The sequence below is a fragment of the Aquarana catesbeiana genome, linkage group LG06 (assembly GCF_042186555.1).
Source record: "Aquarana catesbeiana isolate 2022-GZ linkage group LG06, ASM4218655v1, whole genome shotgun sequence".
NCBI lineage: Eukaryota > Metazoa > Chordata > Amphibia > Anura > Ranidae > Aquarana > Aquarana catesbeiana.
The window spans coordinates 392,983,298-393,044,245 of record NC_133329.1 but is presented as its reverse complement, the minus strand read 5'-3'; the positions used below and the strand labels follow the sequence as shown (position 1 = coordinate 393,044,245).

General features: G+C 43.4%; 1 protein-coding gene across 1 annotated transcript; it reads right to left on the bottom strand.

The window, feature by feature from the left end:
• Nucleotides 1-1,230: 1,230 nt before the first annotated feature.
• Nucleotides 1,231-49,777, bottom strand: LOC141147198 (sterol 26-hydroxylase, mitochondrial-like). The gene is made up of 9 exons (XM_073634353.1): nucleotides 49,106-49,777; nucleotides 43,403-43,593; nucleotides 39,737-39,936; nucleotides 37,015-37,212; nucleotides 22,716-22,879; nucleotides 12,742-12,908; nucleotides 8,909-8,987; nucleotides 6,968-7,168; nucleotides 1,231-4,399 (listed from the first exon to the last, which is right to left on the bottom strand). Exons 1-9 carry the CDS (start codon nucleotides 49,457-49,459, stop codon nucleotides 4,268-4,270), a joined length of 1,686 nt encoding a protein of 561 aa, XP_073490454.1. The 5' UTR covers nucleotides 49,460-49,777; the 3' UTR covers nucleotides 1,231-4,267.
• Between the last annotated feature and the right edge of the window lie 11,171 nt (nucleotides 49,778-60,948).

The following is a 60,948-nucleotide window of genomic DNA, read 5'->3' as shown; positions in this document are numbered from 1 at the left end:
AAAATTCTTGGGGCAGCCTGCAATCTACACGACAGGCCTAAACTAGGAGCATGCGCACCTATGTGCAATGTTTCGGCGGGAGGGATTCCCCTGTCAGCACTGTCTGTATTTATGGGGGAATGGTCCAAAATGTCTTTCCTTGTCTATGGATTGCCTAAATTGTGGTGATCACAGGCAGGCTGGGGTAGTTTGTTCACAAAATTATTTTTAGCAACTAGAGATGCTGTAAAATTTGGCATAAGCTGCTAGGCTTCATTGACCCCTGGTCTTGGAAAATAGATAGACCCAATAGATTGCCATGATCCCCGAAAAAGTTGAAGAGAAAAAACCTCAAAGTGAGATTTTAAAGGCAATTTTAGAAAAAATAAGGAAAATTGGTTAAAAAAATGTATATATTCATTAATACACAATAGATTAATCTATTGTGTATTAATAAGTTTATATATTTTTTAAACAATTTTCCTTATTTTCTCTAAAATTGCCTTTAAAATCTCACTTTGAGGTTTTTTTCTCTTCAACCTCTGGTCTTGTAGGTATTAATCAATCCCGCAGTCTCTGTGCACACAAATGTGGCCGCGGCTCACAGCATTGGGCCCGGTGTGTCCCTGTTCACCGATTCAGGTGCTCATCAGGTCCCAATTTTTGCCTGAACTTGCACCGGAATCGAAACTAGAAGACACACAGGACCCGGCCTCAATGTTTTTCCAATTTATTGACAGGGGTAGCGTGCCCTGTAGGGTTCACATTTTCACGCCATCACCGACCGTATCCCGAAGCCCCTCTTCCAGTGTTGTCCTTCCTGTAGGTTGGTGGGCTGTTGATTAGGTGAAGGGGTGTCTTTTCAGTCTCCATACTAGAAAGAATACCAAGAACACTCCACCAATCGTGATGTGATCTTTCTCGATTCTCCATGAAATCTACATCTAGACCGTTAAAGGAGAAATGAGGACAAAGCTGTTTTGGCCCTACTTCTCTTGTAGGTCACAGGAGTCATGGAGGCCTCCTGCCTTCCAGCAGAGAATAAACCACAGTGGGGGGTTGCATACTCATGGGGGTCTCCTGCCTTCCAGCAGAGTATAAACCACAGTGGGGGGGGGGGGGTTGCATACTCATGAGGGTCTCCTGCCTTCCAGCAGAGTATAAACCACAGTGGGGGGGGGGGGTTGCATACTCATGGAGGCCTCCCGCCTTCCAGCAGAGTATAAACCACAGTGGGGGGGGGGGGGGGGTTGCATACTCATGGGGGTCTCCTGCCTTCCAGAAGAGTATAAACCACAGTGGGGGGGAGGGGGGGTTGAATATTCATGGGGGCCTCCCGCCTTCCAGCAGAATATAAAACCACAGTGGTGAGGGAGGTTTGCATACTCATGGGAGCCTCCTGCCTTCCAGCAGAGTATAAACCACAGGGGGGGTGGACATACTCATGGAGGCCTCCCGCCTTCCAGCAGAGTATATACCACGGCGGGGAGTAGCATACTTATGGTGGCCCACTGCCTTCCAGCAGAGTATAAACCACAGTGGGGGGGGGTTTAATACTCATGGGGGCTTCCCGTTTTCCCGCAGAGTATAAGCCACAGTAAGGGGGTGTAATGGTTGGGGGGGGGGGTGCACAATAGGAAGAGGACCAGGTGAGGACGTTTTCCGAGCAAAGGCTCTGCCGTGCTGGGCAGGGTCTCACAATAAAGATGGCAGAAGGATAAGTATTTTACAAACTGGGCTGCCATAGGGGATATGAGGAATATGGGGGGGGGGGGGGGGTCTTTAAAAGACATCTTTATTGAAATTAAAATTGTCCTTCAATTTGCATAACTACCCATCACTTACAGGCAGGTGATCTGCAATGTGCGAATTAAGACTTAGATTTAACAATTAGAATTAGATTCATTAACAATTAGAATTCAAATATATTTCAAGGGGAAAGGTAAGAAGTTTTAGGTTTTTACTGTTGTCTGTTTCCTCATTGGGGAGATTTGTGATAATTTCCTATGTGGTCAGCAGACAAGATAAAAAGAGAACACTCCCCAGTTGGGACACAGTCACAAAACAAAAAATGCAAACCTTTTCCCATTTAAAAGAATTAAAAATTTTTTTTTTTTAAATGTGCTTGTTGCTGTTGGGCTTTAAATGCGGAACTGCAGAATAAACAAATATTGTCTAAATACATTAGTCATGTAAATTCCTCCATGAATCTTGGTGCGCTTTGTGTATTTCTTCCATATCTGTACAGTAGCCCAGTATAAGACTTTTTTCCTCTGTGCAGGAGCTTCCTGTAATAAAGACCGCTCACTGCTGCTCTCTCTCCTTGTGCAGGGGGACTGGTCTGGTCTCCGCCCACTTCTGTAGTTTTCTGCAGGCAGCCTGTAGTGGGCGGGGCTGCTAGGCCACGCCCACAGCTAAGCTCTCTGCACAGGCTATGTCCAGCACAGCAATGATGTCACTGCTACTTTTACAAGGTAATATCTGGGATTCTAAAGACACTTGGTGCATACAGAGTGAATTTATTTCCTACGTGGCTATTGAGCATTTCTGCGCCCAGAGTTCAGCTTTAACATGCTACCGCTCTATAAAGTGCATCTTATGTAAAATAATTATTTGGTAAAACAGTTGCAAAACAGAATAATGTAAAGCACTTTAATTATGAACTTTTTCAGCTTTATTAAAAAAAAAACAATGCAGAATGCCATGGCTCAAAGCAGCCAATCAGAATACTCATTAGACTAGTAAACATTGAATGGCTTGTGGAAAAGTCATTTGCACTGATCACTTTGCACTGTTTTATTGAATAAAGCCATTAATGCTTACCTACGCATAGATTGTAAAGTGCATTCTGTATTCAACACTTAGCTATAAAATGTTTCACCAACTGCAGGGAAACAAACTTAAAGGGTATGTGAACCCAAACAATGAGCTTCTCTCATTTGTTCCCATTTTGGCCTTTTCTATATGCTATTAGAAGCATTTTGTTATATCTGATCAATAAGTGCAAAAAAAAAAAATACTTGTTGATCCTGCCATAAATACAACAAGCTGACACTATAGGGGTGGATTTACTAAAGGCAATTAGACTGTGTACTCTGTAAGAGAAGTTGCTCCAGAGCTTAGTAAATGGACACTCTGCTGACTTCCATCATCCAATCATGTGCAAGCAAAAATGCATTTTTTTTTTCCTTGCCTGTGATTGGGTATTCTTTGCAGAGTGAAGCTTTACCTCATTTACTAAGCTCTGGAGCAACTGCACTTTGCAAAGTGCACAGTCTATTTGCCTTTAGTAAATCAACCCCTATCACTTTGAATAGACAAGGGTGCTTTTCTTTTTCGCATATACCACAACCATTCCTTGTGGGCCTTCAACACAAGTCCACACATCAAAAAATACACAACCCCCTTATTTTTTTTTCATTGTAATGCAATGCAGGTGTATGCCTGGCAGTGCATTAAGGTCAAGTGCATTTTTTGATCCGTTAAAGTGTGTTGAGATCCCATTGGACATGCATAGTGTTTCCATTAATCAAGGAAATATTAATTGTTACATTCTTCTTGGTGCTATAACAGATCTATCAGACGTAGCCACCTCCAGGCAGACATGTATGATGATATTTTATATGTAGTTCGGTGTGTATCTAGAGCTATAGCAGACCATACCACTGCTATAGGGCTTGGAAGCCCAGGCACTGTCTGGCTACACAGCTTTAGGCAGGTAGGAACAGAACTTTAAAATATATATTTGGATGAATATATACATAGTCTGAGCATCGCTTATACATTTTCTAAGAAATAAATTAGTATTCTTTGTTATTAGAACCATTGCTTTTTTTTTTTTAAATGGGGATTAGAGAGGTTTTGACCCCAGCTGGTAAAAGTTTGAATTTTTTGCCTGTGCTGCAATTCTCATTCTCACCAGCAGGTGGCCGCGCAGAAGGAATCTATAACTTCAGTTCTGGGTCATAGACTTGGAGGCTGGGAGACCCCTCTCCCCCATGTAAATACATGGCAGGATCACAAGTAGTTTTGAGATTTTCAGATATACTAGAAGCCCATTTTAAGGATCTTCGATTAAAAAGTAAACGGTTACTGCCTCAGCAGTGTATGAGCAACTCTAAAAATGTAGTTACAAAAATAATCATGTTTTCAGTTGGAGGTTCGCAGCCTTCATTCTAGGATTCTGGTACCTTCATCTTCAGATTTGAAGCACGATGCCAGTTGCTGGACCAAGTGTCGCTACTTTCCCAAAACGCAGACAGCTAGACACACCTCTGTGACTGGACGTTCAGGGTGACTTGGAGGAAGCTCTGTTCAGGAACTGGAGGTTAATCGGGCGGCTCGGGGTCAGGACAACCCTGGCCATAGCAGAAACCTCTACACCTTTGGGGTCAGGTCTGATCTCATACTTCTTAATTATCTATGCAACAAAGGAGGAAACAAATGTATGTTACAGTCTTTCATTCATTCCACCTCATTCAAAGGTGAGAAAATCTTCCTGCACCGTGTGCCTTGCATTACTTCTGTGTGCTGCAGATGGACCCTGCTCCTTCCTCCAAGGAACTCTCCTATCCTGCCATAGTATGCACTGCTGGGGGACCCTGCTCCTTCCTCTAAATCAGGGGGTCTCCAAACTTTCTAAACAAAGGGCCAGTTTACTGTCCTTCAGACTTCAAGGGGGCCGGACTGTTGCCAGTGGGAGTAGAAAATGCCCTATCATTGGTATTATTGGGGGGGGGGGGGGGTATTGCCCCATTGTTGATATCATGGTAAGAAATAGTGTCCCACTATTTATATCGATATTAGTCATCAATCAATATTAGTAAAAGAAATAGAGCCTTTCATTGGTATCAGTGGATGGAAGATTGCCCCCATCATTTGCATCAGTGGGAGGAAGAGTACCCCATCATCATTGGTGTCAGTGGGTGGAAGAGTGCCCCATTCTTGGTGTCAGTGGGAGGGAGAGTGCCCATATCAATGGTAATAGTGGCAGGAAGAGTGCCCCATTCTTGGCGTCAGTGGGGAAAACAGTGTCCCATCATTGGTGTCAGTGGGAGGAATAATGCCCCATCATTGGTGTCAGTGGGATGAAGAGTGCCCAATCATTGGTGTCAGTGAAAAGAATAGTTCCCTGTTATTGGTATCAGTGACAGGAATTATGAACCATCATTGTATCAGAGGGAGGAATAGTGCCCCAAGGGCTGGATAAAGGCAAGTAAAAGGCCAGTATTTTCATTAAAATCAATGAATGCTTTCACACTGGGGCAGTGCGCTGGCAGGGTGGTGAAAAAACGCCCCTCTCCATTGAAATGAATGAAAAGCGCTTCAAAAGCGCCTGAAAAGCTCTTCAAAAGTGCTCAGTGTTTTACTGGCAGTTTACAAGCGCCTCAGTGTGAAAGGGGCCTAACTCTTCTCTTCTGAAATTCCCTGCAATGCTGGTGGATTCTGCTTCTTCCTTTTTCTCACCCTCCTTTCCCAAAGTACTCTATACTGCTGAAGGACTCTGCTCTTTCCTCTACTTAGAGCCCTTTCACACTGGGGCGGTTTGCAAGTGCTATTGCGCTAATAATAGCGCCTGCAAACCGACCCGAAAGTGCCGCTGCTTTCATTCCAGTGTGAAAGCCCCGAGGGCTTTCACACTGGAGCGATGCGCTGGCAGGACGGTAAAAAAAGTTTCTGCCAGCAGCATCTTCGGAGCGGTGTGTATACCGCTCCTGCCCATTGAGATCAATGGGACGGCGCGGCTATACCGCCGACAAAGCGCCTCTGCAGAGGCGCTTTGCAGTGGTATTTAACCCTTTCTCGGCCGCTAGCGGGGGGTAAAACCGCCCCGCTAGCGGCCGCATACCGACGGTAAAACGCTGCTAAAAATAGCGGCGTTTTACTGCCGACGCAGCCCCCGCCCCGGTGTGAAAGGGCTCTTAAGGTCCCTTTCACACTGAGGCGCTTCTAAACTGCCAGAAAAATACTGAGCGCTTTTGAAGAGCTTTTCAGGCGCTTTTGAAGAGCTTTCCATTAATTTCAATGGAGAGGGGCATTTTTTCACCGCCCTGCCAGTGCACTGCCCCAGTGTGAAAGCATTCATTTTAATGTAAATAGGTTTTCGTGAGCTTTTCAGGCGCTTCTTTTACCTTGAAAGCGCCTAAAAAGCGCCTCAGTGTGAAAGGGGTCTAACTCTCCTCTCCTGAAATACTCTCCACTGCTGGACGACTTCTGCTCCCTCTATCCAACTCTCCTTTCTGGAAACACTTGGCACTGCTAAAGAATCTGCATGTTCCTGTATCTTAACTCTCCTCTCCTGAAATAGTATGCATTGTTGGAGGACTTTGCTCCTCGCTCTGTCTCTCCTCTTAAATATTTTGCACTGCTGGAGAACTCTCCTCCGTCCTCTAACATTCCTCTAATGAAACGCTCTGCACTGGTGGAGGAATCTGCTCCGCCTGTCTGTCTCTGCTCCGCCTGTCTGTCTGTCCCTGCTCCGCCTGTCTGTCTGTCCCTGCTCCGCCTGTCTGTCTGTCCCTGCTCCGCCTGTCTGTCTGTCTCTGCTCCGCCTGTCTGTCTGTCTCTGCTCCGCCTGTCTGTCTGTCTCTGCTCCGCCTGTCTGTCTGTCTCTGCTCCGCCTGTCTGTCTGTCTCTGCTCCGCCTGTCTGTCTGTCTCTGCTCCGCCTGTCTGTCTGTCTCTGCTCCGCCTGTCTGTCTGTCTCTGCTCCGCCTGTCTGTCTGTCTCTGCTCCGCCTGTCTGTCTGTCTCTGCTCCGCCTGTCTGTCTGTCTCTGCTCCGCCTGTCTGTCTGTCTCTGCTCCGCCTGTCTGTCTGTCTCTGCTCCGCCTGTCTGTCTGTCTCTGCTCCGCCTGTCTGTCTGTCTCTGCTCCGCCTGTCTGTCTGTCTCTGCTCCGCCTGTCTGTCTGTCTCTGCTCCGCCTGTCTGTCTGTCCCTGCTCCGCCTGTCTGTCTCTGCTCCTTTGAAATACTCATTGGAGAGAATTTTACCCGTGATAAGGCGAGATGCATTTCCAGCTCCGCAATCCTGCGACCAACACAAGCTCGGACTCCGTATCCAAATGGGATGTAGCTGAAGGGATTATTCTTCACCTTGTTATCCCGCAGCCAGCGCCTTGGGAGGAATTTGTTAGCGTCTGGAAAGTTGTCCTCATCTCGAGAGATCTGGTAGTTATTTAACGCAAACAGCGTCTGCGAGAAAAGAAAAGAAAAACCTCATCACCAGTTTTGGGCAGTTTACAGGTCTGCAAAATGTCTTGAGAACATTGTTCTGCAAATTGCTTCATAAATGGTATATGATCATTCTATGGCCAACGTGGACCCTCTGCAGAGCAATGCAGGAGTGATAACAGAGAACAGTGGGGCAAATATCTCAGCTTTTGTCATGTGACCCAGCATGGAAGGGATGTAAAATTATCATCGTTACATGAAAAGGATACTTTTTTTCCATAAACGTATATTACACAATGGACATTGAACATTTCTTTTTTTAATACAGTGTGGTTTAACCCTTTTGTGCCAAGCAGTCATTGAACTATAGTTGCCCAGACCAAATTTAGCTGCATCAGTATGTGTTGGGCAACAACTGAATAATTTGCATACCAAAACTTTTTTTTTTTTTTTTTTAATCTAGTACACCACTCGTTTCATATTTTTTTGCAATACTTTTTTTTTTAACACTAACTGTATCTAACAGTTACAGTACGAAACCGATGCACACTGCCATCTTCAGGCTACAGTAGAATCTGCAGGCTTTTTTATTTTTAAATTAAAAGTGAAGTTTGGGATTAAAAAGCAAACAAGAATACTCAACTAGATGAATACAGCATGGATCTGATGCTGCACCTGTCCCCCGCCACCTCTACACTTAAAGCAATACTAAAGCCTCGGGTTTTCTTTCCTAAAATAACAAACATGTCATACCTGCTCTATGCAATGGTTTTGCACAGAGCAGCCCGGATCCTTCCCATTCTCGGGTCCCACGCCGATGCTCCAGGCCCCTCCCTCCTGCCGGGTGCCCCCTCAGCAAGCAGCTAACTGCGGGGGGAGCTGCTGCACACAGAGGGTTTTGTTTACCTTCATGCATAAAGCTAAAAAAACCTTGTGCCTCATGCCACTTCTCGCTGTTCGGTAAGCAGAAAGCTGGTAACTGTCACTCACAGCCCTCTGCTCTGCCCCTCCAGCGCTCAGTGGAATGGGGGGGGGGGGCAATGCCCCTGCGCCCCTACTGAGCGGCCGCCACTGGCAAAGTGACGTCTGCCGACAGCGGAGTTTGGCTCCCTGATGGCTAAATATGGATCACAGGAGTGCAGAACGAAGCAATCCCCAGGAGAGGTTGGGCCAGAAAAAGCTTTGGCCCTACTTCTCCTTTAAGCCTCCAACTTGTATATGATCGCTTCGTCATAGCTGACCATTAGTGGGGGTGGGATCTGTCAGTGACCGGGTCTAACAGCTAGTAACCATACATAGTCTTGCGAGCTGTCAAAAAGGGGAAGTAGATTAACGTTTTTTCCAGCATGGAGCATACGGTTAGGGAAGGTTAAATCTACGGATTGTGGCCAGTCCACCAATCACAGTGAACCTGAGTGGTTTCAAACTCAGATTATAAAACTGAGATTGGCTGCAAGGGAATTTTTTCTTTCGGCTGCTTTTGGTCCAGAGGCGCTAGTGTGAGACCTCAGGTGTGATACCAGAGGATAGGATAAATGGGCACCACACAGAACTGCACTTCAATCACACAGGAATGCGCACAGTGCGTTCCTTTGCGATTCCCAGTGTAAACCGCCCCTTATAGTTTATCTTTAAGCTGCTAGGATGTCAACTTTTCCTGTTTTTTGGAGCACTTGGGGGATGCTCTGCCCAGATGGTGATCAGATTGTGCCTGCCTGTCTTGTATCTATGGGCTGCTTCACTCATCTACAATCCACTTACATCTTTGGGAAACCAGTAGCCCCCGAGGGTTATGTCCTTAACAGTCATTCTGGAATTAGTCGGTACGACTGGGTACAGCCTAAAGAAAAGACAGACAAGGTGAATTTAGTGAACATAATACACATCAGCCTGAATAACCCATTTCCCCCTTGCCATATTTTGAACATGCTTGACCCCGGTCTATGGTAAATGTAATGTCATGGGTAATGATCAGGTGCAAGACTATCTGTAATTAGATGTGGGAAGGATATGTGCATTTAATGATTGTTTTTACTCCTAAAGAGAGCAATTTGCACTCCGAAACACATAATGGTCTATTTAAATAAAAAAATAAAAAATAAAAAAAAAGCGCATAGCCATTTTATACAGCAAATCTACATGTACATTTGCTCTTCGCAAACTGAGCAAAAACTAATGTTTTTTTGAGCTATTTTCTCTTCTGAAAGATTGTTCTTTCTTATGGGTGTTCTATCAGATTACTGCTACCCATCAGATGCAATGGAAGTGATGTTCTGACCAAAATAACTTACTGTGCATGCGCGATGCATTCCACACATTTTATCATCTGATGGGCAGCGGTGTTCTGATAGAAGACCCATGCGGACATCTTGCTACACCCAGCTACGTCTTGAATTTAAGAGTAATTTTAGCAATAAAGTGAGCGGATATAAGTAAATACAGTATATTGATAGCTATGATGGCGTTTTGATGTTACATTTTTGAAAGTGTAAAGGTTTATCACTGAGCAGCGCAGGGTGTACCAACATGGCCTCCGCCACTTTTCTACTGCTGGCGTAGTATTTCTTTCAAAATGTAACATCAAAACAACATCACAGATGTCAACATACCATATTTATTTATATATCCTCACTTTATTTTTAAATTACTCTGAAATTCAAGACGTAGCTGGGTGTAGAAAGATGTCCGCATGGGTCTTCTATCAGAATACCACTACCCATCAGATCATGAAGTGTTTGGAATGCATCAAGCCATGGAACGCATGTTGCAGTAAGTATTTTTTGGTCGGAACGTCACTTCCGTTACACAATCTGATGGGTAGCAGTAATCTGATAGAACACCCATAAGATTGTGTAACGGAAATGACGTTCCGACCAAAAAATACTTACTGCAACATGCGTTCCATTGCGTGATGCATTCCAAACACTTCATGATCTGATGGGTAGTGGTATTCTGATAGAAGACCCATGCGGACATCTTTCTACACCCAGCTACGTCTTGAATTTCAGAGTAATTTAAAAATAAAGTGAGGATATATAAATAAATATGGTATGTTGACATCTGCGATTCTGTTTTGATGTTACATTTTGAAAGAAATACTACGCCAGCAGTAGAAAAGTGGCGGAGGCCATGTTGGTACACCCCGCACAGCTCAGTGATAAACCTTTACTCTTTCAAACTGTAACATCAAAACACCATCATAGCTATCCATATACTGTATTTACTTATATCCGCTCACTTTATTGCTAAAATTACTCTGTAATTCGAGACGTAGCTGGGTGTAGCAAAATGTCCGCATGGGTCTTTGATCAGAACATTGCTGCCCATCAGATGATAAAGTGTGTGGAATGCATCACGCATGCACAGTAAGTTATTTTGGTCAGAACGTCACTTCCATTGCACAATCTGATGGGTAGCGGTATTCTGATAGAAAACGGTGACCCCGTTCATGCCAATATAAGTAGTGGCACACCGCGCACCCAGCATTAGAGCGGGAGAGAGCGTTGTGTCAACAACAGAAGAGAGCGGAGAAGACCTGGCAAAAGAGGGAGAAGACAAAGGAGAAGACCCGGCAGAGGCAGAAGACAGTGGACAAAGTGAGAGGAACCGGAGAGGAGAGAGGAGATCGGAAGTGACGCTGGAGCTGAATAAATTACTTTAAAAACCTGTGTACTGTGTTTTATTTTTGGCACTTTTTTTTTTTTTTTTAGGTGAATGGGTAGGGGTACAATGTACCCGATACCCATTCACATAGGGTGGGGGGCCAGGATCTGGGGGCGCCTTATTAAAAGGGGTCTTTCAGATTCCGATAAGCTCCCTGCCCGCAGACCCCGACAACCAACGGCCAGGGTTGTCGGGAAGAGGCCCTTGTCCTCATCAACATGGGGACAAGGTGCTTTGGGCTGGGGGGCACAGGGCCCCCTGCCCCAAAGCACCCCCCCCATGATGAGGGCATGCGGCCTGGTACAGATTAGAAGGGGGGGAGCTCGCTCGTCCCCACCCCCTTTCCTGACCTGCCAAGCTGTGTGCTCGGATAAGGGACTGGTATGGATTTTGGGGGGACCCCCACGCAGTTTTTTCGGCATGGGGGTCCCCCTTAAAATCCATACCAGATCAAAGGGCCTGGTATGCTCTTGGAGAGCATACCAGCTTTTTTTTTACATTTTGCGTGGAGTTCCCCCTAAAGATTCATACCAGACAGTGCCTGGTATTGGTTGGGAATCAAAGTCGGATCCACGTTCATTGAAGTCGGATGCATTTCGGACTTCAAGTCGCAGGGCAAAGTCGGATTCACAGTCGTACGGCTGTCGTGTCGTACAAGTGTGAAAGGGGCCTAAGACTCTTTTGCCAAATTCTTTTCCATAATAATATAAAAGCCAAGTTAGAGTTTAGTCTTCACAGAACACTTTCACCTTCCCATTGAGGATAATGCCTAAGGCAGGCCATACATTATACAATTTTGTTTCCTTCACGGTACCAGTCATAAAGTGTTACTAAACGCACAACAGTAAAATCAGTGTATATGCAGTAAAGCATGCTTGTTATACTCACTGTGGAATCTAAGGCGTTAATCATTCTCATTGGCTGTCACCCCTTAGCTGCCTTATGCTAATGGACATCTCTGCTTAGGGCAGCTGATGCTACTGGATATCCCCCCCAGCCATCTCACGCTCCCCACTCCTATGGACACAAATACCCCTTCTCAACACACAGACATCCATCTTTGCCCCCCTGCTGACAGTGACACCCTGCTCACTGCCCACTGTCTTATCTGACACTCTGCCCCTTACACGTTTTTCCTACCGTAATAACCTCTGCACTTCTCCCCTGCCCATCAGTGGTGGCTGGTGCTCAAATTTTTTTGGGGGGGGGTAGCGGAAAAAAAAAAAAAAAGGGGGCCCCCCGCTGACACTACCCCCCCCCCCCCGGTGCTCGCTTGCACTAACCCCCCTGGCACTCGATCGAGTGATCAGGAAGGCGGCGATCCATAGCCTTACCTTATGTGGGGAGGTGCAGGGAGGAGGTTGCGAAGGGAAGAGCTGAGCCGGGGCCATTGCTTCTCCTCCCGGCCGGTCTCAGGACCTGCGTCCTGATTGGCTGGGAGGAGAATCAGGAAGACATTAGCAAAATTTTAATTTGCTAATGTCACACAAGCGGGTGTACCCCGAGCCCACCTTTTTTGAAGCCAACTAGAATCTCTGGCTCTAATCACGTGCTTCAAAAAAAAAAAAAAAAAAAAAACCCATTGGAATCCATGTGTTCGGCACCTTGCATGGAGATTAGGGGGCGGGCGCATTGATTAGGGGGGCGGCGCCCCTGCGCCCCTAATGTGCGGGTCGTCACTGCTGCCCATACTCCATGCCATGATACCCCCAGCACTCCTATTCTGCACCAGTTGCCCCCCCCCCAATCATACAGTCTTCACTCTTCCTCTACACACAGATGGAGGCAATGGTGGCAAACTGGGACTGCCTTACTGGTGGAAAAACCTGAGAGATGTATCAAACCAGCCAGGTAGACTCTACCCATAAATTAAATGTTGGTTTTTGGCCTGATACTAGAACAAATAGAGAATAGATATGGATGAAAAGTACCTGAGTGTTTCTTTAATCACAGATTTCAGCAATGGCATCTTGGCGATATCCTCAGCGGTGGGTATACCATCATCTGGGACGTTATCGTTCACCTCCTGATAAAGGGATTCCTGGATCTCTGGGTCCCTGGCGAGGTGGTACAGTGCCCAGGAGAGGGTGTTGGATGTCTGAGGGCATAAAAGACAAAACTATAATGATATTACACAGCGAGGACAACCAACGTTCCCTGACCAATCTGCCATGTCAGGCGGCGATTGAGTAACAGGTCACAAAGCCATAGAACCGGTCTACCACAGAACAGACTGAAAGTGTAATCAGCATATTCCAGTATATAACAACATGTAGTAAGACAAAAGACAAAAGATAAATAATATTACACAGCGAGGACAACCAAAGTTCACTGACCAATCTTCCATGTCAGGTGGTGATTGCGATTCCTTATGTCCTTACCACATTCCAGCTATTAATACGGTATAGTAATGTAGATTTAAACACAATCACTACAATCTCATTTACAATCTCATTTACGCTTTAATATGTTGATGTAATTCCAAAAGTTGTTTTAAATCTTGCGTGCGTAATGCATATTGATGAAAACTGTGAAAAAGTGATGTGGAAGGGGAGAAAAGAGAGAAGAAAACATATTGAATTTTGGACATAGATCATGTGGTGAAAAAAATGAGGTGAAGAAAGTGAAACAAATAAGCAATAAAAATAAATGCGATATATATATATATATATATATATAAATAAAAAATAAGTAGCAATAATAAAAAAATATATACTGTATAAAACAACTCTGTTGTCCTAAACAGGGACATCATGTAGAACAGCAGATAGGGAGAAGAAAAAGGTCAAGGAAAGCTCCATATCCAGAGAGCTCATGTCATGTATAAGACAAAAGTCTTGAAAATCGAGGTCCATTTGAGTGCAATCTACTGCTTGTGAAAGGTCTTTCAAACATTCTGTATCTAAAAAAAGTGTTTAAGTGTTATTTGCAAAATTATTTACATCCATTAAAGTGGAAAATAAATCAAAATTTTGTGAAGGTGCAAAACTAAGTCCTTAGGAAAGATCTATTTTTTAATTCGGAAGATAAAACGTGGTCGGAGAAATTCAAGACAATATTATTGGAAAAGGAGGTTGGATTTGGGAGACTTCTTTCCTCTTCCTATTCTTTTCTTTTTGACGAGCGTTTGTGCCGCCCCTTGTTCTTGGGGAGGTAATGACCCTTTTTAGACTTTGGGGAGTCGTTGTCCTCTGAGATATTATCTTTAAGTTTACTTTTTCTGTCCTTAAGACTAGATGTCGAGGTGCAGGGAGAAACAGCAGTGGATTCACCTTCAGTTTCAGAGCATTCACAGACATGGAGGATGTCCTCAAGATGGAATGCTTAACTCTGCTTTAGTTGCCAGATTTATTGTGTCTTCCCCGGGCTATGCATCTTGACACTGTCCCTTCTTCATGGTCTGACTTTAAATCTTTCTGTGATATCAGAATTTTCTGGCCTCTTTTTGCCTTGGATTGGCCACATGCATTGGGTCGGTGAGTGGTGTTCCTTCCTTTCTCTGTTAATGCTCCTGCACCCCTGAATGGTGCATAGAAGCCAGATCCCTTCACTGCAACTGCTGGGAGATCTTTGTCTTAGCTTAGAGTGGCTCTGGAAGTTATACTTGGGTACCTCTAACATGTTTGTTATTTAAAAAAAAAATATTAGGTTTACAATCACTTTAAGGACCACATTCAGGCACATCCTGTTATGAGCAGACAACTGTCTCCCAATTCTGCTGATGTGTTGTTGACCATTGTGGAGACTACAAGCAGCCATGGCAATGCACATTTGCAGACATGGTCCACCATCTTCACTATCAGGAGGCTAGTGTAGGACAATGATGTGCAGTCAAAGCTGAAGCAAGTGAATGTAGACAGAAAGTGTTTTTTTTTTTTCTGTTGCATGCAATGATGGTCAAACTGCATTCGTGAGCCACGTGTGAAGCAACTATAAAATGCAATTTAATTAAAACGGTACAAATTGGCCGTTAAGGCATAACTCCACCCTCAAAAGTGCAGCCCACCTGGTACAATAATTACTTTCATCCCTGCTTCTTCTGAGAGCTTCACAGCCTTCCCGCTGGGTCCTCTTCATCCTGCGTGTGCGTGCCATGGCCCAAATCATTTCTATGAGAAGAGCTGCATTGCACTGTGGCATACATGTGCAGGATGAAGAGGACCTGACAGTTTTGGAGGAAAGGCTGTGCTGTTCCAGACAGGGATGCTTAGTGAAGATGGCTGGAAAGAGGAAAAAGGCAAGTATTGGACCATATGGGTGTATATCTATAAAAAAAAAAAAAAAAAAACAACACTTGTACCAAAGGTTCTGTGGTCCTTTAGTCTCACTAACTAGCCAAGGGCATCCAATTAAAATTACAAGCTACCAGCGCCAGATGTTGACACAGTACAGGCTTGAGCTCCACAAAAGCCCTCTCAGTCTCTGGGTTTCATTCTACTATGATTGATTTCCAGCCTTTAGTCAGGACAGTCAAAAGTGCCACCAAAAGTAGGTGGAAATCAGTGATCGTACCCAATGATAACTAGGGATGCCTATACCTGTTCAGGATTGAATAGCCTCTATTTTGTTGACCTTCGCACAACTGACCCAAGGTGCTTTGGTTCCTCCATTCCTACAGCAGATTTCTTGGGGTTTACAGTGAACCCTGCTTTCTTCAGGTAGTCCAATACCACCTGAACTTTTGCAGGTGAGACTCCCAATCCACTCTAAATATGACAATGTCTTCTAAGTAAACAGGGAGTGACTAAAGTACACAGGAGCGACAAAGCATGTTCTCTGAAGTAGCAGAGCGCGCTCACAATACTCCTGCGCATGTGCACAACAACAAAAGAGGATTGTTCAGAGATGGATTAACTCTTTGTGGCAAGACTGGGCTCAAATGATGGGAAATCTTATACTCGACATTATGACATAAAAAAAAAAAAAAAAAAATTTTCGGGTTTACATCCACTTTAACCACTTCACGCCCGCGCTATAGCTGAAAGAACGGCTTTAGCATGGACGCCAATTGCCAGGAGGGCATCCCTGGACGTCCTCCTGTTAATCCCGCGGGCGCGCATCAGGGAAATTCTGTGCTAGCCGTGTCCCTTGGACACAGCCAGTCACAGATCGCTGTAAATGGCCAACCACAGTGGCTGTTTACAGCGCGATCGGAGCTTCCAATGAGAGATGATCTCAAATGTAAACATATGAGATCATCTCTCATTGCCGGCTCTCCCTCCTCACACAGAGACCACGTGTGAGGAGGGAGAGTGACCTGTGCTTCAGATTGTGAGATTGTGAGTGATAAAAAACACATACACAGTGCCCACAGTGCCATCTGCCAGTGCCATCTGCCAGGCCATCTGCCAGTGCCATCTGCCAGTGGCAGTCCCATCTACCATTGGCAGTCCCACCTGCCAGTGCCATCTGCCAGTTCCATCTGCCAGTGCCACCTGCCAGTGCCACCTGTCATCAGTGCAACCTGTCAGTGCCATCTGTCATCAGTGCCACCTTTTAGTGCCACGTGCCATCTGTTATCAGTGTCACCAGTGCCACGTATCAGTGTCATCAGTGTCACATGTCATCAGTGCCACGTAAGAGTGCCATCTATCATCAGCGTCATCAGTGCCTTCTGTCATCACCAACAATGGCTAGAAGATTATATTCAGTTGAGGAGGCGCACAATATTCTTGCGGGCGACAAGAGCAATGGGGAGCTCTCCTCTTCGGATTCCTCCTCATATTCAGATTCTGAGTCTGATGTGGACTACGAGCCTGTCCTAACCAGTGGTACACTGACAGCCTCAGAGGAGGAGGATGAGAGTCCGCTCGCCAGACGAAGGCGCACAGGTGAGGAGGCAGTGCCATCCACCAGCACCGCAGTGCCATCCACCAGCACTGCAGTACCTTGGCAAAGGCCACGTACCAGTGGGGTGTCACCTCAGTCCCAAAAGGGTTAGGTCCCATGCCAGCCTTCCCTATTCCCTTCAGAACTCCTTGTGGCTTCCTCCTAATTCAGGAGAAGCTAACGCTCCCCCTTTCACTGCCCAGCCAGATAGACTTTTTCCATTTAATTTTTACTGAGGACATGCTTGCATCGATTGTGGCCCAGTACAACCTGTCAGCACAACAATTTATAGCAAGTAACCCAACATCTTCTAATGCCCATCCCTAGGAGTGGAGAGCCCTAACAGTGGAGGAGTTTAAAATTTTTTTGGGCCTCACATTCTGTATGGGACTAAACAGAAAAAATGAATTAGGTTCATATTGGTCTACCCTCCCCATCTTTTTCTCAGTAATGGCCAGGACCAGATATCTCATGATTATGAGATTCCTACACTATAACTATAATACCCAATGCCCTCCCCGAAATCACCCAAATTTTGACAAGCTTTATGAAATTCGGCCGCTAATAAATTATTTTTCTGAAATCTTCCCCCAGTTGTTTACCCCAGACCAACACATATGTGTGGATGAGTCCCTTATCAAATTTTCTGGCAGGCTGGGCTGAAAACAATTTATTCCCACCAAAAGGGCCCCTTATGGGGTTAAGATGTACAAATTGTGAGATCGAGCTACAGGGTATACCTATGCCTTCATGGTATACGAAGGGAAGGACACCCAGCTACATCCTCCTAATTGCCCAGAATATATGTATGTGGACAATTTTTATTTTAGTTTGCCCCTGTTCCGCAACCTTCACAGAAAGAACACTCCAACATGCGGTACCGGAAGGGCTTTCCTCAAAGCCTCGTCAACAAGCAGTTAAGAAGAGGGGAGGCGGCGAGCTTAAGGAATGAGGAAATTCTGGCTGTGAAGTGGAGGGACAGAAGGGATGTCTACTTGCTTTCTTCGATCCACAACAATACATTCGTTGAGATCACCAGGAGGAATGGCCCAATCCAAAAGCAAGCATGTATCCACGAATACAACATGTTCATGGGGGGTGTCGACTTCAACGACCAGATGCTCGAACCCTACCTTTCCACTAGAAGAACAGACCAGTGGTATAAAAAAAGTTTCAATTTATTTGTTTCATTTGGCCATATACAACACCTATGTAATCTATCGCAACTCCACTGAAAGACCCAAACCCTTCCTTAGCTACCAGGAGGAAATCAGCACTGCCCTTATATACACACGAACGGCCCACCAGAAAACATTAGATCCGATGTGATTAGCAGACTCTCTGAAGGCCACTTTCCCGATAAAATCCTTCCCAGACCAACAGGCCAAAAACGTCAGAAAAAATGCCGGGTGTGCTCCAAACGAGGAGTGAGAAGAGACACCACTGATCACTGTCCCCAATGTCCTTCCCAACCAGGCCTCTGCATAGTTGACTGTTTCCGCAGTTACCAAACTTCACTAAATTATTAGTGAAGTATGGTAAACATAACCCTCACTTCCTGCCTTCACACCCCTTATGCCTCTGCTTGCTCTGTAACTGACCCTGGCTTGTTATTCGACCACGCTTCTGCCTACCGATTCTGTTTATACCTCTGCCTGATCTGGAACTGTTCCTGGACTGTTATTTGACCACGCTTCTGCCTACCGATTCGTTACATACCTCTGCCCGATCTGGAACTGACCCTGGACTGTTTGACCATGCCTCTTGCCTGCCTCTTGGACTGATCTTGTACCCTGCCAGTGTACTAGTGGGGTTAAGAACACAGGGGTCTCACATATGTGAGGGGCTCCAGAATTGTTTTTCTGGATGAAGAAAACAATTTAATTTGTTTTCTCGTTCCTAGATTAGGGTCTGGAGACTCGGAGGCTTCAAAGAGATTTGGGTGGGAGAAGCCTCTACCCCTGTCCTGAACGAGGCCCTACTTCTGCCTGCTGCCTGTAGGACCTATGACCTATCATGGCTCTGCCTGTCGCATGAACTGACCACACCACGTGGACCTGCCTACTACCAGGACCAATATTTTGGCACTGCTGACAATCTCTGCCTGCACTGACCCTGGACTGTATATGGACAGTATCCCTGCCTGCTGCCTGTACTGACTATGGACAGTATTCCTGCCTGTTGCCTGGAAAATTGTGTTTGCTTTTGCTGTCCAAGTCCCTGCCTGCTGCCTGGACCAATGCTATCCTCCTGTGTACAACTGCGCTACTACAAACACAGGTAATCTTTTGTTTACTCTTTGCTCAGCATAATGTATTTTGGGGTGTAATTCTTGGTATGTGCATGCTATGTGTCCCTAGAACACCTGATGGTGTTCCTTGCATGTTGGGCCTCTGTATGTGGCCAGGCTGTATAAAAGTCTCACACATGTGGTATCACCATACTCAGGAGGAGTAGCAGAATGTATTTTGGGGTGTCATTTTTGCTATGTACATGCTATATGTTGGAAATATCTTATAAATGGACAACTTTGCGTAAAAAAAATGCGTTTTCATTTTTTTTCCACATTTTTCAAAAACTTATGGAAAAAAAATGAACCGTTCAAAAGACTCATTATGCCTCATAGATTATACGTTGGGGTGTTAGCTTTCCAAAATAGGGTCACTTTGTGGGAGTTTGCATTGTCCTGGTGCTCCAGGGCCTTCAAAAGTGTAATAGGTGGTTGAGAAATGAGATGTGTAATTTATGCTCCTAGAACGCCTGAAGGTGCTATTTCAATGTTGGGCCTCTGTATGTGGCCAGGCTGTGAAAAAGTCCCACACATGTGGTATCACCATACTCAGGATGAGTAGCAGAATGTATTTTGGGGCGTCATTTGTGGTATACACCTGCCATGTGAGAGAAATAACCTATTACAATGACAATTTTGTGGAAAAAAAAATCATTTTGAAAAGAATTGTGGGAAAAAAATGACAACACCAAAAAAACTCAACATGCATCTTACTAAATACCTTGGAATGTCTACTTTCAAAAAAAGGGGTCATTTGGGGGGTATTTGTACTTTCCTGGCTTGTTCGGGTCGCAAGAAATGAGATAGGCCGTCAGTACATCAGGTGTGATCATTTTTTTATGATTTGCACCACAGCTTGTAGACTCTCTAACTTTCACACAGACCACATAATATCCACTAATTTGGGTTATTTTTACCAAAGATATGTAGCAGTATAAATTGTGGCCAAAATTTCTGAAGAAAAATTAATAATTTGCAAAAATGTATCACATAAACTAAGAAAAATGCGTTTTTTTTTTTTAAATTCCGTCTTTTTTCATTTATAGCGCAAAAAATAAAAAACCCAGGAGGTGATCAAATACCACCAAAAGAAAGCTTTATTTGTATGAAGAAAAGGACAAAAAATTCATTTGGGTACAGTATTACATGACCGAGTAATTGTCATTCAAAGTGTGATAGCGCTAAAAGCTAAAAATTGGTCTGGGCAGGAGGGGATTTTAAGTGCCCAGCAGTGCTGTGTTTTGGCCTAGGCCAACAAGGCCCAGGCCTAGGGCGGCACTTTGTGTGGGGGCGGCAAAAAAGCCGCCCCCCCCACCACCAAAACGGCACCCGCTCTCCTCCCGCACAGGAGCCGTCAAGCCGCCCCGTAAAGCCGTGATTCTCTCTTTCTCTGAATGGCCCTCTGCTGTGGCCAATTATAGGGAGGGAAACAGCAGGGAGGAAGCTGGGCGGCGGCACGGCGAAACCAATTAGAGCCGCTCTCTCTCTCTCTTCTCCGTTCAGCTGACAGAAAGGGGAGGGGGGGCGAGCGGGGGAGTTCTCTGGTAAATGGAGCAGCAGATCTGTGACAGGGAGAGGAGAGATGCGGGCTGTCTGTGTATCTCCCCCCGCTCGCCTCCCCCTCCCCTGACAGCCCGCATCTCTCCTCTCCCTGTCACAGATCTGCTGCTCCATTTACCAGAGAACTCCCCCGCTCGCCCCCCCTCCCCTTTCTATCAGCTGAACGGAGAAGAGAGAGAGAGATCGGCTCTAATTGGTTTTGCCGTGCCGCCGCCCAGCTTCCTCCCCGCTGTTTCCCTCCCCATAATTGGCCACATCAGAGGGCCAATCAGAAGACTCTGGGGGCATCATAGGAAAAGTAATCACTAAAGAATGGCGTGCCTGTGTGTGTATCAGACATCATGCTACAGCCCCCAGCATGCATGCACTCTGCTGTGGGGGGGGGGGGTTACAGGAGGAGAAAAAGAGAATACTGTGCTGGGGGAAGCCAGATAGGGAGCCAAACTGTACCCCTGTACCCGCACCACCAGAGCCACGCTGTACCCGCACCACCAGAGAGCCACGCTTTACCTGCACCAAGAGAGCCACGCTGTACCCGCACCACCAGAGCCACGCTGTACCCGCACCACCAGAGAGCCACGCTGTACCCGCACCACCAGAGAGCCACGCTGTACCCGCACCACCAGAGCCACGCTGTACCCGCACCACCAGAGCCACGCTGTACCCGCACCACCAGAGCCACGCTGTACCCGCACCACCAGAGCCACGCTGTACCCGCACCACCAGAGAGCCACGCTGTACCCGCACCACCAGAGAGCCACGCTGTACCCGCACCACCAGAGCCACGCTGTACCCGCACCACCAGAGCCACGCTGTACCCGCACCACCAGAGCCACGCTGTACCCGCACCACCAGAGCCACGCTGTACCCGCACCACCAGAGCCACGCTGTACCCGCACCACCAGAGCCACGCTGTACCCGCACCACCAGAGCCATGCTGTACCCGCACCACCAGAGGGCCACGTTGTACCCGCACTACCAGAGCCACGCTGTACCCGCACCACCAGAGAGCCACGTTGTACCCGCACTACCAGAGCCACGCTGTACCCGTACCACCAGAGCCACACTGTACCCGCACCACCAGAGGGCCACGTTGTACCCGCACCACCAGAGGGCCACGTTGTACCCGCACCACCAGAGGGCCACGTTGTACCCGCAGAGAGCCACGCTGTACACGCACCACCAGAGAGCCACGCTGTACCCGCACCACCAGAGGGGGAGATAGATGAAGCCACTGCCAGGGTAGAGACATGCTACACTACTGACTAGAGTTGGCCTGGGCAACCCAGAGTGAGCGAACGTCCAGCTGGAGGAATCACTGTTGCAGTTTCACTGGGTCTGGTAAGAGAGCCTGTTGGCCATTATCCATTACTGTTCCCAGGAACTGAGCCATTAGGAAGTACCTAACCTGATATCCTCTAGGCCAACCCTAGTGACGCCACTGTCCCAGAGCCCACAACGAGTTACGGCACTGAGTTTCGGTAACTGGCCAGACAGGGATACGCCAGCGTGGGCACCCTGGACATCTGCCGCCTGGAGTCCCACAAGCGGCGATGGGCTTTCCGTAGCAGCCGACACCTCTCTCCCCACTGTCAGCCACACACACTCAGTAACACAGCCAGGAGGAGGAGGAGCCACAGAGGAGGGACACGACTTCAGTGCAAGAGCCTCCCAAAGCACCCAGCACATATCCCCTTACCCCCCAAATGAAAAGATGCTGTATCACTCACTGCCCTCCTCCCGCGATGTCCCTCTGTCCTCCCATGAAGATGACAGGGCGGATCTTAAAAAGGAAGGGGTGTGGCCTTGACAGGAAGGGGTTGGTCATAGTTAAATTATGGGGTGAGCGAGCTTAGTCAGGCCTAGGGCAGCACAAAACCTAAATACACCACTGGTGCCCAGTAAGCAAGTGGTTAAGGTGGGTAAACATCCCTCCCTTACATTTTTGTTTGTTGACGAAAATTGGAATTTATTTTCGTCATAGTTTTCACCTCAAATTTTATTCTATTCAAATTTTATTCTCGTTTAGGACACTGAAAACATGCAGCTGATGAAACTTGTAATGAAAATATTTTTGTAGAAGAAATTAACACTGCCATGCAACACTATGGGTGTTATTTACTAAAGGCAAATCCACTTTGCACTACGAGTGCACTACTTTCGTAAATAACCCCCTATGACACTAACATTTTTGGAATATCATAGAACATTATAGGATGCAAATACCGTGTCCACTCCAGCCAACAGCAGCTCTGTCACGCTGCCGTTCACCTGCTTATTGGTCAGTTTTCCATTGGACAGCAGATAGGTTAGATACTCCCCCTGCACCTCCTCTCCACGGTCCAAGCAAGCTTGTATCTTCTCCATCTTCTGCTCGATCATCTTTATTCCTATGGATTTATTCAAAAGATCAGATTATGTGCAATGTTCTGCTTTCCTCATTCATGTAAAGGCCAGCTCTGCACAATCTGAGCAAAAAGGGAGAGGAAGTATGGACAAAGAGCGGAAAGAGAGAAAGAGAGAAAGAAAGAGAGAAAGAAAGAGAAAGAGAGAAAGAAAAGAGAGAAAGAAAGAGAGAAAGAAAGAGAGAAAGAAAGAGAGAAAGAAAGAGAGAAAGAAAAGAGAGAAAGAGAGAAAGAAAGAGAAAGAAAGAGAGAAAGAAAGAAAGAGAGAAAGAGAGAAAGAAAGAAAGAGAGAAAGAAAGAAAGAGAGAAAGAAAGAGAAAGAGAGAAAGAAAAGAGAGAAAGAAAGAGAAAGAGAGAAAGAAAGAGAAAGAGAGAAAGAAAAGAGAGAAAGAAAGAGAGAAAGAAAGAAAGAGAGAAAGAAAGAGAGAAAGAAAGAGAGAAAGAAAGAGAAAGAGAGAAAGAAAAGAGAGAAAGAAAGAGAAAGAGAGAAAGAAAAGAGAGAAAGAAAGAGAGAAAGAAAGAGAGAAAGAAAGAAAGAAAGAAAGAAAGAAAGAAAGAAAGAAAGAAAAAGAAAGAAAAAGAAAGAAAGAAAGAAAGAAAGAAAGAAAGAAAGAAAGAAAAGAAAGAAAAGAAAGAAAAGAAAAGAAAGAGATAAAGAAAGTTAAAAGTGATTGAAAAGGCTCATTTAAAAAAAACAAAAAAAACAAACATGTCATACTTACCTGCTCTGTGCAAGAGTTTTGCACAGAGCAGCCCCGATCCTCCTCTTCTGGGGTCCCCCCGGCGGCGCTCCTGGCCCCTCCTCTTCATCGAGTGCCCTCACGGAGAGCCGCTTTCCATGGGGGTACTCATGCGGGCGCGCTCCCGAGTCCTGCTGCTGCCACCATTAACACAGACAGCAGGATTCGGCCCCGCCCCTGGCTCCCTGGATTTGATTGACAGCAGCGGGAGCCAATGGCTCCTTGACAGAAGTCAATCATTTCATCAACTGTTGTCGAAGGAACAAAAATGGAAAACTTGCTCTGGTATTGTTCTAAATCTTGCAATTGACTGAAAATATTGATAAAAAAAATGATCTAGCAGTTGAAAAATGTGAACAATATACTATATAAAAGAAATTGTACATTCTGTAAATAACTGTATTCTATTTCATATGTTTTGCCTTTGTATTGCACACTGCACTCATTGTGCACACGGCACTAATAACGTTTTGATTACATGTTTGCATTCTTTCGAGTCCTGATTAGAATTTAGCCTGCCTATGTTACGCCCCTTATTACCATAAAAGTACAATTGTAATATTAATGTGATACCTACATAAGCATGTGTGTAAAAAACTTCAATTGCGCCGAATAAACAGAAGAATTATTTGGAAGGATGCCGAGTGTATTTTTTTATGTCTGTTCCCTACTGCGGTAGTCATTATTAATTTGGAACCAATTTATATTATTAATGAATTATTATTTTGAAATTTCCGGAACAATACAATCAAACAGTCAATCTAAATTACAATGTGTTCTCCCCAAAACTCCCAAATATTTCTTCAATTGACAAGAAGTGATCGGCTAAATTCCGCCACAGCTGTTCAACTTTGTAAAGTCTAAGTAATTTAAGAGATCACCAAATAGATCAAATGAAGGAACTTTGGTGTGTGATTTTCATTTAATTTGGTCATTTTAGTCACATTGAGTGATTGGTTGTAGGATCATATTGACACGTGTGTTGCCACCTTTAACCACTTGCCGACCTCCGCACGCCGATGTACGTCCAAAGTTTGCCAGCAGATATCGTTGTTATGGCAGCAGCTAGCTGCCATAACCCCGGTATCCCCGTTTTCGCGCGGCGGTCAGCTTTCAGATAAAAGTGGTCTCTGTGGCGGATTCGCCGCCAGATCACTTTTATCGGTGGCGGGAGAGGGGGTCCCCCCTCCCGCCGCGATCCGGTGCCCTCCGCCGCTTACCAGAGCCGTCGGTAGCGGCGGAGGCGACTGCGTCCTTCTCAGTGTTGTGCCTGTAGACGAGTGAGGCTAAGATGGCGCCCACTCGTCTCCATGACACTGCTGGGCGGAAGCGACGTCAAAAACGTCACTTCCGCCCATAGGTCTTAAAGGCACAATTTTTTCAATGTCATTTTTTTAAATGACTTTTTTTTTTTATTGCATTTTAGTGTAAATATGAGATGTGAGGTCTTTTTGATATTTAAGAGGACCTGTCATGCTTTTTTGTATTACAAGGGATGTTTACATTCCTTGTAATAGGAAGAAAAGTGACACAATTTTTTTTTATAACAGTGTAAAAATAAATAAAATAAATGTAAAATAAATAATAAAAATACAAATTTTTTTTTTTTTTAAAAAAACCCCTGTCCTGACGAGCTCACACATAGAAGCGAACGCATACGTGAGTAGCGCCCACATATGAAAACGGTGGTCAAACCACACATGTGAGGTATCGCCGCAATCGTTAGAGCGAGCGCAATAATTCTAGCCCTAGACCTCCTCTGTAACGCAAAACAGGCAACCTGTAGAATTTTTTAAACGTCGCCTATGGATATTTTTGAGGGTAAAAATTTGACGCCATTCCACGAGCGGACGCAATTTTGAAGCGTGACATGTTGGCTATCAATTTACTCGGCGTAACATTAACTTTATTGTTGTCTTATTTTTTTATTCAAAAAGGTGAATTTTTTCTAAAAAAAGCGCGCTTGTAAGACCGCTGCGCAAATATGCTGTGAAAAAAAGTATTGCAATGACCGCCATTTTATTCTCTAGGGTGTTAGAAAAAAAACAATATATAAAGTTTGGGGGTTCTAAGTAATTTTCTGGCAAAAAAACCTGTTTTAAACATGTAAACACCTAAATTCCAAAATGAGGCTGGTCCTTAAGTGGTTAACAGTTTGCTAAACTGTAAATATATGGCAGCAAGGCGGCTCCCCTGGGCAGGATCACGCACCTGTACGTGATCCTGCACTTCTGCGTCTGGGGCGTGCACGTGTGCCTCTTGTGACCCGCTCCGATTGTACACAGCAGGAGCCAATCAGCGGGTCTGGCGGATGCGATGTCCGTTGGGATCCGCTGATCTTTCAGGACACAGACAGAATGTAAACAAGGCAGATCAATGTTCTGTGAGAAGGAAAGGTTGTGATCCTGTGTTCCTACAAAGCAGGGACACAGATCTCTGCCTTCCCATAATACAAGCACCTCCCCCACAGTTAGAAAGAACTCCCTAGGCACACATTTAACCCTTTGATTGCCCCTGATGTTAACCCCTTCCCTGCAAGTGTCATTAGTACAGTGACAGTGCATATTTTTAGCACAGATCACTGTAGTGTCAGTAGTGTCACTGGTCCCAAAAAGGTGTCACTTAGTGTCCAATTTGTCAGCCGCAATGTTTGATTAAAAAAAATGTAAAAAATTAAAAAATTAAATTAAAAATTAAAAAAAAATTCCATAAATCTATTTCCTAGTTTGTAGACGCTATAATTTTTGCGTAAAACAATAAATATACTCTTATTGGGATTTTTTACCAAAAATATGTAGCAGAATACATATTGGCCTAAATGGATGAAGAAATTCGATGTTTTTTCCATTTTTTTTATTGTGTATGTTTTATAGCAGAAAGTAAAAAAAAAAAAAATTAGGTGATCAAATGCCACCAAAAGAAAGCTTTATTTGTGGGAAAAAAGGACAGAAAATGTTTTTGGGTACAGCGTCACACGACCACGCAATCATCAGTTAAAATAACGCAGTGCCGTATCACAAAAAAGGGCCCGGTCATGGGGGGGGGGGGGGTAAACCTTCCAGAGCTGAAGTGGTTAAAGGGTAAGTTCACCTGTTCACAAAAATTTAAAAAGGTGAACTGACTCCAAACATCCTGGACATCTCTCTGAAACCCAATGCACATAGCGGGCGTGATACCCGATGCAGCATCTCACGACGGCGCAATTGTCAGTTAATCACTTCAATACCGGGCATTTTCACCCCCTTCCTGCCCAGGCCAATTTTCAGCTTTCAGTGCTGTCGCATTTTGAATGACAATTGCGCGGTCATGCAACACTGCCCCCAAATTAAATTTTAATCATTTTTTCCCCCCACAAATAGAGCTTTCTTTTGGTGGTATTTGATCACCACTGCGGTTTTTATTTTTTTCACTATGAACAAAAGAAGAGTGACAAATTTGAACAAAAAAAAAAAAAAAAAAGAAAAACAAAATATTTTTTACTTTTTGCTATAATAAATATCCCGATTTAAAAAAAAAAAAATAATTACTTTTTTTTCTCAGTTTAGGCCGATATGTATTCTTCTACATATTTTTGGTAAAAAAAAAAAAAAAAATCGCAATAAGCGTATATTGATTGATTTGCGCAAAAGTTATAGCGTCTACAATAGAGGAGATAGATTTATAGCATTTTCATTTTTTTTACTGGTAATGGCGGCAATCTGCGATTTTTATCTTGACTGTAACATTGTGGTGGACACATCGGACACTTTTGACACTATTTTGGGACCATTCACATTTATACAGTGATCACTGCTATAAAAATGCACTGATTACTGTGTAAATGTCACTGGCAGGGAAGGGGTTAACACTAGGGGGCGATCAAGGGGTTAAATGTGTTACCTAGGGAGTGATTCTAACTGTAGGGGGAGGGGGACTCACAAGGGGAGGAGACCGATCGGTGTTCCTCTGTACTGGGAACACACCATCGGTCTCCTCTCCCCTTCACTATGCATCTCCTGCATTGGCTCATGTGACATCACAAATCATAATAAATCACCAATACATAGGGCAGCACTCATTTGCTCAATAGCCTTTCACCAGGGATCTTTTTGTTACAGCACCATACAAAGAAATAGATAACAGCCCAAACAACCGGATAGAAATAGAATACAGTAAAACCTTGGATTGCGAGCATAATCCATTCCGGAAACATGCTTGTAATCCAAAGCACTTGTATATCAAAGCAAATCTCCCCATAGGAAATAATGGAAACTCAGATGATTTGTTCCACAACCATTTATTCATAAGTCCTTCAGTTTATAGTCCAGATAAAAAGATTTTAGCAATGTGATAAGTTGTGTAACCATAAAATGTCCATCCACAAATGGAAGCCTCCACAAGGGGATTAGAAGCAAAATCCAGCAGGAGCCACAGAGTATAGAAGAGAAGACAGGCGCCTCTAAGTGTAGCAATATGATTACATTTTAATGACAACTCACATAGTTGACGATTAAAAGAGGCACACCTAAATATGCAGGGATCCAGGGTAAAGCGGTTCACATAGACCGGCTCTCACCGCTGTCAGTCTGCAATTGTGACCGGGAAGACTACCCTGCAGTAGAGCGATCTAAAAACGAGACTTGAAGTGCTCGTGGAGCAGAGCGTGGAAGGGACGACTTCTATGGTGGTGAGGAAGACGGTCTATGTGGACAGCTTTACCCCGGATCCCTGCATACTTAGATGTGCCTGTTTAAATCATCAGCCATGTGAGTTTCTAAATGTTGTACCTTCATTAAATGTAACCATATTGCTACACTTAGAGGCGCCTCTCTTCTCTTTTATACTCTGTTGTGAAATGACGCTACTTGTATATCAAGTCACAGTTTTGTAAAAAAAATTTGCTCGTCTTGCAAAACGCTCTCAAACCAAGTTACTCTCAGACCAAGGTTTTACTGTACTTTTATCAGTGGCAGAACTGTTTGATTAATAATAGAATAAATAAAATGTTAATGCTTTATGATATTGATCTTTCAAGCAGAAAATAAAAACAATATGTCATGTAATCTGCATCGACGACTGCTGTCATGTATCACACAGAAAGCTTGTGTGCCAAGTATTCACATGGTACATTATCATTATTTAGGACAATAAAAAGTTCTGAACTTTGAGCTTTCTTTACTTAGGACAAAGTTTTTTTTTTTTTTTTTTTATATAGCTTCCTCTATTCTATCTCATTGCTAAAAGGTGACAGGCACCTTCACAGAAAAGGGAAAAATAGTTGCGCCTAGCACTAGAAAAGTATATAGTGGCATTTCTTTGAGGTATCCTGCCTGTAATCATAAATTAAGTGGATGCAAATGGATGTCGGAAACAGACTGCTGATGTACAGAAAAACTGTAAGTATGAGTTCTGCAGCTGCTACAACAGACTTATTCAATAGGATAATGCAAAGACGATGTGCAAACTGCAATAACCCATAGCAACCAATCAGATTTTACATAACTAGTAGACATGTGCGCTGCCAAAAAATGTGTTTGTTTTTGTTTTCATTTCATTCGTTTTTTTTTTTTTTTCGGGTCATTCCTTATGATCGCAATTTGTAAATTCATCCATTATTAAATTCATACATTCGTAAATTCGAAAATTCGTACATTAGTAAATTCGTACATTCGTAAATTCGAAAATTCGTACATTAGAAAATTCGGAAATTTGAAATTCGAAAACCCGAAAACTCGAAAATCTGAAATAATAACTAACTATTAAATTATAGGTATCTGAATCTCCTTTCAAATTTGGCTGTTGGTGAACGTAACGAATACGAATTTATGCGAAGTTACGAATTATCTGAAATAACGAATGCCGCATCTAAGCAAATGGAACAGAACAAATTAATAATAATAATAAAAAGTTTATTATTAATCTTATTGTTATTTTTTATTATTAGTAGAAAAACAGAATGGTTAACGCTGCACTTAAAATAAAAAATTTAAATTTTAAATTTAAATTTTAAATAAAAATTTAAATAAAAGAAGTGAAAAAAATTAATGTGTATAAAGCTGCCAGCACCAAAAGTCCTAAATACAAAAACTCAAATCAGTGTAAAACATGGGGTGGGTCTGGCGCTGAATGTATCCAGAAATAAAAAACTGAATAAAGTGAATAATCAGTAGTGGTGAAAAATTAATTGGAAAACTAAGACAAAGTCCCTATACCACAAAAACAAGAAAAAAAGGGAACAAAAACCAAATGAATGAACATTCAGTAGTAGTGGAAAAATGCGTATGAAAAAAAAAAAAAAAAAAAACTAAGGCAAAATCCCTAAACCTCAAAAATAGGGAAAATGACAATCATATAAACAAGTAAAAAGAGAGCAAATTGTGTAAATCCTATAAATGACTATAATAATAATATGAGTCATAAATATAGAAGTGAAATATCACAGAAGATGGAATGACAAAGCATCAGAAAAAAACCCAAAATATAAGTATATATATATATATATATATATATATATATATATATATATATATTAGTGGTGATCACAAGATATATACAAAAATCACTCGTATAGATTGTGTAATTACAAAAGCAAAACCAAAAAATTCAGCAAATAAAGTCCCAAAATATGATAACAAAATAAATAAAATAAAATGAAAAATGTCCATGCAAGTGAAACAGCTTGATGCCGTGAAGAGAAAAGTGGAGGCCCTTCTTCCAAACAAATTAGGCACCCAGAGTGAGTATGTAGTCTCCACAGAGAAGAACTGCATGGCAAAGCTGTAAATATCTCAGGACTGAGTGGACAGAAATACAAAGTGATAAGGACCCAGCTGACCGGGATATCCGTTTAGGTTTTTGGGAGACCCAATTCCCTGGGCTTAGTGTGACCGCCATTGCGGTCTTCCCTGCGGGTAAGGAGACTACATACTCATTCTGGGTGCCTAATTTGTTTGGAAGAAGGGCCTCCACTTTTCTCTTCACGGCATCAAGCTGTTTCACTTGCATGGACATTATTCATTTTATTTTATTTATTTTGTTACCATATTTTGGGACTTTATTTGCTGAATTTTTTGGTTTTGCTTTTTATCTTGTGATCACCACTATATATATATATATATATATATATATATATATATATATATATATATATATATATATATATATATATATATATATATATATATATATATATATATACTTATATTTGTTTTTTTTTTTCTGATGCTTTGTCGTTCTATCTTCTGTGATATTTCACTTCTATATTTATGACTCATATTATTATTATAGTCATTTATAGGATTTACACAATTTTGTCTCTTTTTACTTGTTTATATGATTGTCATTTTCCCTATTTTTGAGGTTTAGGGATTTTGCCTTAGTTTTTTTCATACGCAGTTTTTCACTACTACTGAATGTTCATTCATTTGGTTTTTGTTCCCTTTTTTTCTTGTTTTTGTGGTATAGGGACTTTCACCACTACTGATTATTCACTTTATTCAGTTTTTTATTTCTGGATACATTTAGCGCCGCACCCACCCCACGTTTTACATTTATTATTATTAATTCATTACGTTCCATTCGTTTAGATACGGCATTCATTATTTCGGATAATTCGTGACTTCGGATAACTTTGTATTTGTTACGTTCACCAACAGCCAAATTTGAAAGGAAATTCCAATACCTATAACTTAATAGTTAGTAATAGTTAAGTTACGAATTTACGTATGTACAAATTTACGAATTTTCAAATTTACGAATATTCGAAAAAATTCGTTAAACGGGTTTTCGTTAATTCGGATACTTCCGAATTAACAAATTTGTTAAAAAACAAATTCGTAACGAAACGAATTGCACATGTCTAATAACTAGAGTAGGGTTAAGCCTCATACACACGATAGGACTTTGTACAAACTTTCCCGTGGATTTTTGTACAAAGGGCGTTGGCCATAAGTTTGTATTGCATACACACAGCAGAACTTTTTCAGCCAACTTTCACCAAATCACGTGGTTTTTCAGCTCTTTACCACCACCCTTTGGTCAATTGACACCTTGCGAACCAGGTTCACACTGGTGTGGGGATCCAAATTGGAAAAAAAACGAAAATTTTGAAAAAAAAAAAAAAAAAAAAAAAAAAATAAAAAAGTTTTTTTCTACTTTTTGTTATAAAAAAAATCCAATAAACTCAATTTTAGTCATACATTTAGGCCAAAATGTATTCGGCCACATGTGTTTGGTAAAAAAAAGTCAATAAGTGTATATTTATTGGTTTGCGCAAAAGTTATAGCGTCTACAAGCTAGGGTACATTTTCTGGAATTTACACAGCTTTTAGTTTATGACTGCCTTTTCATCATTTTTGTCATTTTTTGAGGTGCTAAAATGGCAGGGCAGTACAAAACCCCCCCAAATGACCCCATTTTGGAAAGTAGACACCCCAAGGAAATTGCTGAGAGGCATGTTGAGCTCATTGAATATTATTTTTTTTTTGTCCCAAGTGATTGAATGACAAAAAAAAAAAAAAATTACAAAAAGTTGTCACTAAATGATATATTGGTCACACAGGCCATGGGCATATGTGGAATTGCACCCCAAAGCTGCTTCTCCTGAGTACGGGGATACCACATGTGTGGGACTTTTTGGGAGCCTAGCCGCGTACGGAGCCCCGAAAACCAATCACCGCCTTCAGGATTTCTAAGGGCGTAAATTTTTGATTTCACTCCTCACTACCTATCACAGTTTTGAAGGCCATAAAATGCCCAGATGGCACAAACCCCCCCCAAATGACCCCATTTTGGAAAGTAGACACCCCAAGCTATTTGCTGAGATGCATGTTGAGTCCATGGAATATATTTTATATTTTGACACAAGTTGCAGGAAAGTGACAAATTAGTTTTTTTTGGCACAAAGTTGTCACTAAATGATATATTTCTCACACAGGCCATGGGCATATGTGGAATTGCAACCCAAAATACATTTAGCTGCTTCTCCTGAGTATGGGGATACCACATGTGTGGGACTTTTTGTGAGCCTAGCCGCGTACGGGGCCCCGAAAACCAATCTCTGCCTTCAGGATTTCTAAGGGTGTAAATTCTTGATTTCACTCTTCACTGCCTATCACAGTTTCGGAGGCCATGGAATGCCCAGGTGGCACAAACCCCCCCAAATGACCCCATTTTGGAAAGTAGACACCCCAAGCTATTTGCTGAGAGGCATGGTGAGTATTTTGCAGCTCTCATTTGTTTTTGAAAATTAAGAAAGACAAGAAAAAACATTTTTTTTTTCTTTTTTCAATTTTCAAAACTTTGTGACAAAAAGTGAGGTTTGAAAAATATTCACTATACCTCTCAGCAAATAGCTTGGGGTGTCTACTTTCCAAAATGGGGTCATTTGGGGGGGGTTTTGTGCCACCTGGGCATTCCATTGCCTCCGAAACTGTGATAGGCAGTGAATAGTGAAATCAAAAATTTACGCCCTTAGAAAGCCTGAAGGCGGTGCTTGGTTTTCGGGGTCCCGTATGCGGCTAGGCTCCCAAAAAGTCTCACACATGTGGTATCCCCGTACACAGGAGAAGCAACAGAATGTATTTTGGGGTGTAATTTCACATATTCCCATGGCATGTTTGAGCAATATATCATTTAGTGACAACTTTGTGCAAAAAAAAAAAAAAAAATTTGTCTCTTTCCCGCAACTTGTGTCACAATATAAAATATTCCATGGACTCGACATGCCTCTCAGCAAATAGCTTGGGGTGTCTACTTTCCAAAATGGGGTCATTTGGGGGGGTTTTGAACTGTCCTGGCATTTTATGCACAACATTTAAAAGCTTATGTCACACATCACCCACGCTTCTAACCACTTGAAGACAAAGCCCTTTCTGACACTTTTTGTTTATATGAACAAAAAATATTTTTTTTTTTGCAAGAAAATTACTTTGAACCCCCAAACATTATATATTTTTTTAAAGCAAATGCCCTACAGATTTTTTCACACAGTATTTGCGCAGCGATTTTTCAAACACATTTTTTGGGGAAAAAACACACTTTTTAAAATTTTAATGCACTAAAACACACTATATTGCCCAAATGTTTGATGAAATAAAAAAGATGATCTTAGGCCGAGTACATGGATACCAAACATGACATGCTTTAAAACTGCGCACAAACGTGCAGTGGCAACAAAATAAATACATATTTAAAAGCCTTTACAGGTTACCACTTTAGATTTACAGAGGAGGTCTATTGCTAAAATTACTGCCCTCGATCTGACGTTCGCGGTGACACCTCACATGCATGGTGCAATTGCTGTTTACATTTGACGCCAAACCAATGCTTGCGTTCGCCTTAGCGCGAGAGCAGGGGGGGAACAGGGGTGCTTTTTTTTTTTTTTTTTTTTTTTATCTTATTTTTAAACTGTTCCTTTCATTTTTTTTTTTTTTTTTTTAATAATTTTTATTGTTATCTCAGGGAATGTAAATATCCCCTATGATAGCAATAGGTAGTGACAGGTACTCTTTTTTGAAAAAATTGGGGTCTATTAGACCTTAGATCTCTCCTCTGCCCTCAAAGCATCTGACCACACCAAGATCGGTGTGATAAAATGCTTTCCCAATTTCCCAATGGCGCTGTTTACATCCGGCGAAATCTAAGTCATGAAATGCTCGTAGCTTCCGGTTTCTTAGGCCATAGAGATGTTTGGAGCAACTCTGGTCTCTGATCAGCTCTATGGTCAGCTGGCTGAATCACCGGCTGCATTCTCAGGTTCCCTGTTGAGACAGGAGAGCCAGAGAAAAACACGGAAGATGGTGGGAGGGGTCATTCCCTCCCACTGCTTGTAAAAGCAGTCTAGAGGCTAATTAGCCACTAGGATTGCTTTTACATGAAAGCCGACCGCTGGCTGAAAAGAATGATACCAAGATGATACCTAAACCTGCAGGCATCATTCTGGTATAACCACTCAAAGTCGTGAATGGCGTACCTGAAGACATAAAAATGGTTAACAATAAAACACAGTAAACGGTAAAGTATAAAAAAAATTGCATACCTGAAAAGCAAACATGATAAAACATAATAACAATAAAACATTGCAGAATAGAATACAGTAAAAAAGAGCAGAACAATAGAGAGAGAATAGAGAGAGAGAGAGAACAATAAAACGACAACTATTTTATATATTTTATTTTTTTTTTTTTTATTTTACACTTTTTTTTGTAACTAACTTTTATAACTGTAACCGGTTCCAGGTTCAGGTCTCTCAAAATGCGATGGCATCTTGGGAGACCCTGTGAAAGTGTGCCTAGTCTGTGCAATGCTGTACCCTACGCTAATACTCAACTAGTGAATGGTAGCGTTCAAAACATTCACCAATGCAAAGACCAGGATTGTCAGGACAGGAGGGTAAATAATAGCGGGTGTCACGCCTATATCCGCGCTTGCTGCAGACACAACATCTTTTTTGGGGGGGTTCGTTGGGTAGGGGTACTCGGGAGGACAAAGAAAATGCCTCTCATGCAGCCAACTGCATTTGGTTGGGGATGTGAATGGGGGAAGTACGGGCACTGCAGAAGTGGTGGGTTCCCAATTAGGATTGGCGAATGCAGCAGGAAGGGCACTATGGGCACGAGGGGCCTGTGTTTGTCTTCTTGGTGGCAGCGGGACACTACTTGTGCTTGCCACCTCACCAGCTTGAACTGCACTTATGGGACTCGCCACGTCACCAAGTCTTACTGCAGTGCTGGTTTGACTACGACCGGGGTGTACTAGGCCGCTGGTGCTTGCCAGTTCACCAAAACGCTACCAAGAAAACTGTTAGCGATCGCAGGGATCAGGCCTGACTCTGCGAACGCTGCAGTTATGTGTTTAGTGTTTTGTAAGTGACAGTAATCGATCGATACTGCACTTGGGTGGGCTGGGCCGGGCGGAGGGGCAAAACGCAGGTGCTAGCAGGCATCTGGGCTGATCCCGCTAACACTGCGTTTTTGGGAACCCTAAACTGCTGGGGAAGCTAGTATAGATCTGATCGGATCAGATATTGATCCGATCAGATACTATACCACTAAGGGAGGTGTACGGTGCGTGCGTGGGTGTTAACAGTACTGGCGCTAATCTGACGCTGCCTGGGGTGACGCATATCACCGCCGGGCGATCAGGGGGCTAAACCTTTATTCGGTAATAAACGGCGGGTGCCCTGATACTATAAAAAATAAACGAACCAACCAGCGTCACCCGTAACAGTTATACGGGGATCAGTGGTGAAAGGGTTAACTGGGGGCAATCAAGGGGTTAAAACATTTATTAGGTAGTATATGGGGGTCCCTGATGCTATAAAACGCTGTGTGAGTGTGAAGGGGGGGGGGGAGGGGTGATCGGGGGGTAATCGGGGGGGATCGGGGGTGTAATGTGTGCCTGGCATGTTCTACTGTGTGTGTGAGTTGGTGCACTCACATTCCAGTCTTCTCTCCTCGGCGCCGGAACGGAAAATGCCGAGCCGAGGAGAGATAACATAATTTCCTCTGCCTCTGTGTACAATACAGAGGCAGGGAAATGATCCCATTGGCCAGGAGCGATCGCGAGGGAGGGCCACGAATGGAGGGGGGCCACGAATGGATGGCCTCCCCCTCACCACCGATCGCCGGGGAGGATTTGCCGACCGCCACAGGCACCGGGGGGGGGGGGGGGGTCCGATTGGACCCCCCACCCGCGTGCAGGCAAAGACGTACCTGTAAGTCCTTTTGCCTGCCCGTGCCATTCTGCCGACGTACATCGTCGTGCCGCGGTCGGCAACTGGTTAAAATCGATCAATCCTGATGTACTGGCGGGCTATCTAATTTCTTGAGGCCCTAAAATTTCAGGACAGTACAGATATCCCCCAAATTACACTTTTTTTGGAAAGCAGACAATCCGAGGTATTTAGTAAGAGTCATGGTGGGTTTTTTGAAGTTGTATTTTTTTAGTCATAATTTATATTATATATAAATTTTTTTTTAACACACTGGGGCAAGAATAATAATTTTTTTCTTACATATTATGTTTGCCTATAGCAGTGCATTACATTGCTACAAGCAAGCATTTTACTGAATGAAACAGAATCATTCAAATTTATTTTGTTGTGATGATCTGCGATTGTTCAAAGTCACATGATACAGATGGACTGTGATTGGCCCTGTCCGTACCATGTGATCAAATTGACCAATCACAGGTAGTAACACAATTGTACACAATGGATGGCACGAAAGGAAGCCATACATGGTGTACAACTGTCATGTGACCTGCTGTGATTGGTCACGGTGGTCACATGGTACTTGGCAGCGATCCGGTACAACAGACAAATGAATGTTGCTTTCTGATTGGGTCCCTGCACAGATCAACATGTTTTTTTTCTTTAATTTCCAGTCTTAAACTACTCACCAAAATTAAAAATGTTGTCCCAGCTCTCTAGGTAGAGTTTGTGATAGGGTAGAACATTTTTGGTCCAGGCTGGAAGAATGCCCACATATACTGAATATTTCAACGTGGCTCCAATAGAGTCAATAAACTTTTGAGACTCCGGGGGGATTTTCTTCTCCAGACAGCCAATACGGGTCTCAAATAAGATGTACGAAATCCCTGGAGGAAAAGCAGAAGAGAGAGATATATACAGATTTAAATACAGGATTGCTTTATGCAGTATGAGGGCAGACATGTTGGGGGCCTGTTATGGAGGTTAAACTAGAGGAGGTGCAAAGTTTCACAATGCCACAAGGCCCATAAGGTGACCAGGCCCCAAGTATGACTACAGAAAGTCACTCTTTCACAACTCTTTTCCTTTACTGCATGTGTTTTAAAGTGGTTGTAAACCTCAGACATGAAATATGAACAAAGCATATCCCTCTGTAGTGTGTACTTGTCTCTATCCAAAGCACCAAGTGTCTGTTGGTCTGCTGCCTCGTTCCTCTGCTATCAGTATGAATCTCTTCTGACAAGTTTTCCTGACACCAAGAAGTTAGAAAGATGACAGGGGAGGGAGCTCCAACACACAGTCTGTGATTGACAGCCACAGCTCTCTTCCTGTGTGAAGGGGGGGGGTGTCCCTTTCCTCCAATCAGCTCTCAGAGCTCTCCTCACTGAGCTAGGCAGAGTAACTTCAGCGCACCGCCCCCTTTTTTTCTGAAATCTAAGACAAGCTTTATAAATTCTGGACTTTGAAGGGATGTAGAGAAGAGAAGACTGCAGACAGACAGGTACAACTTATGTAGGAGGATTTGTATCATCGCTGTGCATCACCTGAAGCCAGTCACTTCACTGGAGATAAGTGAGGGTTTACAACCACTGTAAATCTCTAGCAGGCTTATGAAGGACTGAAAATGAAAACATATTTAAGTCTATAGAAATTAGTACTTCATTGGAGAGGAGTGAGACAGCTGAAGGTCCTAAAGAAGTTATGAAATAACCACAAAGTTTGCTCTAGGAAGTGTAGAGGAGAGTTGCAACCTCTGTTGAATTTTTAACGATGTACAGTGGGGAAAAATAATTATTTGATCCCCTGCCGATTTTGTAAGTTTGCCCATTTGAAATGAAGGATCTATAATTTTTTTCATAGGTGTATTTTAAATGATAGAGACAGAATATCAACCAAAAATCCAGAAAAAAACACGATACAAATGTTATAAATTAAGTTGCAGTTCAGTGAGTAAAATGTTGGGGCGTGGCTATACAGCAAGCATCTGAAGCACGACGCAATGAGGGTATTATTGTCAATATTCACACATATATACTTTTACTGTTCATTTAAATTGATCATTGCTTTTATTAGCACATTTTTATTTTTTATTTTTATTTTTTCATTTTTTTTAATTTGAACTCTACTATTTACTCCACTTATCTCTAGAGGTTTAAATTCAGTCACGTATTTGTTACATATTAAGTGGCAGCTATTGTTTATTTAAATTATACATTTTTCACTTATTCAGAAGCGCAGTGGAGGTATCACAGGGTGTAGGGCGTTTGTTTTGGGTCATTGTCATGCTGGAAGACCCATCCACGACCCATCTTCAATGTTCTGGCTGAGGGAAGAAGGTTCTCTTCCAGGATTTTACAATACGTGGCCCCATGCATTGGCCCCTCAATGTTGCAAAGTTGGTCTGTACCCTTAGCAGAGAAACAGCCCCAAAGCATAATGTTTCCACCTCCGTGCCTGGCTGTAGGGATGGTGTTCTTAGGGTCATAGCCAGCATTTTTCTTCATCCAAACACAGCGATTTCCCCCTCCTCAAGAAAGCACATGTACAGGTCCATCTGAAGTTTGCCAATGAACATCTAAATGATTCAGAGAAGGATTGGGAGAAAGTGCTGTGGTCAGATGAGACCAAAATTGACCTCTTTGGCATTAACTCAACTCTCTGTGTTTGAAGGAAGACAGATGCCGACTATGACTCCAAGAACACCATCCCTACAGTCAAGCAGGGAGGTGGAAACATTATTCTATGGGGCGGCTTCTCTGCTAAAGTTACAGGCCGACTTTGCAGCATTGAGGGGCCAATGGACGGGGCCATGTATTGTAGAATCTTGGATGAGAACCTTCTTCCCTCAGCCAGAACACCTGAAGATGGGTCATGGATGGATCTTCCAGCATAACAATGACCCAAAAACATACAGCCAAGGCAACAAAGGAGTGACTCAAGAAGGAGGACATTAAGGTCATGGAGTGGCCTAGTCAGTCTCCAGACCAATCCTTTAGAAAATTTATGGAGGGAGCTGAAACTTCCAGTTGACAAGAGAAAGCTAAGAAACCTTAAGGATTTAGAAAAGATCTGTAAAGAAGAGTGGACCAAAATCCCTCCTGAGATGTGTGCAAACCTGATCACCAACTACAAGAAACGTCTCACCTCTGTACTTGCCAACAAGGGTTTCTCCACCAAGTACTAAGTCATGTTTTTCTTGGGGATCAAATACTTATTTTACTCATCATTTAAAATACACCTATGATAAAAATGATAGAGCCTTCATTTATTTGTGTGTGGGCAAACTTACAAAATTTGCAGGGGATAAAATAATTTTTCCCCCCACTGTATATGTCTTTGCTGGGGGGCCTTTCCCTTACTTTTTGTGTGGTCATCGGCGTGATCCCTTAATTTTACCTATGGCTGCCTCACCTTCAAATGCGAATCGATATAAGACGTTGGCGATGTCGTTCACCATAACTCCAGAGGGCGTCTCTTTTCTCAGGTCATTCAGTGATTTTAGGAGGTCGGTCACCACCTCATTGATGGCCCCGGTGTATAGAACGGCCTCGGCAGGCTTCAGCATTCTCTTATTGAGCACAGTGCGCAGCGTGTGCCAGTGGTGGCCTTCCCTACGGAGACGGATACAGCATAGAAGTATTTGCCCAGTCTATTAGTGCAATATATATATATTTTTTTCTAATATTTATATAAAATCACAATTTAACAACTATTATTAACCACTTGCTTACTGGGCACTTAAACCCCCTTCCTGCCCAGGCCAATTTTCAGCGCTGTCACTCTTTGAATGACAATTAAGCGGTCATGCAACACTGTACTCAAATTAAATGTTAATAATTTTTTTCCCCACAAATAGAGCTTTCTTTTGTATTAATCAATGCTGGTATTAATCAAAGCTGGTATTAATCAATGCTGGGTTTTTGTTTTTTTTTGTTAAAAAAAAAAAAAAAAAAAAAAATAATAAGATACAGACCAAAAATTTTGAAAAAAATAAAACAGTTTTATATTTTGTTATAAAATTTAGCAAACAGGTAATTTTTCTCCTTCATTGATGTGCGCTGATTAAGCTGCACTAATAAGGTTGCACTGATGGGCAGATGAGATGGCACTGGTGGGCACTGATAGGTGGCACCGATGAGGTGGCACTGATGGGCACAGATGAGGCAGGCAGTGGCTCTCAATATTAGTGACTGAGCTCCCTTTGACAGAAGCCGGTGATTGGCTCCTTTTTTTCTGCTCACGCTATCAGCGTGAGCAGAAAAAAAAGCAGGTTGCCGATCTTCTGTTTACATCACGTGATCAGCTGTCATTGGCTGACAGCTGATCACGTGGTAAGGGGCCGGGATCGGAGGGGGGCACGCAGGCAGCGCATGCATGGGAGGATGTCTATTGACGCCCTCCCGGCAATTAAGGCCCGTGCTGTAGCAGTCTTTCGGGTATATCGCTGGCGGGAAGTGGTTAATACACTATACTGCCAAATGTATTAGGACGCCCACCTGAATCATTGGATTCAGGTGTTCAAATCACCCCTATGGCTACAGGTGTATAAAATCAAGCACCTAGGCATGCAGACTGTTAACATTTGTGTAAGAATGGGTCGCTTCCAGGAGCTTAGTGAATTCAAGCGCGGTAACAAGTGGCATTGCCACCTGTGCAATAAGTCCATCCCTTAAATTTCCTTGCTATTAAATATTCCATGGTCAACGGTTAGTGGTATTACAACAAAAGTGAAAGCAACAGCAACTGAGCCACGAAGTGGTAGGCCCACGTAAAATGACAGAGCGGGGTCAGTGCATGCTGAAGCGTACAGTGCGCAGAAGTTGCCAACTGTCTGCAGGGTCAATAGCTACAGACCTCCAAACTTTGTGTGGCCTTCAGATTAGCACAACAACAGTGCATAGAGAGCTTCATAAAATGGGTTTCCATGGCCAAGTAGCTGCATCCAAGCCTTACATCACCAAGTTCAATGCAAAGTGTTGGATGCAGTGGTGTAAAGCACACCCTTGGACTCTAGAGCAGTGGAGACGTGTTCTCTGGAGTGACAAATCACAGTTCTGTCTGGCAATCAGATGGACAAAAAAAAAGGGAAAAAGGTGCAAACACTAGAAATACAGTAAAACCTTGGTTTGAGAGTAACTTGGTTTGAGAGCGTTTTGCAAGACAAGCAAAAGGTTTTAATAAATTTTGCCTTGATATACAAGCGATGTCTTGATATAAGAGTAGCGTCATGTCACAACTGAGTATAAAAAAATGAAGAGAGGAGCCTCTAAGTGTAGCAATATGGTTACATTTAATGAAGGTACAACATTTAGCAACTTATTGCTACACTTAGAAGTGCCTCTCTTCTCTTTTATACCCTGTAAAAAAAATGCTTTGATATACAAGTGCTTTGGATTACAAGCATGTTTCTGGAACGAATTATGCTCGCAAACCAAGGTTTTATTGTATATCTTTTTCCCACAAGTGTATCATAAAGTCCATAAAAGTCTATATACTAGTAGAGGTAGAGAAGTCCAAACACTAAGGGTAGGCATCATATGAGAACAGAAGCCAAGTTCCTGCAAGGCTGAAAAAACAAAGAGAAAGGCGCCTCTAGGTGTAGGATTTAAGAGCAATTTATTAACACATAAAAGTGGCAGTGAAGTAGAATGTAGACACATTATAGAAATATGGTCCCAAAAGAGGTTCATCGGCAGACTGTCAGCTCCTGTGTTCCATTGCTGTAGCGCTATTGCTCACTGCACGTCACTGTAGTGTGGAAAGCCATTCGTGTGGTGAAAAACGAGGTTTGATGCACAGATGGAGAGATGGTGTGGAAGGATGACATCCCTGGGATGCGACGCGTTTCCTGAGAATGCGCGCTGCGTGTGGTACGGCAGACGAGCAATAGCGCTACAGCGATGGAACACAGGAGCTGACAGTCTGCCCTACCCTCTACCCTCTTTTGGGACCATATTTCTATAATGTGTCTACATTCTACTTCACACATGTGAGTTGCCACTTTTATGTGTTAATAAATTGTTCTTAAATCCTATACCTAGAGGCGCCTCTCTCTTTGTTTTTTCAGCCTTGCAGGAAATTGGCTTCTGTTCTCATATGGTGGCTGCCCTTAGTGTTTGGACTTCTCTACCTTTGTTTTTTAAATCTGATGGACATGTCTGGGTTTGTTGGTTTCCAGGAGAACAGTACTTGCCTGACTGCGTTGTACCAAGTGTAAAGTTTGGTGTGACGGAGGGATCATGGTGTATGGTTGTTCTTGGCCCTTTAGTTCCAGCGAGGGAAAATCTTAAGGCGTAAGCATACTAAGACATTTTGGACAAATTCAGGCTCCCAATTTTGTGGGAACGGTTTGGGGATGGCCCCTTCCTGTACCAACATGACTGCGCACCAGTGCACAAAGCAAGGTCATAAAAACATGGATGAGCAAGTTTGGAGTGGAGGAACTTGACTGGCCTGCACAGAGTTCTGACCTCAACCTGATAGAACACTTTTGGAATGAATTAGTTAGAGAGTGAGCCAGGCCTTCTTGTCCGACTTCAGTGCCTGACCTCACAAATGTGCTTCTGGAAGAATGGTCAAACATTCCCATAGACACACTCCTAATCCTTGTGGAAAGCCTTCCCAGAAGAGTTGAAGCTGTTATAGCTGCAAAGGGTGGGCCAACTCAATATTGAACCCTACGGACTGAGCCTGGGATGTCATTAAAATTCATGTGTGTGTAAAAGCAGGTGTCCCAAAACCTTTGGCAATATAGTGTATAATACAGGATTAATATATAGCAGCATGATTTGTGCAGCACTTTACAAAATAAAACAATAGAGAGTAAAGCCCTGATATAAGAGTCTGTAGTAGCTGTACCCTTTTAGACTGCCTTTCTCTAATTGAAATACCACGCAGAGCTGTAGGTACTTGAAAGACCAAGGGAAAAGCCACTCCTGTGACTCATTCCAATGTGTGAGCTTCATCTATTTAGATCCATAAATAATGTGCTATGTTCAACAATGTAGTTATGATTAGACCCCTACAGATGGCAAAGAGCCAGCATAACCATTTATAGCTTAGTGTCAATCAACTCACTCAGTAAAAGGGCCGTAGGCCAGGTTCCTAGAGTCCCGGTGAATTTTCCAGAGGGCCATGTCTACCCTCTTTGGATATTTTCCCTCCTGTCTCAGCAACGTCTCCAGGAGATCCACATCTGTTATGTAGACTGTACTATACATTCCAATAGTGGATTTCCATATAGGCCCATATTTTTTCTTGAATATGTCCTGCAACACAGGAATCACAGGGCAGGGAAGAGCTGTGATTATAATAATATAATAAATAATAATAAAATAAATGAAGTGTTCATCTGCTGTTTGCAGGCTTTATTCTTGAAGGAGTTCCCAAAACACAAAGCATGCTTTACCCCACCAGATGACTCCAACCCTAGTGGCACCACTGCTCCTTTTTCCCAATCCATCGGAGTTCATCCAGGCCATGACCTGCCCCCAGCCTGTGATTGAAGCACAGCAATTGGCTCATTTCACTCTGCTCTCTCCTTCTTTTAGCACATGGGTGCTCAACCTGTGGCCCTCCAGCTGTTGCGGAACAAATCCCATCATGCCTCCGCCTTTGGGAGTCATGCTTGTAACTGTCATCCTTGTGTGGCACCCTCTAGGTTGCTAGATAGATGTCAATAGGGTTTTTGGAAGAGTAGGACAATTTAGGCAGGCCTAGCTGGTAGCTAGGCCTGTTTGTTTTGATCTGGGTTGGGAGTGGCCTAGTATAGAGCTGATGACTCACAAGCAGCATCCTTAGGACCTCCCACTTCTTTCCAGAATGTTCTGGTACTTTCTGGAAAGAGAGGTGGAGAGGGGAGGAGAAGCTGTTTGGGGTGTTCTGAGGAGCCTTGGCCAATCTCCACCTTGGATTGGCAGGGGGCAGGCCTCCTTAAATACCTAGGGTCAGCCCAGCTGGGGAGGAGTTGTTTGTAAGGAAGCTGGAGATGGAGTGCTAGGCTGTCTGTGGCCTTGGAGGGAGCTCCCCAGTCTGAGGGGGTGACCTTGGGCCTGGGCTCAGGTGCAGACGGGACCCTCTGAGAATATGTGGAGGTATCCTGGACTGGAGGCACGGGAGCAAGGAGAGGACAGCAGGAAAGAACACTGCCAGACAAGTCTCCAGGGAGGAACAACAAGTTGAGTGAGGCACAGTCAGGAGGACTGGGAGGTACGCCTGAGAGGACTGGGAGAGAGCAGTCTGGGATAAGTGCAGAACCAGAAGAGTGGACTGTGGAAGTATGGGCAGGAGAGAGAGAGGCAGCTGCAACCAGGAGGGTTGGCAGGGCCTGAAGGGGTGGCGATGGGAGAAGTAGCCACGTGTAGGACAACTAGCACCAAGGACTGTCATATTTTTGCTACACCATAAGGATCCTAGGTCCCTACCCGAAAAGGGAACTTGCAAAGGGTGGGCCAACTCAATATTGAACCCTACGGACTAAGACTGGAATGCCATTAAAGTTCATGTGTGTGTAAAAGGCAGGCGTCCCAATACTTTTGGTAATTTAGTGTATATGAATATACAGCATATGTGACATCACCAAGTTAGTGCCCAAGCATTGGAGCTCAGATGTAGGACTGGCCAAAGATTGTGCAATTTTCTTTCCTTCAACTATGGGTTAAAGGAAAAGAAAATCACTTGATTCCCCCATCAACACAAAAAAGACAGACAGACAGGCTGGTTGTACTAAAGTTAGTCAATAGATCGACTTCAGTACAACCAGCCAGCCCAAGGATGGATCGAAATTTGGCAAGTTCCTGCTCAACCTGCCAAATTTCGATCCTTCTTTGGCCGGCTTAAGATAAGTAATCTAAATAAACCAACTAAAAGGTGGGTACACACTAAGAAAATTGGCCAAGTGATCATCCGGTTTTCCACGATGTTTCACAGCAAGTCGAAACCGGGAATGGGAATAATGTGCGAAAATTCTCATACAACAGAGGCCCCGGTCGGTGATTTAGCCCTGCGATTTCAAATGGCTGCAGGACGAGTTTAAGATGTCATTACTTCTAATGGCACCCCAATCGCTCTGCAATTGCAATGCGCGACGCTGGCCGCTCAAAAAGGAACACACGTGTTTTTTTTCTTTAGGCGACAGCTTTGCACGTTGCGATCTACCTCACGGCGTGATTAGGGTTCCATTAGAAGTAATGGCATCGCAAACGCAGCCATTTTAAATCACGGGGCGGAGTCACAACAGTTCCGCCTGTGATCATGTGTGAAAGCATCTTTATTGTTTCTGATCGCAGCCTTTCATATCTCATTTTTCTCATACAAAAAACATACGAAAACAGTACACATTAACCGCTTGCCCTCCCGGGAAGATTTACCCCCTCCTTCATGACCAGGCCATTTTTTTGCTATATGGCACTGCGTTACTTTAACTGACAATTGCACGGTCATGCAACGCTGTATATAAATTAATTTATATCATTTTTTCCCACAAATAGAGCTTTTTTATTGATGGGGTTTGATCACCTATTATTTTTTATTTGTCGCAGTCCCGCTATAAGTCGCTGATCGCCGCTATTACTAGTAAAAAAAAAAAATTGAATTCCATAAATCTATTCCATAGTTTGTAGACACTACAACTTTTGCGTAAACCAATTAATATAGGCTTATTGGGATTTTTTTTTTTTTTTACCAAAAATATGTAGCAGAATACATATTGGCCTAAACCAGTGGTCCTCAACCCTACTAGTGCCATGACCCCTTGATAAAATTTCCCAAGTTGTGGGGACCCCTAACAGTAAAATTTTCGTAGTGTGGGTTGTCAGCTCCCAAGGCAAGACAAGTAATTTGCGCCCCTAACCCACGGACATTTAGCTCTCCCTGAGTCCCTTCCACTCGTACAATATTAAAACCCCTTATGGTACATTTTAGGATTCACCACTCTTTTTCTTTGTTCTCCTTTCTTTCCCTTTTATCGCTCTCTATCCTAACTGCTTGTTTTTTCCCCCCATCCCTCTCTCTAGCCGTCTTTCTTGTTCTCTAATGCCGCGTACACACGGTCGGACTTTCCGTCAGGAAAAGTCAGACGGAATCGTGTGTATGCCTCATCGGACTTTTTTTTTTTTTTCGAAAATTCTGACGGACCTAGAAATAGAACATGTTTTAAATCTTTCCGACGGAATCAATTCCTATCGGGAAAACCGATCGTCTGTATGCTGTTCCGACGGACCAAAAACGACGCATGCTCTGAAGCAAGTGCAGGACGGAAGCTATTGGCTACTCGCTATTGAACTAACTTTTTCTAGTCCCGTCGTACGTGTTGTACACCACAGCGTTCTATGCGGTCGGACTTTGGGGTGACCGTGTGTAGGCAAGACAGTTTCAGCGGAACTCCGTCGCAAAAACCTCCAGAGTTTATTCCGACGGAAAAAACGGTCGTGTGTACGCGGCATTACTCTTTCTCTCCCTTTTTCCTTTGTTCCTCACCCTCTTTTCCCTCTCCCTTCCATGTATTCTCTATTTTTATTCCTTCTCTTACTCCTTGGTGGGGGGGTGGGGGGAATGGGATGAGTGGCAATGCTGGGGGCAGTTCTGATCAGCCAGCTTAGGTGCTCCTGATCAAGGTCATCTGCTAATCTGGGGACTGTAGTGGGGACTTTTAATGGCAACTATAATGACAGGTAGTGTTACACACTGTGTCTCCGGATTCTCTGCGTCTCAGACTTCGTGGTGTCTTGTGGCAGTGACACCTATGCCGAAATCAGGAGGTAGGGTCTCCTCCAGTGCCTCCCACTTCACATTCCTCACCAGTCAGCTGACCTCTAGTCTCTGCCCCCCAGCAATGCCGAAAAAACGGAATGGGCGGCTGCGAAGAGGTTAAGAGGGCGGCCGCAGGCTCCAGGGACAGCCCTGCTGGGAGGCCACAGGCTCCAGGAACAGCCCATGATTTGGTGACCCCTGGCAAATCGTCATTAGACCCCCGAGGGGGTCCCGACCCCCAGGTTGAGAACCACTGGCATAAACTGTATTTTTTTTCCAGAATTGTTGGTCTTTTTTTTTTGTACATTGGCGCCTTGAGCGGGATAGCAGGCGCGCGCTGCACTGCGAGGGGACAAACCAGGGACGTGTGTGAGTGTAAACACACAAATCCCTGTTCTGTGAGGAGAGACAGATCGTGAGTTTCTAATAGCTAGGAACCACAATCTGTCATCTCCTATAGTCAGTCCCCTCCCTCTACAGTTAGAACACACAGTCAGGGAACACAGTTAACCCCTTGATCGCCCCCTAGTGTTATCTGCGAGTGACATTTATACAGTAATCCATGCATTTTTATAGCACTGATCGCTGTGTAATTGTCAGTCGTCCCAAAAATGTGTCAAAAGTGTCCGATGTGTCCGTCATAATGTCGCAGTCACGAAAAAAATCGCAGATCGCTGCCATTTCTAGTAAAAAAATAAATAAAAAACAAAACAAAAATGCCATAAATCTATCCCCTATTTTGTAAACGGTATAACTTTTGCGCAAACCAATCAATATACGCTTATTGCGATTTTTATTACCAAAAATATGTGGAAGAATACATATCGGTCTAAACTGAGAAAAAAAAAAAATTGGGAATATTTATTATAGCAAAAAGTACAAAATATTGAGTTTTTTTCAAAATTGTCGCTTCTTTTTTGTTTATAGCGCAAAAAACACAAACCGCAGAGATGATCAAATACCACCAAAAGAAAGCTCTGTTTGTGGGGAAAAAAAAAGGATGTCAGTCTTGTTTGGGTACAGCGTCGCAGGACTGCGCGATTGTCAGTTAAATCGACGCAGTGCCGTATCGTAAAAAATGGCCTGGTCATTGAGCAGCCAAATCTTCCGAAGTGGTTAAAGTAACGCAGTGGTGCTACGCAAAAAACAGCCTGGCCCAAATAGGTCAACCATAAGCAGTTAAAAAAACAAAAAAAAAAAAAACACTAAGCTCAGGTTCACATTGAGGGCGGGTTTGGAATCGTGCGAGCTCGGCTGAACTCGCATGATTTCAAACCGGCAATGCAGTCCAACTTCGGGAGCGACTTGACAGACATCTGTGCGGGTTCATGCACAGTAAGGATGAGCTAAGGCGTGTTCGCACACTTCACGTGCCGAGCCTGCCAGGAAGTCAGCACGGCGCTGCGCTAATCACAGGCAGTGAGACATTGTCCCGATGTGCAGCTGCAGAGATAGGGAAAACGTCTCACTGCCTGTGATTAGCGCAGCGCTGTGCCAACTTCCTGGCGGGCTCTGTGTATGGAGTGTGCGTACATGCCGGAGCTCATCCTTACTGTGCATGAACCCGCACAGATGTCTATTCAAATCGCCCCCGAAGTAGTACAGAAACTACTTTTGGGAATCGGTGCAGCGCTGCAAAGTCGGCTTCGCACCGATTCGGACAGTGCCGTTGCCGGCAATAGCCGGGCGATTTGACATTGCTCCTGGGTATGGACGAGCTCCGGCGTGTTTGCACACCCCATGCGCAGAGCCCGCCAGGGAGTCGGCACGGTGCTGCGCTAATCACAGGCAGTGAGACATTTCCCGGTCTCTGCAGCCACACATCGGGACAATGTCTCACTGCCTGTGATTAGCGCAGCGCCATGCCGAATTCCTGGCGGGCTCTGCACGTGGGTGTGCGAACACGCCGGAGCTCATCCTTATTCCTAGGGGCCTGAACCAGGAGCAATGAGATCAAGGAACAAAGTGCTTCAAGATATTCAAATGGTAAGAAGACGCACCATATATTTGGAGATCAGTTTTTGGACTTACCTGTAGCTCGTGTGAATACAGAATGTACCCCCGGGGGAAGAGCCAGTAGATGTTGGTGAGCAGGGACGGGCCAGGTAAGTCATCGAACGTCTTTACCTTTTTGTTCCCTTCTGTTATTCCAGCTGCTGCTGCTCCGCTCACCGCTCTGTGCTGCTGCACCCCCCATATTCTGCACCATATCCCCCCTACCGAGGTCACTGGCCTGTGCTGTATCCCCCCTACCCCGCTCACTGGCCTGTGCTGTATCCCCCCTACCCCGCTCACTGGCCTGTGCTGTATCCACTCTACCCTGCAGGCCTGGCCCCTGGACCGGCTCAATACCAGCAGCCAGGGTCTGAAGAAATGAGATATCATGGCTTCTGAGCGGTGTGAAGGCCGACTGCACAGCTCCTTCCTTACACAATGCAAACACAGGAATAAGCTGCCAGGAACTCCCTCTAACACTTTAACTGCTGGAGGTGGAGGAAAGCACACAGAAGGCTGAGCCCAGCCAGGAATTGCATAACGACATTGTAACTGCAGCGCTAAGCAGCCCTTCTAGGACTCACCAGACGTTATATAAAAACGCCAGTACGGAGAGCTGTAGAAAGCTGTAGCTGTAGAATTCCTTTTTTCTTTTACAATAGTTTTTACTGAGATTTCCAAAAGTAGGAGTACAAGTTTCCATTATACAAGCATAGGAAAACAGAAAGGGGAATATGCCAGAGTGGTATAAAGTAGGGATGCACCAATACCATTTTTGTTATTACAATGAGTACGAGTACCGATACTTTTTTTTTTTTAGTACTCGCCGATACCGATTACCGATACCTGCCGCAGCTGTTTTGTTTTAACTTCAGCTGTCGGCAATGGTACAAAAGCATTGAAAAGTTATTTACAAATGAAATAAATAGATTTTTTTTTTAATTTAGCGCTTTTTCTTTTTCTTTTTTTTTGCCTTTGTATTATCAATCTTAATTTTATTGGAAAATTATTAAACAAATAGACAAATATGCATACATTAATGGCATAATCATACCATCAGTCAATTTACAAATACATTATACAAGCTTACATAAAAAACAAAACAACTTAAATTTAGCGCTTTTTTAATGTGAAATGTGTAAATATATATTAATATATATGTGTAAAAATATTCACTAACAAAGCAAACAAAAAAAAAGTTTTAATTGTTTATCATTTATAAAATAGACGTGAACAAAAGAAAAAAAACAGCAAAATAATAATTAAGTGGAGGAGAATAGGGAGTTAATTAAGGCTGATTAGAGTAAATGAAGGGTTATTAATCACTTCAGCCCCGGAAGGATTTACCCTCTTCCTGACCAGAGCACTTTTTACAATTTGGCACTGCGTTGATTTAACTGCTAATTGCGCGGTCATGCAATGCTGTACCCAAACGAAATTTGCGTCCTTTTGTTCCCACAAATAGAGCTTTCTTTTGATGGTATTTGATCACCTCTGCGGTTTTTATTTTTTGCGCTATAAACGGAAAAAGACCGAAAATTTTGAAAAAAAACGATATTTTCTACTTTTTGTTATAAAAAAAATCCAATAAACTCAATTTTAGTCATACATTTAGTCCAAAATGTATTCAGGCACATGTCTTTGGTAAAAAAAAATGTCAATAAGCGTATATATATATATTGGTTTACCCAAAAGTTATAGCGTCTACAAACTACATTTACTGGAATTTATTTATTTCTCATTTCTTGAGGTGCTAAAATGGCAGGGCAGTACAAACCCCCCCCAAATGACTCCATTTTGGAAAGTAGACACCCCAAGGAAATTGCTGAGAGGCATGTTGAGCCCATTGAATATTCATTTTTTTTGTCCCAAGTGATTGAATAATGACAAAAAAAAAAATTTACAAAAAGTTGTCACTAAATGATATATTGCTCACACAGGCCATGGGCATATGTGGAATTGCACCTCAAAATACATTCAGCTGCTTCTCCTGAGTACGGGGATACCACATGTGTGGGACTTTTTGGGAGCCTAGCTGCGTATGGGGCCCCGAAAACCAATCACCGCCTTCAGGATTTTTGATTTCACTCCTCACTACCTATCGCAGTTTTGAAGGCCATAAAATGGCAGGACAGTTCAAACCCCCCCCCCAAATAACCCCATTTTGGAAAGTAGATACCCCAAGCTATTTGCTGAGAGGCATGTTGAGTCAAGCTCTCTTTTGTTTTTGAAAATGAAGAAAGAATAGAAAAATGTATTTTTTTTTCTTTTTTCAGTTTTCAAAACTTTGTGACAAAAAGCGAGGTCTGCAAAATACTCATCATACCTCTCAGCAAATAGCTTGGGGTGTCTACTTTCCAAAATGGGGTCATTTGGGGGGTTTGTGCCATATGGGCATTCCATGGCCTCCGAAACTGTGATAGGCAGTGAGGAGTGAAATAAAAAATTTACACCCTTAGAAACCCTGAAGGCGGTGCTTGGTTTTCGGGGTCCCGTACGCGGCTAGGCTCCCACAAAGTCTCACACATGTGGTATCCCCGTACTCAGGAGAAGCAACAGAATGTATTTTGGGGTGTAATTTCACATATTCCCATGGCAAGTTTGAGCAATATATCATTTAGTGACAACTTTGTGCAAAAAAAAAAAGAAAAAAAAATTGTCATTTTCCCGCAACTTGTGGCAAAATATAAAATATTCCATGGACTCGACATGCCTCTCAGCAAATAGCTTGGGGTGTCTACTTTCCAAAATTTAATTTGGGGGGGGGGGTTGAACTGTCCTGGCATTTTATGCACAACATTTAGAAGCTTATGTCACACATCACCCACTCTTCTAACCACTTGAAGACAAAGCCCTTTCTCTTTCTGACACTATTTATTTACATGAAAATTTTTTTTTTTTTGCAAGAAAATTACTTTGAACCCCCAAACATTATATATTTTTTTAAAGTAAAGGCCCTACAGATTAAAATGGTGGGTGTTTCATTTTTTTTTTCACACTGTATTTGCGCAGCGATTTTTCAAACGCATTTTTTGGGGAAAAAAACACACTTTTTAAAGTTTTAATGCACTAAAACACACTATATTGCCCAAATGTTTGATGAAATAAAAAAGATGATCTTGGCCGAGTACATGGATACCAAACATGACATGCTTTAAAATTGCGCACAAACGTGCAGTGGCGACAAAGCACATACATTTTTAAAAGCATTTAAAAGTCTTTACAGGTTACCACTTTAGATTTACAGAGGAGGTCTACTGCTAAAATTACTTCCCTCGATCTGACCTTCGCGGTGATACCTCACATGCATGGTGCAATTGCTGTTTATATTTGACGCCAGAGCAACGCTTCCGTTTGTGCGAGAGCAGGGGGGGACAGGGGTGCTTTATTTTTTTTTTCTTTATTATTTTGTTTGCTTTTTTATCTTATTTTAAAACAGTTCCTTTCATTTTTTTTTTTTATCATTTTTATTGTTATGTCAGGGAATGTAAATATCCGCTATGATAGCAATTGGTAGTGACAGGTACTCTTTTTTGAAAAAAATGGGGTCTATTAGACCCTAGATCTCTCCTCTGCCCTCAAAGCATCTGACCACACCAAGATCGGTGTGATAAAATGCTTTCCCAATTTCTCAATGGCGCTGTTTACATCCGGCGAAATCTAAGTCATGAAATGCTCGTAGCTTCCGGTATCTTAAGCCATAGAGATGATTGGAGCCATTCTGGTCTCTGATCAGCTCTATGGTCAGCTGGCTGAATCACCGGCTGCATTCTCAGGTTCCCTGTTGGGACAGGAGAGCCAAAGAGAAACATAGAAGACTGTGGGGGGGGGGGGGACATTCCCTCCCACTGCTTGTAAAAGCAGTCTAGAGGCTAATTAGCCACTAGGATTGCTTTTACATGAAAGCCGACCACTGGCTGAAAAGAATGATACCAAGATGATACCTAAACCTGCAGGCATCATTCTGGTATAACCACTCAAAGTCCAGCAACATACCAGTACGTTGCTGGTCCTTGTTGGGCATATATTGTAATCTTTTTTTTCATGCAGCCTGTGGGCTGAACGAAAAAAAGAGATTGATTGGTGGGTATGCCCACCATTAGAATACCTCTCTTCATCCACCCCCACTTCTAATGATGAGCATACATGCACCATTTATATATGCGGAAGCATGGGGGCATCCGCCCCAAAAGTTAGGAGCAAATCGCTCCTCCGCCCCTGCTGCCCCATGCTTCGGCATATATCACCTCCGACAGCGCTGGAGTCACAGCTTTATGTATCGTGGGAGCAAGCGCTTTTGCTGTCAAGATAAATAAATCCGCGCTGCAGCTGAATGGCGTACCTGAAAACAAAAAAATGGTTAACAATAAAACACAGTAAACGGTAAAGTATAAAAAATTGCATATCTGAAAAGCAAACATGATAAAACATAATAACAATAAAACATTGCAGAATAGAATACAGAAAAAAAGAGCAGAACAATAGAGAGAGAATAGAGAGAGAGAGAACAATAAAATTACAACTATTTTAGTTTTTTTTATTGTATATATTTTTTGTGGTTTTTTTTTTGTAACTGTAACTTTTATAACTGTAACCGTTCCAGGTTCGGGTCTCTCAAAATGCGATGGCATCTTGGGAGACCCTGTGAAAGTGTGCCTAGTCTGTGCAATGCTGTACCCTACGCTAATACTCAACTAGTGTATGGTAGCGTTCAAAACATTCACCAATGCAAAGACCAGGATTATCAGGACAGGAGGGACAATAATAGCGGGTGTCACGCCTATATCCGCGCTTGCTGCAGACACAACATTTTTTTTGGGGGTTCGTTGGGTAGGGGTACTCGGGAGGACATAAAGAAAATGCCTCTCATGCAGCCGACTGCATTTGGTTGGGGATGTGAATGGGGGAAGTACGGGTGCTGCAGAAGTGGTGGGTTCCCAATTAGGATTGGCGAATGCAGAGGAAGGGCATTATGGGCACAACGGGCCTGTGTTTGTCTTCTTCTTGGTGGCAGCGGGACACTACTTGTGCTTACCACCTCACCAGCTTGAACTGCACTTATGGGACTTGCCATGTCACCAAGTGTTACTGCAGTGCTGGTTTGACTATGACCGGGGTGTACTAGGCCGCTGGTGCTTGCCAGTTCACCAAAACGCTACCAAAAAAACTGTTAGCGATCGCAGGGATCAGGCCTGACTCTGCGAACGCTGCAGTTATGCGTGTAGTGTTTTGTAAGTGACAGTGATCAATCGATACTGCACTTGGGTGGGCTGGGCTGGGCCGAGCGGAGGGGCAAAACGCAGGTGCTAGCAGGTATCTGGGCTGATCCCGCTAATACTGCATTTTTAGGAACCCTAAACTGCTGGGGACGCTAGTATAGATCTGATCGGATCAGCTATTGATCCGTTCAGATACTATACCACTAAGGGAGGTGTATGGTTTGTGCGTGGGTGTTAGCGGAACTCCTTATTCTCTTTACCATGGTGAGAGCTTGTGAACATTGAGCTATTGGGGTCAGTACACTTTTATCTGCCCCCTGTAATAGGCACAATTTAAGTGTACCTCTAGGCAAGGGTTGGACCCTCTCATACGTGTTTCTTGGTGTCTGAGTCCTCATTAGGGGGAGTCACACTCTTTGTACCGGTGACCATTGAGAGCAAGAAAATGAAGGGAAATGCAAAATGTTAGAGCTGTCCCCAGAACAGGAATAGAGGGAAAGTCTTCCAATGGTGGGTTCAAGACTCTAAGAGTAGAATGGAAGACTTCCTTTGACTTCCTCTTGCATCTCTGGAACAGGAAGTGAACTTTCCCCAATGGTAGACAGACAGAAAAAATAACCTGGCAGGGGTATTAACCCTTCTGTACTCGATCCTGCTTGAGGTGATTGTAGCCGTATTAGCGCACTTGTAAAAAGAACAATTAAGTACTGTCTGTGATACCTTTTTTTAATTTCCACCAACCTTCACATTTTCAGGGCAAGCTTTCTGGGGGTGTGACCCCTTCTTCGCCCTCTTCTTTGCCCCAAATAGTACTCTTGGACCTTTGAAGAAGGGGCCACACCCCAAAAGCTTGTCCTGAAAATTTGGATGTTAGCATAAATTAAAGAAAAAGTATTTTGGATGTAAATGTACAATATATATGTGTAAAGTGCTGCATAAAATTGATGGCGCTATATAACAACCCATAATAAATAAATGGACAGTACTCAATTGTTTTTGTACTCTGTCCAAAACGTAAAAAAAAAGAAAGTTGTGACTATGCGTAAACTTTAAGCCCCTCCTCCAATATTCACAAGCTCCGCCTTAGTTTAATGTCAATTTTAGGACCATTTTAGTCATCTCTGTCTACAAACTCGCTCATCCTTCTTTCTTTCTTTTATGTTTATGTTTCTACAGGTCCTTTCAGGTAAACCGTGCGACACCGTGGCAGACTATTTCTCCCTGGGAGTGAGCGTATACGAGATGGTCACTGGAACGCATCCTTATAGTGATTACACTAGGAATGCAGGACTACTTTGGAGAGCACACCGTACCTTCACCCCTCCTTTTATACGGAACAGAACGACTCCCATCCAGGAACTCCTATCTAGGGTGAGTATTACCTTCTCCTAACACACAAAACCCTTTCCAGGTTATATACACCTTGTTAGGATTTTAGGAAACATGATTAGACATTCATGTGGGTCATAGCAGTACTTTCAGCATGCTGAAGGCTTAGTGCAGGGGTGCTCAACCCGTGTCCCTCAGAGCCCTCTGATGTGGCCTCAAAACCAGGGAAGCGCATGCCCGGGGTCAGCCAACCCGATGATCGCAATGTGGACCGGCAGTGCAGGAGGCAGGCAGTCGCAAAGGGAGCAGGAGCCACATAAGCTGATGCTTCATCTGTAGCGCCGCCTCCTGTCCCAGGCAGGGCTTCTGTTAGAAGTCACGGGGCCCCATACAGCCTATCTGACAAGCCCCTCCCCCACCTCCAAAAATATTAAATGCTATTTTCACTAAAGTGCCATGGCTGCGATGCCATGCTTCTCAGCCCTGGCAGAAATGATACCCTTATCGATAAATACCTATTCAGTTGACTATAGGGTCGCCACCTTTTCTTTAAGTCAAACCCAAACACTTTAGCAGCGCACAGCAATTTTGTTTTGTAGTATAAACTATACATATATTTTGCCATTAAATAACATTTCTAATCATATGAAGTTAATAACAAGAGTCACCCTTTACATCAGAGTCCAGAGTTCCCTTTCACTGTAAGTTACATAGTTACATAGTTACATAGTAGGTGAGGTTGAAAAAAGACACACGTCCATCAAGTCCAACCTATGTGTGTGATTATGTGTCAGTATTACCTTACATATCCCTGTATGTTGCGGTCATTCAGGTGATTATCTAATAGTTTCTTGAAGCTATCAATGCTCCCCGCTGAGACCACCGCCGGTGGAAGGGAATTCCACATCCTTACCGCTCTTACAGTAAAGAACCCTCTACGTAGTTTAAGGTTAAACCTCTTTTCTTCTAATTGTAATGAGTGGCCCCGAGTCTTATTAAACTCTTTTCTGCGAAAAAGTTTTATCCCTATTGTGGGGTCACCAGTACAGTATTTGTAAATTGAAATCATATCCCCTCTCAAGCGTCTCTTCTCCAGAGAGAATAAGTTCAACGCTCGCAACCTTTCCTCATAACTAAGATCCTCCAGACCCTTTATTAGCTTTGTTGCCCTTCTTTGTACTCGCTCCATTTCCAGTACATCCTTTCTGAGGACTGGTGCCCAGAACTGGACAGCATACTCCAGGTGCGGCCGGACCAGAGTCTTGTAGAGTGGGAGAATTATTGTTTTATCTCTGGAGTTGATCCCCCTTTTAATACATGCCAATATTCTGTTTGCCTTATTAGCAGCAGCTTGGCATTGCATGCCATTGCTGAGCCTATCATCTACTAGGACCCCCAGGTCCTTTTCCATCCTAGATTCCCCCAGAGGTTCTCCCCCCAGTGTATAGATTGCATTCATATTTTTGCCACCCAAATGCATTATTTTACATTTTTCTACATTGAACCTCATTTGCCATGTAGTCGCCCACCCCATTAATTTGTTCAGGTCTTTTTGCAAGGTTTCCACATCCTGCGGAGAAGTTATTGCCCTGCTTAGCTTAGTATCGTCTGCAAATACAGAGATTGAACTGTTTATCCCATCCTCCAGGTCGTTTATAAACAAATTAAATAGGATTGGTCCCAGCACAGAACCCTGGGGAACCCCACTACCCACCCCTGACCATTCTGAGTACTCCCCATTTATCACCACCCTCTGAACACGCCCCTTGTAGCCAGTTTTCAATCCAGGTACTCACCCTATGGTCCATGCCAACGGACCCTATTTTGTACAGTAAACGTTTATGGGGAACTGTGTCAAATGCTTTTGCAAAATCCAGATACACCACGTCTACGGGCCTTCCTTTATCTAGATGGCAACTCACCTCCTCATAGAAGGCTAATAGATTGGTTTGGCAAGAACGATTCTTCATGAATCCATGCTGATTACTGCTAATGATATCGTTCTTATTACTAAAATCTTGTATATAGTCCCTTATCATCCCCTCCAAGATTTTACATACTATTGATGTTAGGCTAACTGGTCTGTAATTCCCAGGGATGTTTTTTGGGCCCTTTTTAAATATTGGTGCTACATTGGCTTTTCTCCAATCAGCTGGTACCATTCCAGTCAATAGACTGTCTGTAAAAATTAGGAACAACGGTCTGGCAATCACCTGACTGAGTTCCCTAAGTACCCTCGGATGCAAGCCATCTGGTCCCGGTGATTTATTAATGTTAAGTTTCTCAAGTCTAATTTTAATTCCGTCCTTAACCATGGAGGTGCTTCCTGTGTTGTGTCATGAGGATAAACACTGCAGTTTTGGTTACTGAAGCCCCCCGATTCACTCGTGAAGACTGAGGAGAAGAATAAATTCAATACCTTTGCCATCTCCCCATCCTTTGTAACCAGATGTCCTTCCTCATTCTTTATGGGGCCAATATGGTCTGTCCTCCCTTTTTTACTGTTTACATACTTAAAGAATTTCTTGGGATTTTTTTTGCTCTCCTCCGCTATGTGTCTTTCATGTTCTATCTTAGCCGTCCTAATTGCACCCTTACATTTCTTATTGCATTCTTTATAAAGTCTGAATGCTGAGGATGATCCCTCAACCTTGTATTTTTTGAAGGCCTTCTCCTTTGCTTTTATATGCATTTTTACATTGGAGTTAAGCCATCCAGGATTTTTGTTCGCTCTTTTAAATTTATTACCCAATGGGATACATTGGCTAATGCCCTTATTTAATATGCTCTTAAAGCAAACCCATCTCTCCTCCGTATTCTTTGTTCCTAATATTTTATCCCAATTTATGCCTTTTAGCAAGGTTTGTAGTTTAGGGAAGTTGGCTCTTTTGAAATTAAGTGATGCACTGCATACTAAAGCAGGCCATACATGGTCGAATTTCGAGCAAATTTTCCTTTCAAAATCGGAAAGTTTGTTTTTTTTGTGATCCGATGATGCCACCATTGATTTTAGAAATTTGGTCGACCAAGCCTTGAGTTTCACCTCATGTTACTACAGAAAAGAATTTTCGTGGCCGGGAATCTTCTTTCCTCTCCGTAAAATTTCTTTTCCTATTACATTTCTCGCACAATTCTCCCCTCATTGATTAGAAAATCATTAGTTTTTCTAAAAAATTCCCAACATGTTCGATTCCTCAAATTTGATTTGAAAATCGGCCGTTGCTGCAGCCCACTAATGGTGCGAAATTTGTACGAAAATTCTTAGATACGATTTTCGAAATAAAATTCTTTCGAAATTCGAACCGTGTATGGCCGACATAACTCATTATGAAATACTTACCTTAGAACGAAGCTCCCACTGGGCCGCTGGTCACCGCTGAGGGAGCTGACATGTTCCCTCAGCGTTTCTTCGGGTTCGCGGCTCTGGGGCTGTGAGTGGCCGGAGCTGCGATGACGTCACTGCGCGCAGGAGCCCTCCGTTCCCACAAGTTCCATCACGATACGCCGGGCCTTCACTCCGCATGTGCCGCTGATGTCACAAGCTACATGCAAGGTGAATATCTCCTAAACCGTACCGGTTTAGGAGATATTCATTTTACCTCCAGGTAAGCCTTATTATAGTACCTTATCAAAGGCTTACCTGTAGGTAAAAATGACCAAGATGACAAAGACAAGCGCTTTAATGTGTTTAATATATTAGGCATTGTGTATCATCATCCATGACCTATCTAGATACACACATTGACATTTCTATTGTCCTATATACTCCACTTGCCACTCTCCAAGCACCAGTGTATACCCCAACCATTCCAATATAAAACATTTGAACAAGTTCGTAATGTTTTTAAAATGATTTTTTTTCAATTATATTTTTTATTTATTTTTTACAATTTTTGTTAAACTGCCCTGTTGGGGGGTGGGGGGGGCTTTGGTTGAAATATCAGGGGTCTAAACAGACCCTTGATGTCTTACATTTGAGATAGAGAAAGGGACTGAGGACAGATATTCATCCCTTTCTCTGCAGCCTCAGTTACACTAGATCCACAAATAGTGATAAGGCAGTACAGCCGGCCCTCCAGCTCAGCAGGTGCCTGGGCCCCCCTTTTTGAAGTGATGGGGCCCGGGCCCAATACAGGAAGGATGGCTGAACTGCCTTATCAGCGGCCCTGGTCCCAGGCAGAGTGATACCAAGTGCTCTCCTCCTTCCAGCAGCCTGGATAGCGATGCCAGCATAAGCTGGAAGAGGAAAAGGGAGGTCAGTGTATTGAACAACACATACAATGGGCATATTAGCACCTATAAAAGGGATAACAACTATAAGCTGCTATCACACTGACCCGCAGGTGCAGCGCAGTGAATGGCAGCGAAAGATCATTTTATTTATATATTCTTCATAACAATTCATTGCCAGAAATCTGTTTTTTTTTTAGTGAAATACTCAGTTTTTCTTTAAAAACTCCCGATCCAATATTACACAATAAAGTCCCATGCTACGACCCGATCCAATATTACACAATAAGGTCCCATGCTACGACCCGATCCAATATTACACAATAAGGTACCATGCTACAACCCGATCCAATATTACACAATAAGGTACCATGCTACGACCCGATCCAATATTACACAATAAGGTACCATGCTACGTCCTGATCCAATATTACACAATAAGGTACCATGCTACGACCCGATCCAATATTGCACAATAAGGTCCCATGCTACGACCTGATCCAATATTACACAATAAGGTCCCATGCTACGACCCGATCCAATATTACACAATAAGGTACCATACTACGACCCGATCCAATATTACACAATAAGGTCCCATGCTACGACCCGATCCAAGCATGGCATAGTAGGGGGATTAAAAGCAAGATCACAGAAGTTGAAATACATCACTGTCAGAATCCAATATTAAAATTGGGGTTGTATTGTTTACATATCGCTATTGTTCTCTCATGGTTTCTTATTGTATTTCTTTCTCCTTTACAGCTCTTAAAGGTTGACCCGGAAAAACGTGAATTCTTCGTAAGTGACATCAGATGTCTCCCATTCTTCAACCCGATCAACTGGACGGAGGTAGAGAAAGGAAAATCACCATCACTGCTTACACCAGATATGGTAAGTATATGAATAATGGAGGAGTCCATGTACATTGGGGGGGTTGATCAGCCCCAGGTTCTTCTTTACTTCACATACATATAAAACATATGTTATGTACAGAATCCTCATATTTGTCTGTGACTTTACGGTCGCTGCACAATCACATGGTCCGGGGACAATGACATGGTCTGGGACAATCACATGGTCCGGGGACAATCGAATGGT

Coding starts and splice junctions, on each gene's coding strand:
- LOC141147198 (XM_073634353.1), bottom strand. CDS start 49,459: ATGATATCTCATTTCTTCAGACCCTGGCTGCTGGTATTGAGCCGGTCC. Junction 43,594..49,105: donor TGTATTCACACGAGCTACAG/GTAAGTCCAAAA, acceptor CCTGTGTTGCAG/GACATATTCAAGAAAAAATA. Junction 22,880..37,014: donor GGACAACATTTTTAATTTTG/GTGAGTAGTTTA, acceptor ATAAATCCATAG/GAATAAAGATGATCGAGCAG.